A 72,089-nucleotide genomic window follows, 5' to 3' on the forward strand; every position below is an offset into this window, starting at 1 on the left:
CCCAAAAACCCTTTCCTCATTTATCAAATATTCAATACGGAGCGTTTTGACAAAGAGAGGTTCCGAAGGCAGAAGCTGTGGGTCAGAGGCAACCTGCGCCTCTGACCCCTGAGTAAGACATTTTAAAGTCGGTATTTTTGGAGGGAAATTCAGTTATTTTCTTTCCCCCCATCCCAGGGTTCGCTTGAACAAACTAACTGTCTTGCATACTTCGTCCTATAAATATGAGATTCTTAGAAGAGAAATGGATGGAATTTTGAACTGACTTAAGCATCGGAGTGTCTTTCTTGCAGGTGATCCTGATGAGTCAAAGGCAAACTTCATCACCGGACTAGAAGCAAGTTACCATTCATCATTGGGTTTTTACTTCCAGATACAGAAAGACAAATTGTTGCCCCAACAATACCAATAACACACTAAGCTCAAAATAAACAGTTTAGAAAATATTAATGAAAATAATATATTTATATTTAATGGATACTTCTATAATGGGATGTTCTTTTAGCTCCTACAAGTAGTGTTTTCTTTGTTTAAGCTTGTTGTAAAAAATATTTTACTAATTTTTTTAAAATTTTGAGTAATTTACAATGTCTGAAACATAATTTGAACAATCAAATTATATGTTTTTTTTATAAATGTGCAATTAACTATTTTAATTTCTTATTTTTAGTATGGTAAAATATTCATTTTTCTTCGTATACTTACTATAATTATAATATACACTCGTACACAAAATTTGAATTATAATTTTTTAACAATGACGTAAACAAAGAACCCTTGCAAAGACGAGTTCGATAATTACATGTAGAATTTCCCTATATTTAATTTTTTTTTTTTGCAAGTGTTTTGCCCATCTTTATTTCAGTATATATATAGATATAGATACATCATCACCTGTTCATACATCATCACATGTTCTCTTGTCAGACAAAATTGCATACTTTTTGTCTAACCAGCTCTTCAACCGTCTTTTTAGCCATTTTTATCCATATACATCTCTTATATTTACTTTTTATTATTATAACAAAAATGCATGCTTTCTAATTACATATATCTATTTAAGTAATTTTACATGTTTTTGTTTTGGCTTGTTGTGATTTCTCTCTCTCTCAGTGGCATGTATACATTAAATATATACTAGGAAACATTCATACGTAATATGTATTTATGTATTATATACGTATTATTATTATTTACCTATTTTTAAATCTACTTTAAAATATATATGTATATTTAAATGTACTTTATAATTAATATTTACTATGAAGGAATAAAAAAATCTTATTATATATATGGCTTAAGTTGTCGTAAAACATTTGAGCTAAATTTTTAAATTAAATTATCCTTCGCTTGATATAGTGAAATTGAAGCTCTTGACATGTGCTCTTGGTTCATCTTTTTTTCTATTTTTACCCTTTAATTATTTTATATATTACATTTGTTGTTTAATAAAAAAAAATATGTAATTCTTCATTTAAATTAGGTTATTTAGGTAGTTTGAGTGTTTTTGTTTAGGATTTGTCTAATTTTTTTTTTTTGAAAGTGTTTTGCCCAGCACATCATCATCTATTCATCTATTCTCCTGTGAGGATAAAAAAAAAGTAGCTCTTCATCCATTTCTTCTTCCCTTTTTTACCTGTGTACAATCTTATGTTTACTTTATTTAATATAACGAACTTGCATACTATTTTTAATTACGTATGTCTATTTAAGTAACTTTACGCTTTTTTTGTTTTAGAGTGTTGTGAATTTTTTACCTTATCACTAGCAAACAGATTCCGAAATTTTTTTTGGAATAGTCTAAAACAAAAATGTGTGATATTACTTTGTACGCCCTGGTTTTCCCACGGGCTGATTAGCAGGTCGAGCCTCGGACTAATCAAGGTTAGTCCGTAAACTTCCCCAAGTCGGAGATCTTGTTTTCCAGGTCGTACCCACTTAGCTCGAGGTATCCTCAAGAACTCGCCAAGGCTGCCCAAGACTGGGGGAAGGAATCTTTGAGGCCGAAGGTTGGGTCATGGAAGCAGCTCGTGGTGCGAGCTTCTGCTCGTGGATCTCTGACCCTTTGTAAAGTCAACACACGCAAGATAAACGTGCCTATATCTGACATCACGTGTCCGATATCTCCCTGACTTCTCGGACACGCAGCAGGAACGTGTGCATTCAGACACCCACGGCTGGGTTGGGCCGTGCGGCCCATTATCTCCTTACATACTGATTAGACCACACTTATGTGTCAGGTTTAGGAATTAATCATAAATGTTACAGAGTTGATATGACAAATGGTAAGGTCACGAGATGACCTCCCTACCAACTTCCAGGCGCCTTCTCCTATAAATATGGGGACCCTGGGAGTTGATAGGGGTTGGAAAAAATAGTCTCTGGAGAGATATATACTTTGTAACCAAATACCCAGAATAGATCAATAATATTGACTAGTGGAGTAGAATGATTTTAACCTTTGAACCACTTAAAACGTGCCTTGAGTCACCTAGTTCATTCTCTAAGATTTCATATCTGTGACGGTTCTACTTTCAGCATTAATCCCTTTCTCCTCTTCTCATAATTACCTGTTGGTGAAGAACCGCGTCAACAGTTTGGTGCTTTCATTGAGAGCAAGTTCGATTAGTGCTACCACAAACATCCAACTATGGTGACCACTCGATCCAGGCATGGCAACGAAACAGAACAGCATGATGGGCAGGAGGCCCACCATGTTGCCCTCCCTGATGAGCAAATTCCTGAAGTCCAGCAGAGGCCAGGAAAGCAGTCGGTGGGCCAGGACGACACTGGTAGCTCAGCACCCCGGCCACCTAATCCGAACCCGTGTTATTATACTGCGGTGGAGATGGAGAATGCTCAACTAAGGAGCCAGTTGGCAACAGCCGGTCGGCAAATCCAGAATATTCTGGCCCGACTACCCCCTCTCACAACCAACACTAACGTTGGAGAGAGGCAAGGTGAGGCTCCTAAGTCTCGCCGAAGTAATCGGTCCAGACATAGCCGTTCGGATAGACTTCCTGCAGCCAACTCTACCCCTTCATCACACCATCAAGAGGCAAACTTCAGGGAAATGCCTGGGGTCGGACAACAGTAGTACAGTCGTTCGGTCAAGACGTCAACTCCTAGTTCTCAACCTTCCTCGGGAACGCTCCGGAGAGCTCGGGGAAACTCCCGAAGGAGATCCGGGGCGGCCCAGCAGTGCCAGCCTGTCCCAGAAGACCGTCCTGCGCCTCGTCCAGCTCGCCTAGGGCGGGACCAGCAAGCTGGCAGGGCCAAAAGGCCCCCGCCAAATTTGATCCGTCCGGACGGAACTAGGATCGCCTCCCCAGTCAGGCATCCTCCTTCTCCAATCAGGTACCCATCTCCTCAGCCCGTTCGGGACATCCCGGCCTACGGGAGTAGTAGGAGAGACCCGCCGTCGGCTGGGCCTTCCTGGCGCAGCAGGGTGCCAGGGGAAGGATCAGATCGTAACCACCAAAGACGCACTCCAAGCTTATCCAGCAGGAGCTACTGGACCGGTAGTCGCCGGAGTGATCTCTCGGGAGGAGACCTGCGTCAGCGACTAAGTTCGGCACAAAGTCACCAGACTACACCAGGAGGCGACCTCCGAGATCGCCTCAACTCTCACAGAGACGATCGAACCGGAGATGGTAGGCAGGCCCGCTCGGCGGGAGTCCGATCCGAAGTACGCAACGGAGGGAATGTCCCAAATAACCTATCTCAAGATAGGAGGGGCAACAACCCACCTAATATGTACAACGGGTCCGGAGCTGTGGAACAGCCCCGGAATAACCCAGGATCTCAGGACAAAACCCTCGAGCGCCTAACTCAGATGGAGGAGCTGATGAGGAAGCTCCTAACAGAAAAAGAAAAAGACGAGTATGATTCGGGCGACGAAATGGAACTCTTCGCCCCCAATATAGCAGCGACGGCATACCCGTCTGGTTTTCGTATGCCCCATTTGTCAAAGTTCAACGGGGACGGGGAGACGTCAGATCATTTGGGGATGTTCAACACCCTAATGATGGCTCATAACATTGGCCCGGAGCTGCATTGCTTGATCTTCCCTTCCACACTGATCGGACCTGCCAGGCAGTGGTTCAAGCAAAGTAAAAGACAGTCAATCAGCTCCTGGAAGACTTTTTCAGCTGACTTCAAAAGGCCATTCCGCGCCTCCCAGGCCGCCCGAATCCAAGCCGATTCCCTAGCTAACGTGAGACAGCAGCCCGGTGAAACGCTAAAAGCCTACTTGAGCAGATTCGCGAATGTCGCTGCTCGAGCCCGAGACGCTGACGATAGCTCTAAGCTCATGGCCATGAGAACCGGAATCCTAGTCGGGGGAGACCTGTGGAAAGATATTCAGAGGAAGGGAGTCAGCTCGGTTAACGAATTCCTTAACAGAGCCCAAGAGTGGGTAAACTTAGAAGAAGCTGAAGCTTCAGCCACGGGGACCAGCCAGGTTCCCGAGAAGACCGCTGGAGCGGGGGCGGAGATCGTAGTGGCGATTCCCGACGTCGCGCAGAACAACCAGCCCGGTGGTGGCAAAAGAAAGGGGAACGGTGAAAACAGCCAGCACGGTCAAAAGAAGAATAAGTCTGTGGATAAATTCAAGCCCGTGTTCACAACATATACCGAGCTCACCCAGTCCAGGGAAAATATTTTCCTGGCCAACGCTGCTCGGGTCCCTTGGAAAAGGCCGGAGCCATTGAAACACCACAAGGGAAAGAGAGATACTTCGAAGTTCTGCCGTTTCCATAACGACGTCGGCCACAATACCGACGACTGCAGGCATCTAAAAGATGAGATCAAAACTCTCATCCGAGCAGGCCCATTGGCGCAATACTCGCGAAACAGGGTCCCAGCAAGTCGACCCGTTCCAGAGGTCCCAGCCAGCTAGCCCGGGCCTCGGATAGATCAGGACGTCCTTCCCCCCGCGGTCGAGGGAGAGATATCCACCATCTCTGGAGGACCGCATATGGCTGGCACGAGCAGAGGCGCCCAGAAGAGGTATGTGAATGAGTTAAAGGCCCACAATGGAGCGGAGTTCATCTCGGAGCAACGTCAGTCAAAACAGCAACGGTTAGAGAAACAACCGATAACTTTCACGGAGGAAGATGCAGGCCATGTCCAATTCCTTCATAACAATCCCTTGGTCGTAGCAGTCCAGCTCGCCAACCGGAAAGTAAGGAGAGTGTTGGTGGACAATGGGAGCTCGGTGAACCTCCTATTCCGATCCACCTTAGAGAAGATGGGTCTGACTGTCGCCGAGCTAAAGGCAACCTCGATGATGCTATATGGCTTTTTGGGAGAAGGATCAGCAGTGATAGGGACGATTGAGCTGGTGATCACTCTAGGAGAAGAGTCTCGGACAGTCTCCAAGCTACTTAAGTTCGTGGTCATTGACTGCTCCGCTGCCTACAATGCCATTTTGGGCCGACCTGCGCTCATAGCTTTCGAGGCCATCACTTCCGTTCGACACCTCGCCATGAAGTTCCCTACTTCAACATGAATTTGTGCCATCAAGGGCGATCAGCTCGCTGCCAGGGAATGCTACAACATTTCCATGAAGGGAAAGTCTAAACCTGGGCAGCTGGCAATGGCCATTCAGGGCGAGGAGGAATCTCAGGGACCCTTGGCGGCTCCTGAGATTGAAAAACCTCAGATTTCCGAAGAGGAAAAGCTCGCCTTAAGTGAGGACATTGACCCCCGTGTAGGCGAGGAAAGATCCGAGCTCCAGGCTATTGAAGAGCTCGAGGAGGTGAACATTGATAAACAAAACCCATCACGGACGGTTAAGCTTGGGAAGAACCTCTCTGACCAAAGAAAAGCGGAGCTGACTACGTTTCTGCAGAAAAGCCTGGACGTGTTCGCATGGTCGCACGAGGACATGATAGGGATCAGCCCGAGTGTCATTATGCACACACTCCACCTGGATAAAAGTGTTCCTGCCAAATCCCAAAAGCAGAGGCGTTTAGGAACGACCCGAGCCGAGGCCCTAGAAGAAGAGGTGGCCCGGCTCAAAAAGTGTGGCTTTATCCGCGAAGCCAAATTTCCAATTTGGGTCGCTAATCCCGTGCTGGTTCCAAAGCCCAACAGAAAGTGGCGGACCTGTATTGACTTCTCTGACCTGAATAAAGCCTACCCCAAGGATTGCTTTCCATTGCCAAGAATCGATCAGCTGGTGGATGCCACGGTGGGGCATGAGCTCATGTCCTTCATGGACACGTACTCAGGCTACAATCAGATCGCGATGAATCCGGCAGAACAGGAACATACCAGCTTCATGACCCCGACTAATGTCTATTGTTATAAGGTCATGCTGTTTGGCCTGAAGAATGCCGGAGCTACCTATCAAAGGCTTGTAAACAGAATGTTCAAGGACCAGATCGGAAAAAGCATGGAAGAGTACGTCGATGACATGCTGGTCAAGTCAAAGACTGCCGACAACCACGTTTCCGACCTGGAAGAGTGTTTTAACATACTGCCAGAGTATGGCATGAGGCTCAATCCTCAGAAATGCACTTTCGGTGTTGCATCGGGGAAATTCCTGGGTTTCATAGTCAATACCCGAGGAATCGAGGCAAACCCCGACAAAATCAGGTCACTGCTCGAGCTTCCTTCTCCCAGGTCGCGGAAAGACGTCCAAGGCCTCACAGGAAGGGTGGCGGCACTAAACCGGTTCATTTCCAAATCAACCGACAAGTGTTTGCCCTTCTACAACCTGCTCCGGGGAAACAAGAAGTTTGAGTGGACAGTAGAATGCAAAAGCGCATTCCTCGACCTGAAGGCGCATCTGGCTGAACCGCCCGTGTTGTCCAAGCCTAGGGCAGGAGAACCTCTTTTCCTCTACATAGCCGTCACTGAGGATGCAGCTAGCGTCGTGCTAGTACGAGAAGAGGACCAAGTTCAAAAGCCAGTCTATTACATCAGCAAGAGACTCCTCGGAGCAGAATCAAGATACCCCATGATGGAAAAACTGGCGTTCTGCCTAATCACGGCCTCGCGAAAGCTCAGGTCATACTTCCAGTCCCACCATGTACACGTCATGACCGATCAGCCTTTAAGGCAGGTTTTGCAAAAGCCTGAAGCATCGGGACGTTTGTTAAAATGGGCGGTTGAACTCAGTCAGTTCGATATTTTCTATACTCCACGGACTGCCATAAAAAGTCAGGCCTTGGCCGACTTCGTGACGGAGTGCACGAGATTCCAGGAGAATCCATTAGAAGGCTTGCCTTAGGTCGCTTCCCCACATTCGTCATGGAAGATCTTCATTGATGGTTCATCTAACGAGAATGGCTTTGGGGCTGGAATCATCCTGATATCCCCCGAGGGACATAGATTCCACTCGGCGCTAAGGTTTGGGTTCAAGGCGTCTAACAACGAGGCAGAGTACGAGGCTTTGTTGGCTGGGCTGAGGGTAGCTAGCGAGCTAAAGGCGAACTCCGTCCAGTGCTTCAGTGACTCCCAGCTCGTGGTGAACCAGGTTCTGGGAGAGTATCGGGCGCGGGGACCCAAGATGGTTGCCTATTTGGCAAAAGTAAAAGCCGAGCTGTTCGCATTTGGGCGAGGGTCGATCGAACAAATACCTCGGGAGCAGAACGCCAACGCAGATGCTCTCGCCAAACTCGCCACCTCGGGAAAGACAGAAACCCTGGGGTTGGTGCCAATAGAATTCTTGGAAAAACCAAGTATAGAAGGAGATCGGGCAGAGATCGAGATGATTGATATTAGGCCGACCTGGATGACTCCCATTCTTGAGTATCTCGTCGAGGGCAGGTTACCCGAAGAACGTAACGACGCACGGCGAGTCCTTTATCAAGCTCCTAGATATACGCTAGTCAAATGAGTGTTGTACCGACGTGGGCACTCCCTACCTCTCCTCCGGTGCGTTCTTCCAAGTGAAGCGAAGGCCGTCCTGCAGGAAGTTCACGAAGGATTCTGCGGAGACCACACTGGGGGGCAAAGCCTGGCCTTAAAGGTTCTCAGGCAAGGTTATTATTGGTCGACTCTGTCCAAAGACTCGATCTCGTATGTGAAAAGGTGCGACAAGTGTCAGCGATTCGCTGTGGTTGCCCGAGCTCCTCCAGTCGAGCTAAAAATGATCTCGGCTCCTTGGCCATTTGCCGTTTGGGGAATAGATCTGGTGGGCGCCCTGCCCACCGGAAAGGGCGGGGTCCGTTACGCTGTGGTAGCCATTGACTACTTCACCAAGTGGGCCGAAGCAGAGCCATTGGCGACAATAATGTCGAAGAAAGTACTCGACTTTGTGGTGAAAAGCATCATCTGTCGATTTGGCCTACCTAAGAAGATCGTCTCCGACAACGGCACCCAATTTGACAGCGATCTGTTCACCGAATTTTGTGAAAGGCACAGAATTGTGAAAAGCTTCTCGTCCGTGGCCTATCCCCAGGCGAACGGCCAGGTCGAGGCTGTGAAAAAAACTCTAAAGGCAAGCCTCAAGAAGAGGCTAGATGAGGCAAAGGGGTTCTGGCCAGACCAGCTCCCCCAGGTCCTGTGGGCATACCGAACCTCGCATCGAACTCCCACGGGTCACACTCCTTTCTCCCTAACCTTTGGGAGTGAAGCAGTCCTCCCCGTGGAGGTTAGAGTTCTGTCGCATAGAGTCCAGTCCTACGACCAAGATCGGAACCACGAACTCCTATGCCATTCCCTAGACCTAGTTGATGAAAGGCGGGAGGATTCGCAACTCCAATTCGCCCATAATCAGCAGAAGATCACTCGCTACTTCAACACTAAGGTCAAAAAACGTGCCTTTAGCGTTGGCGATTTGGTCCTAAGGAGAGTTTTCCTGGCCGGAAAAGATCCCAAAGATGGGGTTTTGGGACCAAACTGGGAAGGACCATACCAGGTCATCGAAGTCATCAAGGAGGGAACTTATAAGTTAGCTCGACTTGATGGAGGGGCGATCCCGCGGACTTGGAATGCCATCCACTTAAAGAAATACTATCAATGATCCACTTGTAAGGCCTGGAAGGCCACTTTCTATGTATAAATAAGAATCAAATGTTTCTTTTTATTTGCAAGTGTGATTTTAAAGTAACCACGAAAGGCCCTTTTCCAGTTACTTGGGGGGCATATGGTACCTGGATATAACCAGGTCTCCTTAACGACTTAGATGTTGACTCTTATCTATGGATAAGGGTTAACGCGAACTAAGTCCTATCCTGGTTTTAACCGGGTCATAAAACTTAGAAGTTAACTTAAATTTATTGATCGTGGTCTTCTTAAAGAGCTCGGGATATGGATAAAAGTTAACACGAACTAAGTTTTCAAAATAAGTTCCTGGTTTTAACCGGGTCATAAAACTTAGAAGTTAACTTAAATTTATTGATCATGGTTCTTCTTAAAGAGCTCGGGATATGGATAAAAGTTAACACGAACTAAGTTTTCAAAATAAGTTCCTGGTTTTAACCGGGTCATAAAACTCAGAAGTTAACTTAAATTTATTGATCGTGGTTCTTCTTAAAGAGCTCGGGATATGGATAAAAGTTAACACGAACTAAGTTTTCAAAATAAGTTCCTGGTTTTAACCGGGTCATAAAACTTAGAAGTTAACTTAAATTTATTGATCGTGGTTCTTCTTAAAGAGCTCGGGATATGGATAAAAGTTAACACGAACTAAGTTTTCAAAATAAGTTCCTGGTTTTAACCGGGTCATAAAACTTGGAAGTTAACTTAAGTTTATTGGTCGTGGCTCTTTCTTAAAGAGCTCGGGATATAAATAACAGTTAGCATGAACTAAGCTTATATAAAAAATATATATATATATAAGTTAAGATGGCCAAGTAAATCGTCTCGAGGTGAAAACACCCCATGGAAAGGTTACAAAGACAAAATAAAAATAATTAAAAATGCATAAGGAGAAGTGCCCTAAGCCCCATCAGCTGGTCCTTTGGAGGTCGCGGTCTCGCCCTGCTCCGCCGCGCCAGAGGCTTCCCCAGTCTCCGAGGGCGGTGCCTCTTTGTTTAGGCGGGCTTGGAGCTTCGGCAGCAAAAAAGCCCAGAGTTCCGGCGGCATAAAAGAGAAGTCAGCATCTGGGTTATGGGCCCAGCAGTGATAGAACAGGTCCTGCATGGACTGCTCCGAGATGGCCTGCTCGGCTTCCAAGGCGGCCTCTAGGGCGGTCTAGGCCTCGGTCTTCGCTGCCTCGAGGTCTGTTCGCGAAGTGGCAAGGGAGTTTTTAAGTTCTCGGTTCTCTGAGCGGCTCCTCTCTAGCTCGGCCTTCGAAGCCGCCAGCGCATCTTTCGCCGCCTGAGCTTCCTGAAGGGCGGCCTGGCGCTCAGCCTCCATCTCCTCGAGCTGAGCCTTGGTCCTAGCGATACCTCAATGTACGGCAGCAATGCCCTGCAAGAAAGGAAGGATAAGTTGGCTAAGTGGAAAAACAAGGCATTATGTAAGTGTTAAAGCTTTAAAAGAGTGGGGCAGAGTACCGTTAGGGTCATGTCCATCGAAGACTCTATGACTCGAACCGGGCTCATTGTTTCGATAGCCCGGAGATCCTTCTCTTTGAGCTTGTAGAAGCGGCCGACGGCATAGCTCGCCGACTCATACACCGTCCCCCGGAATGCTTCTGGGATCTTTCCCAGATCCTAGGGGTCGACCGGGATGCATACGTCCGGAGTCCTGACCTCCAGTACCACGTCCTGGGTGGCTGATGGAGACCGCTGGGGTGGCGGGGGCATGTGTCCTGCTCGGGCAGCAGGGAGGATTGCCCCCTCGACCTGGGACGGCGGGGTTTTTTCCTTCTCCTTAGCCGGTGATTTGGTGGAGGCCCCGGCCGCGCTCTTGGACTCTCGGAGCCTTTTCAACCTTGGCCCTGCTGGGGGATTCCCACCGAAGACTACACCCCGCAGATTACCCCCGGGCTGAGACATCTCTTCTGCCAAAAACAAAAACATGGTTATTACAAGTTAGCAAACATGCAGAGGTTAAAAGCAAAAAAGTATACGAATATTAAGGGAGCCCTACCCCCCGAGCTAGAAGAGCCTAGGACAATTATCTCACGAACTGGCGCGGGTTCTAGGTCCGGCTCTGACTCGGGGCTGGACTCTTCTACATACTGTCTAAACCCCGGAGCAAAGACACCCCTCTGAAGTGATGGCCATGTGCGTAAGTTGGTCCCATACTCCTAAAAAAGGATCGACCTAAAAGCTAGGGTGTTATCTACTACTACGGTACCCCTAGGCCGGCTCTCTTGGTGATCCAGCACGAGCCGGTCAACACAGTGGAGCAGGAGTGTATTCAGGTCCGGGTCCCTCCCGTGACGATGGACGATCTGCCTAGGATTGAACCTAACCAGCCGGGGGTCTGCAGTGGCCCTATCTACATTCTTAAACAAATAAGGGTTACCTTGGCCGGAAGGACCCGCGGCTGCTCCGGTTTGGATCCTCTCCTCGTCCATCCCCTGAGCGACCTCCAAGGTCCTCTTTCTATTCCTCACGAGCAGAACTTCAGCTGTTTCGTCCTCCTCTTCCGCGACCTCCTCCACGGTGATAGGTCTGTTTGCGCGAGCTGGGGGCGGCCCTCGAAGCCTCTTCAGGTTCAGAGTCTGATTTGGAAAAATCAGTTTGCAGAACACCATCGTCTCGTCCGTCACGAGCACGCGGTAGTCCTTTTCACTGGGGGGCAAGCCCGCCAGTGTTTCATATTGACCCCCGAGGGTCGCAGACTTCTCGGTCCTCGCGTAGATGGCTGCAAGATTGGGTTGGAATCAGAATGGAATACGGGAGGAGCTAAAATTAAACAACACTTAAAAGGCGAGCTAGGGTCCGGGGTCACTTACGAGGACGATTGAAGTAGTGGTGCTCACAGTTCCGGAACCCAGTTGACATGAAGAACTGGTCCTTGAAGTCATTTGGATGGCTTGGCAGCTCGATGACCGCCGCCGTATTAGGAAAACGGGTTAAATAGTAAAACCCGTCACCTCGCCCCCGCTGATCCGGGTTGGCTTTGAGGCAAAAGAAATATAAAATATCAGCAGGAGTAGGGACCTCCCACTCCTGCTTCTTGAATAAATACCTCAAACCCGCCAGCAGACGATAGGAGTTGGGGGGGAGCTGAAATGGGGCCAACCCCACATAATTCAGGAAGTCAGCGAAATACTGATCCAGGGGAAGGAAGGCCCCTGCCTTGAAGTGCTCACCGCTCCAGGCCGCGAACGATTCGTCGAGTGGCGTGCAGCTCCGCTCGCCCTCCGCAGCAGGTCGGGCAATCACTGAGGCTTTCCCCAGTGGGATGTTGTGGGTGAGGAAGAGTTTGTTGATCTTCGCCTGGTCGGTTATCTTTGAGACGATTCTCTCCGCCTCAAAGAATGCGTCGGGGGCCACCTCGACCTGCTTCTCCACGGCCGACCCGAAGTGGGGGATCGGCGAGCTTGACCTCACCGCCTTTCCTTTCTCTTGCTGGGAGATCGAGCTTCCCACGTTCTTCTGAGGCAGATTCCTTTTTGGAGCCATCTGGTCGCCTATCGAACAAAAGAAAACACTTTAGAAAAGGCGACCAAAGCAGAAGGACGAAGCAATTATTATTTACACGAGCTGAGGTAAGCTCAGCCCGTGGAGAGTGGAACCACGCGGTTCAATGAACACGCGCATATGCTCCCAACAAATCCCAGATTACTCGGAATTCGTGTGTCAGGGGGTTCAGAGTAAAAATTTTCCTTGGGGGGGAAGTTTCAACAGGCAGAACGTTGCAAAACCGCTTTTGAAGCGTATCCCCTAAGCTACCCGGTTTTGCACCCAAAATTCCTAAAGATCCTAACCAGAAATTGTTCCTAAAGAAGCATCTTGAAACCCATACTCTAAGGCGATTTCCTACAACAAGTGTGCCCTAGCCTAAAAGGGGCTGCACCCTCCTACCCACGCAACCCAGAAAACCCTTGCATGCGGCTACAGTAAATTTTTTTACCTAAGCTACAGTGGTATGTTTTCAAAATGAACAGGGTCAGAAAACTTACAATATATGGCTGGATGGTAAACGAGAGTGTTGCGTTGGTAGGAGCCTCGTCGGTGCAGTAGCTTCCAAAGCTTTGGAGGAACTCGTGCGCCTAAGCTTCGTGAACAAGGAAACTGGTGGCAGTAGAGTCGAGGGTTTCGTTCTTCTGAAAGTCAGAGAAGGAAGAAGGAAAGAGATTTGGGAAATTTTTGAATGAAGGGGTGGTCCGTACGTAGGATGTCCACCCTCTTTTTATATAAGGGAATGATCACGTGAAGAAGGCTCTTGGATGGCCCTAGTGAGGGATCCGAGGCCTTCCACTCGAAATATGAAACGACGGCTGGGCAATAGGCTAGGCCATTAAATGCGGTTCTCGTAAAACGTACCGTCACCACCCACGACGTTCCACGTATCAGACGCCTGCACAAAAAGTGGAGTGTGAAGGGTTGTGGGGAAGTCTAAAAGCCCCTACTGTGGTCTTCTATATATGACGTCATATACCACGAGCAGGAGCTTGGGGGGCAGATGTACGCCCTGGTTTTCCCACGGGCTGATTAGCAGGTCGAGCCTCGGACTAATCAAGGTTAGTCCGTAAACTTCCCCAAGTCGGAGATCTTGTTTTCCAGGTCGTACCCACTTAGCTCGAGGTATCCTTAAGAACTCGCCAAGGCTGCCCAAGACTGGGGGAAGGAATCTTTGAGGCCGAAGGTTGGGTCAGGGAAGCAGCTCGTGGATCTCTGACCCTTTGTAAAGTCAACACACGCAAGATAAACGTGCCTATATCTGACATCACGTGTCCGATATCTCCCTGACTTCCCGGACACGCAGCAGGAACGTGCGCATTCAAACACCCACGGCTGGGTTGGGCTGTGCGGCCTATTATCTCCTTACATACTGATTAGGCCACACTTATGTGTCAGGTTTAAGAATTAATCATAAATGTTACAGAGTTGATATGACAAATGGTAAGGTCACGAGATGACCTCCCTACCAACTTCCAGGCGCCTTCTCCTATAAATATGGGGACCCTGGGAGTTGATAGGGGTTGGAAAAAATAGTCTCTGGAGAGATATATACTTTGTAACCAAATACCCAGAATAGATCAATAATATTGACTAGTGGAGTAGAATGATTTTAACCTTTGAACCACTTAAAACGTGCCTTGAGTCACCTAGTTCATTCTCTAAGATTTCATATCTGTGACGGTTCTACTTTCAGCATTAATCCCTTTCTCCTCTTCTTATAATTACCTGTTGGCGAAGAACCGCGTCAACATACTTAAATACCTAAATCTAATATAGAAATTATACTTTTTTATGAAAACAAGATAAAGTAAATATAAATTAGTATAAGGTTAAAAGTGACAAAAACGTGGCAAAAAAGTGGCAAAAATTAGCATAAGGTTCTCTTCAACTTTGTGTGATATTACTCTTTCTCTCTCCTCATGTTAGGAAGGATACTAGACACAGTTCGAATCCGACGAAATCCGACGAAAGCTCAAGCTCAAGCTCAGGAGAGGAATAGAAGGGGCAAGCAGATCTAAGCTGCATAATTATTTTTTTCCAATACTATTTATCATAAAAATATAATTTATAATTCATAACCAGCACGTGCCTTGCACGCGCTACGCCCTACTAGTAATAATAAATTACTAGTAATAATAAATTACAAGTTTCATTGCTGAAAAAAAATAAAAAAATAAATTACATGTTAAAAAAAATAGAAGCCCTAAAAGCGAACTTTCTTTCGTGAATACTGAATAGAGCTGCAGTCCTTCTCAGTTATCACCTTTAAGACCATCTCCGTATCTCTCTCCTCTTTCCTCGGAGTTGCATTTTTCGGCGGCGGGCTATTCGATCTCAATTGGACGGTGTGACTGCTCTCACTCAGCGGATCACGGTATGAATTTGATCTCACTTGGCTGGTGGTGCCCCACTGTTTTTGACGATAAGGGCACAAACCCCAACTCTTATTGTTTGATATTATTCAAAATTTATACCAGTTTAGTGCTGACCAGCACCACGCTTAGTTTATTGCTTTGCTTAGCTTTTTTGTTCTGTTACCATCATTCATGAAAAAAATTATTTGGGTTTCTTGCTTTGCGTCTGGACATGGCAGTAGTGCATTCAAAATTTTCAAACTTTGAATTCTTTTGGCCTATTGGCTCTATATGTATACATTCATACATATATTTATATAGTTATACATTGTGAAATGACACGCCTTAATGTGTTGATTTTAGTACATTCAATTTGTTTTCCCAAAACCATAATAGATAATAAATAAGATGTAATCAACTTGTAAAATAATGCAGCTAAGGTGTTTGATGAATTGACAAAGAGAGAATTCCTTTTGAGATTTTGTCAGTGTTTTTGGAGTATTAGTCACCGTGCTTTTTTCAAATATATTTATGAACAGTAGACAAATACAGTATTAGTCTAATAGTCTCCATGCTCTTCAGAATATCGAATGTTTCATCTTAAACAGTCTGTGTTCTGACCTGTCTTATGTTGCATGTCAAATTTAAAGATTCCATTCTTTTTTTGTATTTCTTATTAATATAAAACGACAATATAATTAATCTTATAATTGGTATAACTAGAAGCAGCCAGGCAATAACTACTATGAAAGAACCAATTTCTGCATTATATAATTATGCATTTATATGTTTAATAAAATGGTATCTTACAAGCTGAATGGATTAGTTTAGGAATTTGAGTGAGGCTCCTTTCCTGTGATTCTGAACCTCAAAAAACCCCAAACTTTGAGTCCTGTGATTCTGAACAATATTCTGCAAATTTAGATCATCAATGGCCGCGTCAACCGCTGCCAGATCCATTTTCCGGTCAATCTCCTCCCGTGGTGGAAGTGCTGCATCGTTTATCGCTTCTGAAGCCAAAGCGGCTCGCTCTTCTCCATTTCGTATTGGAGCCAAGGCACCTCTTTCTCAACGCTCTCTCAGGTATATGCTCACCTAATATTATAATTGTATCAAAATTTTCCAAAATTGTAAAATTTACATGTCATTCTAATTTCTCACACTTTGTCAGCAACCAAACATGATATGTAATTTTCTGTTGAAGGTGTCCTGTTGAGTTGAGCTTCTGTGTAGAGTCCATGTTGCCGTACCACACTGCCACCGCTTCAGCTTTGATGACATCGATGCTCTCCGTCACTCCTCGCAGTTGTGGTTGGCTTCCAGAAGGTGTTTGAACTTTAAACTCTTCACAAATTCGGTATTAACATTTTATCATAATTTTTATATTGGTGGCTGAATATGTTTTATTTTTCTTTCGGAAAGGCTTAATGTGTTAGATGGTTTCTTTTAGGATGGTATTTTATGTTTTGCTGAATGATTGCATATCTTTAACTCTATTTGATTGTGATTTTTCACCGTTATACGTTGTTTGGTGGTATTTTTCTGAATCTTCAGATGCTTATATATAGGTTGAACTTAAGGGTAAATATAATACATATTTAGAAACTTAGAAAGTGAAGACCATCGTTCAGATGGTAATTGAATTTAATGTGGGGAAAGTATTAAATGAGCGAGTTAAAAGTTATTTATACTGAATTTCAGAATTCATCATGGAATTTCAGTTTGTGTAGTAATTATAATACGAGGAAGTGGTAAGGGATCCTTCTCAAAGGGCACGAAGTGAATTTATTTAGGGACCCTCCTTGCAAATCAAATGAGAATATTATAACTATCTGCAGAATTTGTTGTTGTGGGAATCTAGTAATTGATTGATCTTCTCTATCATTTATACTTATTGGGCTGGTTTTGTCCAGCAAAAGTTTCTTTTGTTTGATGCTCAATGCGTCTATTCTTAGATCTTAGTGCATCAATGCAAATAAAGTACGTACAAAGTGCGATTTTTAAATGCGGGCGATGTGTTTGAGGGTGTTTAGCCAAACCGAGTCATGTGTAAATTTATTCTTAATTGATTCCATAGATTTTTCGATGGCAGGATCATCTTTTGTTCTAGTTTTCCTCTTCTTAGATATCTAAGGTTCCTAAAATTTGCATATTTTCTTGTGCAGAATCTTGTTCCTTGTTTTTGCGTCTAAGGTTCTTAACCAAGTGTTTTTCCCCTTGAATTAGGTATCTAGGCAACATTTGTAGGACCCCTTGATGCCATTTTCTTCCTTCTCCTTTTCTGGTAAGTTAGTGATTGTAATAGTGGGTTAGAATTACTGGAAAAGAAAACAATTAAATCAAACAGTAGGAATGGTTCACATGAATCATGTACATCTACGATGCTCAACATGGAGAAATTATCTTCATTAAATATTTTATATAATTATCTTATGATCTTTACTTCTTCCATTCCTTGCCCATTTTTCCATTTCTAGATTGCGTAGTCAAGCCTGGTGGCTTTTTGGTGCTGTGTTCCTTTCTATTTTTGATGAGTAATTTAATCCTGTATTGTTAGTGTAAAGGACCACTCCTCTTCTTATGTTGTAGGCCAAGACAAGACTAGATGAAGGTCAAGAAGCGAAGATGGAGTGGCATGGTTTCTTAACATTCTCAAGCTTTTAAATTGTAGAGTGATATCCTATTAATGGATGAGGCAACATAGGTTTATTTTTGAGAGTAATCATTCATACATCATCTGAAACAGTAGATTTTTGAAAATGTTATGTCCTGAGAGGATCCATTGACATGTACTGAAATTTTCCATAGTATGCTTGCTATTATGGAATTAGTTTGCGTTGGCTTTAAATTTATAACTTCTTTTCTTAATTGATTACATATGGCATTGGCTGTTGGTTTTTTAGTCTTTGCTCTTAAATAATAGTATTGGTGTTCCAAATTCCGATTACGATATTTGTTTTAAACTAACTAAAAATGTTAGGATCAACCTGTTCGTTGAGGTTGTCACTGATCGGTTTTATTTAATCAGCTTGCAATGATGATGTGTGATGAATGTTCCGAGGGTTCAGGCAAGTTTTTATGTACTAAATTCTTCAGTCTCAAGCTGTGACTGGTGATAGCCTAGGAGTATGAGCTGCAGAAGAGACCCTAAGACCACCTTTCTTTATATATGTATTGCAGAATACCAAAATTGAGTTATTACTTAATTTAATTGATATCAGCAACCTTCATTACTTTGCAATTGCCAGTTGTCTCTTGAAAAGTTCTAATAAATTCAGTACTGGTTTTAAATGATTTTCAATAGCTTCTTCTGTTCTAACATACTTGCTAGTCATAATCTTGACCACTTATTCTCTGCTAGTTCATTAAGATTCCAGTCAACCTCTTCTGTTATGTATTTATACCTTTTGTCTACTATTCGCAGATTCCTGATGAATGCAGGACAGTTCCTTCAATGTCTTGGCCACCTCACTGTTATAAAAAGTGCCTTCTTTTTTTGTCTTAAACTTATTTTTAAATTAGTCCACATGGTTTGACTCGCTCTTAAAGGGCAAGACTCAATCCTTGTCACATTTTGCTTTTGTCTAAGGGTTGAATTGGTGACCCTGTTATTTGAACTAATTACAAAGCTTATGGGAAAGACATGACACTGCTCCAACCATTTTTGCAGATCGTATTAAGAGTATATGTTAACATATGTTATCTCTGTCTGGCTATTAAAATTGTAAAGCAAATTTGGTAGTTAAAAATAAATAAGAGTTTGGTAAAACAAATTTTGATGTGTCCTGTGGTCAATGATGTTACGAAGAAGACCAGTGCTCCTTGCCTGAGATTTGATGCATTGTTTTAATTCTATCAAGTGCCCTTACGATGCTAGAAGCCTAAATAGCTCAGCTGATGCTATATGGCCAAATATAGTCTAAAAACGGACTGTTTGGAGTATGGATTTTGGTATGGAAAGAAAAAGTTAAAAGAAAAGATGAGGGGAAATAAAAGAGTGGAGAAAAGGAAAAAAGATATTTTATTTTGTTTGGTTAGGAAAAAAAGAAAATGTATAAAGAAAATGGCTGTTTGATAAAATTAAATAGGGAAAAAAATTGATTCTTCATCGACAAATGAAAATATAAAATAATTTAAATTTATGTAGTTTTTTATTTGACTTTTTTTTTTCCCTTAAAAAACTTACATGTCAATAAATTAAATTTTGTAATTTCAGTATAATATTACTGTATAGAATAATATATAAGTTTCAAGTTTGTGACAAGATTAGTAAACTGTATAATTGTAGTTGAAAAACTCTGCACCGAAAAATGGTCCAAATTTTGTATATATTTATAATCTTTTTGTTGTTGGATCTTATATTACATTTCTTTTTGCAAAATCTATTGCAATAATTGCTTTTTTCTATTTTCTTTTATCTTTCTATCTTTGGTTTTAATACTTTTATGGAGTTACCAAAGGTCTAAAATTTTGTATTTATTTGAGTCGGATTTTGTTATATTGAAAATGTAAAAACTTTTTATAAAATATAATAATAGTTTAACTATGATTAACACGGTGTGGTGCATGGTTTTTCACTTAATAAGTCTTTTTGGTTGGTGAATTTTTTCATGTTTTCATCCCTTACCCACAGAGCATGCTCGCCCTTATTCAAAACTACATTTAAAAACATAATGTATAAATGTTTTCATTCACTAGTTGCTTATCAAAAGAGTTGCTGAAAAAAAAAAAAAAAAAAAAAAAAAGGTGGCTACTTAAGATGCTCAACACCACATGAAGTGGTTCCTTACGATTGAGTAGCGATAATCTATTTTTATTATTAAACTAAATTGTATGGGTCTAGATACACTATTACAAAAAAGGCTTTTTAGGGCTCCTATTGCGAGCTCTAAAAGAGCTTTTAGGGCACGACCCTCGCGACCCATCTATTTGAGAGCCTTAAAAAGTTGAGTTTTTCAGGACGCGCTCGCAATGCGTGCCCTTAAAAATTATATTTTTAATTTTTTAAAATGAATTTATATTTATGGCCAAGACTCGTGTTTGGACTTTGGCGACGGCGGCGGCGACGCCACCACTCAAAGATGGTGGTTGGGGTAAACTAGCTACTGGGTTTCGAAGCCTAGGTCTCGGGGAGTCTCGTGGTGTTGACGATTTCCCTTGGAATGGCCTAGAGTGGCCAGATAGAGCAATGCATTCTCGGATCTCTATGGATTCCGACAAACATTGACTTCAAATTTTGACGACCATTCAACCTGATCCTTGAGTGGGTTTTGAAGCCCAAAGCACAAGGAATACAGTGGTGGTGGTCATTTGGCTCGAGGTGGTCGGAAAATGCCCAAAAAGTTTCGGAAACCCACATAGTCACCGAACTTTGGAGGCTCCATCGAGAGGGCTAGGCGGTGCGTACGACTTGGGGCTCGCGGGGCTGGGGGTTTCGGGGGCCGGGGAACATGCCTGAGCGACGCGTGTAGGTGGGCGGTGGCCGGAGAGCTTAGTTATTCTATATGTTGTAATATTTTCTTTAAAGGAATAATAAAAAAAATGTAATCGCATTTATATTTTTTTTAGCTTTTTCTATTAAATTTTTTGCCCTCATAAGGTATGATGTTATTAAGAAAAAGAAAGTGAAGATTGAGTTATTTATTTTAGAGTTTGTTTTGTTTTATTCGAATATAGACTTAGGGGCTGTTTTGTATACGAAATTCACAATTTTCATATTACTGAAAGAGCTCAAGAGGATAATATGATAATATGAAAATTTACATCACTGCGTTTGGTTGTGCACTAGAATCTTATCTATGATTCATGTGAATATCACTTTCTGTGTTTGGTTGTGCATATGAATCTGTCAAGTTTTCATATTTTCATAAAATGAATACAATAATATATTTTATCAAAATAATAAATAACAAATGATATTTTAAAAAATTACCAAATTTTTTCATAGATTATAATTTATAAACAATTTTACTCATGAAATATTTTTTAAACAGAATTAAAAAATACATTTATTAAATACTAGAATCAAGTATAATTTTTAAAAATACCCTTATTTTATTTTGAATAATATCTCATTTGTTTTTTTAAACTAAAGTAATGATATAAAGACTTTACATATAATTTTTTTAAAATAAACAAACATTATTTATCATTTTATAGTTTGATATATGTATATTTATTTTTATATGTTGGGTGTACAACCAAAGTCCCACATTGGCTAAAAATGGGAAGGATCTTGGGTATATAAAGTTGGACACCATCTCCATTGGAATGAGACCTTTTGGGAAGGTGCCCAAAAACAAATCCGTGAGGGCTTAGGCCCAAAGCGGACAATATCATACCAATGGGGAAATAGATGATGTCTGACGGTCCTTACAAGTGGTATCAGAGCCGGATCCCTAAATTAGCCATGTGAATGTATCCTCGGATTGCCAAACAAAGGAGGTGAAGCTTGCTGCTAGAGCCATCAGATGTTCAGATCTGATTCGAAGGGATTTCGAATCTAGCTGGTAAAGGGATTCATCTAGCTTACTCAAGGGGATCTTGAGTGTTGGAATCGAGCGATTCAGGTATTCGAAGGGATTTCGAATCTAGCTGGTGAAGGGATTCATCTAGCTTACTCAAGGGGATCTTGAGTGTTGGAATCGAGGGATTCAGGTTTAGATCTGTAATCGTCTGAGGGGAGGCAAGGTGGTCCTTTGTTTGAGGGGAGGATTGTTGGGTGTACAACCAAAGTCCCACATTGGCTAAAAATGGGAAGGATCTTGGGTATATAAAGTTGGACACCATCTCCATTGGAATGAGGCCTTTTGGGAAGGTGCCCAAAAACAAATCCGTGAGGGCTTAGGCCCAAAGCGAACAATATCATACCAATGGGGAAATAGATGGTGTTTGACGCTCCTTACATTATATTATAAGCTTCAAAAATAATATATATATATATAATATTTTGAAGATATTTTTTGGTATATTCCATGTATATTCTTCTTTGATAATTGTGAGAGAATATTCTTAGCATATTCTTTAGTATATACTAAGAATATTCTTTTGATTTTCTCAAAACTTCAACTATAAATAATATCATTCTTTTACAAAATTTTACAAACACTTTCATTTCTTTCTTTACACACTTTTTATTTTTCTTCTTTCTATATAGTTCCTATGGATCCTGACTTTGAGATATTTGACTCTTCGTCATTTGAGGAGGAGATAATTTTAGCTCTTGCTATTGAAGAAGAACGATTGGGTAATGAAAGAGGCTCAACATCGCATCGTAGGTCTATTCCCCTTCGTGCATTCATTCGAAGAAATTCGCTTGAAGGCCATCAACGCCTCTTTCAAGATTATTTTTCTGAGTCCCCGACGTATCCACCGAATTTATTCCGCAGGAGGTTCCGAATGCAACGTCATCTTTTCTTGCGTATTCAAGCCGAAGTCGAAGCATATGAACCATATTTCGTCCAAAGAAGAGATGCTGCTAAAAGACTGTGTCATTCCTCGCTTCAAAAAATAACTGTTGCAATGAGAATATTAGCTTATGGAGTCTTTGGAGATTTTGTAGATGAATACTTGCGGATTGCAGAAAATATAGCAACCGAGTGTTTGAAAAAATTCGTTAAGGCTATCATTGGCATATTCTCCCATGAATACTTAAGATCCCCAAATGAGAACGATATAGCTAGATTGTGCGCAATTGGAGATAGTCGTGGGTTTCCTGGGATGTTAGGAAGTATTGATTGCATGCATTGGAAATGGAAAAATTGTCCAAGTGCTTGGAAAGGAATGTATTGTGGTCATATTCACGAAACAACTATAATTTTAGAAGCTGTAGCATCATATGACCTCTAGATATGGCATGTATTTTTTGGATTGTCAGGCTTCCATAATGATATTAATGTCCTAGAACACTCTTCTGTTTTTAGAGAGCTCGTTGAAGGACATGCTCCAAAGGTTAACTACTCAATAAATGGAAATGAATATTCGATGGGCTACTATCTTGCCGATGGTATATATCCTTCATGGTCAACGTTTGTCAAAACAATTCATCCTCCACATGGCCGTAAAAATAAACATTTTGCAGCAACTCAAGAATCAGCAAGAAAATATGTAGAACGAGCTTTTAGAGTGCTTCAAGCTCGATTTGCTATTGTACGTGGAGAGCACGATTTTATGATCGACAAACACTTAAGGAGATTATGATGGCAAGCATTATTTTGCATAATATGATCGTAGAAGACGAGTGACATACTTATCTTCGAATAGAAGACTTTGTTTATGAACAAAGCGATGAAATAACCAAAGAGCCCATGTCCCATGAGCATACAAATGAATTTGTAAACTTCATTCAACGCCATCATCACATTCGAGATCGAGGAATTCATTTTCAACTCTAGTCGTTGAACATTTATGGGAAATATATAGTAAATCTTAAGTACTTGTATTTTATATATTACTATGTTTAGGCTAATATTTGTGTTCTTATTTTGAGGAAGATGTAACTTTGGTTTCTTTCTTTTCACTATGTTAAGCCTAATATTATTTTTGTCTTGTTTTAGTGTATTTCCCAGGGATATAAAATATGTAACCTTAAATTCAAGATATTAATCATCAAGTCACAATATTGCCTTTTACATTAGGAAGCTTTTACAGCCAATATAAACTATTGCAATAAGCATTTTATGCAAAAAAGTTTCTTTCAGGAATAAACATTTTCATCATTCAAGTGTTCTATACAAAAAAGTTATCAAAAGTAACCATCATTGAGCTTTTGTTTTGTACAATGCAAATTTCTACATAGAAAAGCTATGGGTAATTTTCTATCCAAAAAAAGAAGCTATTGGGCTGCTAGTTTATGCAAATTTATATGCAAAAAAACTATGATAAAAACCAGTAAAAGAGAATTCCCAAAAGTGGTTGCATTGTTACCTTTCAAGAATACCAAAAATACCAGCCCAAACACCATCTAAATCATGGCTTTCTAGACTTTTGCTTCTCAAGTATTTCCAATTGGAGGTTACTGAAATAATCTTGTTGCGTTGGAGATAAAGTTGATACATCTACTCTCATAATTTCTAACTCCCTCCTCATGATTTCATTCTCTTCTTTCTGTTTATCAAATTCAAGCCTTTCTTTTGCAATGCGGGCATACTCTTTCCTAATTTCTCCCTTCTCAACATTTGATTTGTTTCTCTCCCCTTTTATTTCAATCACCAAATCAATAAGATTGGAAGAGTTATCCTTTTACCTCTTTCGCTTCTTTGCAGCTTTCTTTCCAATTGGTCTCTCTAAATTCACATCTAAAGATGGTGATGCAGTATCTTCATCTGTGAACTCTGGTGCATGACCATCTCGAATTATTGATCTTCTTTTAGCTTTCATACTACTACCCTCAGCCACAGATTCTTTCCATTTTGGATGGTGTCGTAGAATAGTCCAACAATGAAGAAAGTTGAATGAAGTGGGATGGATACTTCGGTAGAACTCTTTGGCTTTCTCAATCTGAAAAATCAAGTAAAAGATATGAGAAATATATAATTCAAAGTGTTATAAACAATATAAATTATATTATTCGTGCACCTTATCTTGCTCATTAGCCCCACTTGGAGACCTTCTTTCAATTTGAGCTAAGGCCCCACAAAACTTATTTGTAGCAAATTTGATAGTAGACCATATATTTCTAATAGAGCATGAACTACGTTCAGAAGATATAGATTTTTTGTTTTTCTCATAATATTCATGAACTCTAGACCAAAATGAATATTTTGATTGATCAACCCCATTGATTGGGTCCATACTAGTATTCAGCCAAGCTAAAACTAGCAAGTTGTCCTCTTCAGTGCTAAAATTTCCTTTTCTAGATTTAGTTTTTCTACTACTCCCATCTTCTGGATTGGATGGAGTATATTGCGACTCTAAGTCATTCAAAGATGGGAGATAGTCATTGTAGCTTTCTTCCCCCTCTTGTAACAGTGTAGTGAATGAATGAACCCCATGCAGTTGTGAGTCCATCCTTCAAAATCTGACAAGATATAATCATAAATTTCTTCCATATATAATATGTATGTTGCAATGCTTTAAATGCCAACTAATTCTCAATAATTTCAAAAAGAGAGAGAGAGGAGGATCTATGATAAAGTTAAACCAACTTTGTTATAAGAAGATTATGATCAATCTCATTTATTCTCTACATTTTCTCAACAACTTCAAGATGCTAAATAGTTTATAAATCAATTCCAAAAGCCCCATACTTGAGCAATGTAATACTAAACCTTCTATAAATTACTATATTTATCTCATAATATGTAAAATTTAAAATTTTAATTTGGCATTGAAATATTTATATATTTACAGATTTCAAAATTGTTAATCAATCCAGAAAATTCTTATGGATATATCCTAGACTAGATATAATTGAGAATATACTATAATAAAATACAATAGCTTTGCACCATTATATTTTTGTATAAAGATAAATATTACAATAAGTAAAAACTATGTTGCAATGTATAAAAAAAGGATTTTGTTCTTGTTTTTTTTCTTCCGAAATGGTAATAGAATTACCTTAGAATGAAAAAAAAAATGGAAGAATTATATCCTAAAAAGTCACTCCAATATATCCAAAAGCTTGGAGCAATTCGAGCAGCTTAAGTTTAAAACAAACCCTCCAAAATGTTGGAGCTACCAAAATGTTGACTTATAAAACACCTAAAAAAAATAAATATAAACTTACTATTAAAAAGGTTTTAAAAATAAATTTAAAAACCAACAAACTAAAGGAACCCAAATGGAGTCCCTTCGGTTATTATAAGATATCAGGAGATAAAAACAAATAACTAACCCACAAACAAACATTGGACTTATAACATAACAAAGCCAAATCAAAATTGGCACATGAGAAAACCAAATCAAAGTTGGTACATAACAAACTCAAAACAAAATTGGCACGCAAACTAGCCAAAGACAAAGATGACACATAAACTAGTCAAGACAGAATTGGCACATAACTCCCCAACATAACAAGAACTTGTAGAAATTACCTAACCCATTTTAGAATATTTCTTTCATAAACACAAAGTTAACTATGAATAAATATAATGATAATTAAACTAAAGAGAGATAGAAACAATTAAAAATATAGGTTGTTTTTAGTCTTTAAAATAACTTGACTTAACGGACAATTTCAGTTACAAAGGATAATAAATTAGAATTATATAGGTTCTTCAAAACTTTTAAAATATAAGTTACACAATTTTTTGACCAAAGAAGAGTCACACTACTTGGACGTCATAAATTAAAAATAATTGCTAGAATTTCAGTTACTATTAATAGCAAATTGCATAATTGTTTTTGTTTTCAGTTATTAAAAATAATTGTTCTTGTTTTCATTACTTCTAAAATTGCATAATTAATTTTACCTACAGAATGTATTGCCCCCCTGTGAACACAAATTGCTTCTTTTTTGCTATTTTGCTTCTCTTCTAAATCTTGAAGAGTTCTATCAAGCCACTTCCTGTTTTGCATAAATATGTGAATTTACAGTCAACAATTTGCAGTGACAACTAGAAGAGATTAAAAAATATGGCACTGAATGCAATTGTACACGGTATGGTATGTTATGAAACAAATGATGGAAAAGTCCCATTACTAATATCTCAAACATTTCACCCTAGCAAAGACTTCAACTCAAAAAAGAATGCATGACAACTTAGATATCATATCTTAGTTCCATGACTATGAATTTCATATGGTAAGAGAAAGCTCCAAAGTTTACAATGATCCATATAACAAGAAAAGAGAGGCAAAAACATACAATTCAACAAAGATGTATTCAATTCTCTTGTGCACATTTGCATTGGCCTCTGCCAAATCTTGCTTCACAAGAACTGGACCAATCAACTTGTACACATTTGCATCTTCTTTCAAAAGGTCTAACTCCTAAACCAAAAATAAAATAAAATCAGATTAACAATTAGAAACCACATATAAATATATAAATAAGTGCAAAAGAAAAAAATGATAGCAAAACTGGGTATCTTCTTCATTTCTATCTTCAGTAATAGGTATTGAAGAATATGATTATGAAAATCAATATAAAGCACTTCCAACAATGAAATATACCAACAGAACTGAATTGGGCGAGCTCTAAATATAAAATATCACCTCAAAAACAATTCTTTACACAGGAACCAAACATAAATTTTAAAATAGAAAACGAATTGGAAAGAGTGTAAATGACCTTGAGGACAAGCTCATTCTTGCCAAGCTGAATGGTGTACTTCTTGCTCACTTGGTGATTCTTTGAAATATCTGATAAGCACAAAAGAAATACCATTTCAGATCAATATTCCAACGTAATGATCTCCATGTGTTTGTAGAAATGCATGAAAATAAATTTCTAAGATAATTAGGTATAAATGTGAAATTTGAAGAGGGTAGAATCAAGTAGTTCCATAGTCAAATAATCAGTATATATATATTATATATGCAAGACTTGCGGTACCAAAATAAGAACTTGAGTGTGCTATTTTGTTACCTGATTGAGAGAGAGTGGGTGTAATGCCCCGGATTTCCTAATAAGGGTTAGGACCTTGATTAGGAGGCCGAGAGGGCCATAATTGATTTATCATGGCATTAAATGTTCATATGCGTGTTAATGTGAATTATATTATTATATGATGATAAATGCATGCATATGGGTGTATTTATAATGATAAGGGCATTTTGGTAATTTGGCATGTTGAGGGCATATTTGTAAATTGGGTGCATATTGTAATTTGTGAATGAGATTTTATTATTATGGAGATATACTCGAGATATTCGGCATGAGACGATCATAGATTATGAGTTAGCGGTTTTGTCATAACGGGGTCAAGTTTGGGGTAATAGAAATGTTTATTTGGTGATAAATTGGGAGTATTTGAGATCAGGATGGAATTCTGGAAGTTTTGACTATAATGTCCCCGGGGTGTTTTCGGGACCCCGAGTCTTAGGTTTTATTTGAGGTTACTTAAGCTTGAAGTAGCTTGTCAGATAAGAACGTATGTCAGAAAATCTCTCTCTCCCTTCCCGATAGCCTATTTTACCGTTCGAAGCTTTCTTAAAGGAATTTCGAGTTCTAGGAGTCGGAATTAAGCGAGGATCGAGGCTTAGCGATCCTAGGAAAGATTAGAAGCTTCTTAATCGAAGGATTTGATGGAAAACAACCCAATCGAAAGTAATCAAAGTTTAAGTTTTGAGTTTTCCGAGTTTCTAAGCTTTGAATTGATTTTGTAAATTGTTGAGTTTTTGGTTGGTTTGAACCGTGGGTTTTGAGGGTTTTGGAACTTTGGGAAGATTGGGAACTTTGTTTTGATGATTGGGGAATGTTTAGGTATGATTTTGGAGGCTTTGGAGTGTTAAAAATACGTTTGGGAATGGCCCAGAGTTGAGGGCCGCGACCCTGCCTTGAAGAAGCAGGTGGGGTTCTTTGTGCCTGCTGGGCGCCGCAGTCCTTGATGGAGGGCGCCGTGGCCCTTGCTTAAGAAAATTCTGGGGGCCGCGGCCCAAGGTGCCAGGGCTGCAGCCCTTGCCCCATTTTCACCTCGTTTGCTCGTTTTGACCCCGGGAACTTAGCTATAGGCCTCGGGAGTGTTCCTACTACTTGGATTGGTTTGGATTGTTGTCCCGAAGGCTAGATTTTGGTTTGGTAACCTATGTTGATCATTTTATTGATGGTATCCCATATTTGGTTATGACTAGGTGACCGCTAAAGGCTTAAAGGTTGATCGTTCTCAAGGGTCGGTCTTATATTGGTTCTAGCTCGAATCTGAGGTAAGAAAACTGCACCCTGTGTATATGTGACATGCATGGCTATTCTTAATGCATGTTGGTTGATTATTAAGCATGACATGCATGGCTATTATTGGTGCATGTTGGATTGTTGAAAATAATGCATATGATGCACGAGAAACATGTGATTAGGACATGCGTTATATACTGAGTATGATATTGTTTGGAGCTTGAGCCTCTGTATTCGTGCATAGTCCTAATTGTACTAGTACCTGTTAAGTAAGCATGCTGAATACCTTGTTATGGATATTGGATATGTGATACATGTTTGGTGGCATGGCTTACTTGTGTATGGCACTGACTTATTAGTCAGAATCGGCAGCAGTGTTAGATCCATCTGTGAAGCTGTGACTTATTAGTCAAGTTCACAATGAGTTGGACACTGGTCGTGTTTCACTGACCTAAGAGTTAGAAATGGCTTAGCGTCATGAACGCCAAGCCAAATGAAGATTAGATCTAATCGATATCAGCAAGAATGACTCATATGGGGTATTAACGCTGGACCAACCCTAAAGTCGACGAACTTATAAGCGCTTGGCTAGTCTGAGACTAGTTATTCAGAGCCAGGGCATATGGCCCCGGTGACTGTTTGTCACATGGCTAAGGAACGCTGTTCCACAGTTATGACTCTAGAGTCAGGAGGAAGGTGTAAGGACCCACTATTCTAGACTATTTGGACCATTAACGAAACTATACATAAACTTACATTTTTACGAAAATACCATAATTTTATTGAGTAATTTGTAAAATAAGAGTTACTTACAAATGAATACTAAGAAGGATATGGGATCCCATTGTCTTTAAAAACAAAACATGATTTAAAATAAAAGACATTACATAAATAATGCGGAAAATACACGTAAAACCATAAAAAAATAAAATGAGACTACATCCTCGAATCGAATAACGCTCGGCCCCTTGACTCCATTCACCATCGATACACATCCTCTAAGCGTCACGAATCTTACCGCCTCTAAAGCTTATTTTCCTGCACATAAAACAAAAAGGAATGAGCCTAATGCCCAGCAAGGAAAATCTAACACATAGTCATAAACATAATTTCATAAGAAACATAAAGACATATCATAACACATAATACACTTATTATAATGGCCATTATTACTTGGGGTCCCATAGACTAAACAAGCTTATGCCCATGAGGTTAGTGGGGTCCTACCAGCTAAATAGGCATATGCCCACAATCTTTTTGGGGTCTTGTTAGTCAAATAGGGCATAAGCCCAAGCCTACAAACATACACATTCATAACATATTCATAACATATCACAACATAATACATAAGATAACATAAACATAAACATATAGATTCTAGCCTATTTTCCTTACCAAAGTTACCGGGATGTGTGGACTGAGTTGTGACTTTTTGGAACACTCCTAAAACCATAAGAAAGAGTGAGTCTAAAGAAGAAAGGAGATGAAATGAAAGGGATGGAAAGACTAAACCATTTGAGAAACATGCTTACCGAAACTTATGTGCTCAAGAACTTAGATTCCCTAACCAAAATGAAGATTAAGGTTAGAGATTGAGTAGAAGACTATGAGAAAGAAAATAACATAATACAGAAATGAACTAGAGTTTTGGTTACCTCAAAGACTTGAAAGACCAATCTACTCCTCAACCGAAATACTATAGAACCTCACTTCCCAAAGTGTTTGATAAGCTTATGATGTTTAAGCTTATGATTTTCCCAAACCAGGTGTTTACACTCTCACACTCACTTAACACTAGCAGCTTCTGAACTTAGAGAAAAAGGTGAATAATGGCTGGGTACTAGGTCCTATTTATAGAGTTTGGGAATGAAAGTATCTTGATTTTACTTGAATAAAAATAATGGCTTTTTAGGTGAAAATCATTTGAATAATCGTTCAGCAGAGGCTGAAGACTCGTTCAAAAGATGCTGGACTTATGGAGGAGTTTGAATGGCCGAAAGGAAAAGAATTCAAAAGTGTTTGAATTTATGCTGGAGGAGGCGATATATCGCCCCCTGTAGGCGATATATCGCCCCCTGTAGGCGATATATCGCCTGGGCCAGTATGCCCGAGGCGACTGTGCATCGTCTCGTGTTTTCTGTATCTACGTGCTGCGATATATCGCCCCCTATAGCTGCGATATATCGGCATACGCTGAATATTTAAACACGAAATTACACATTTTTAGCTAAGTTTGAATGGAGTAAACAGCCTTGACTAAGCCTTCAACGTATTCAAAGCTGCTGACTGACCCTATAACATTCAAACTTTACCCTTATTTAATTTAATCCTCAAAAATACTTAATCCTTAATTACCCATTCATAACATGTGCTTAAAATCCTATTGGTTGATATCTAAACCTTATATTATAATAAATATAATCCTTAATTATCAGTCATATAATCAAACCTTAGGTTATACTTAATATTCTTAAACTATAGGTTAAACTTAGAAAATCTATAAGTACTACTATGAGTGTCCAAATAATTCCCGGTCTGAACCAAAAATCCACAGTAACAAAGATAATACTATACATACTATAATACTACTAAACAATTAGCTAAGTAAAGTTCTTGGACTCTACAGAAGGTTATGATGGTGACTAATCACCATGTACCTATCCTGTTAAAGCTGGTGAGATGCTCACTTATTTGTTAAGCCCTGGTAATCCTATCGTCACATGGCTAAAGGGTGTTGTTCCCATAATAGTGACTTTTGATATCTGTTAAGCCCTGGTGATCCTATCATCACATGGCTAGAGGGTGTTGTCCCCATATTTGTGACTCTTGTGGTAGTCACTTATTTGCTTGGACTGTTGGTCCTGAATAATTAATACAATCACCATTGATATTATATCATGTTATATTGTATTTTTTTGCTGAGCTTCGGCTCACGGGTGCTATGTGGTGCAGGTAAAGGCAAAAGAAAGTTGGGCCATCCTTGAGTTTGAGAGCTTAGGTGATGAGGTGTACATATGCAGCTGCTCGTCCACCACAGCCGAGGTTGAGAAGGAACTAGGGTTAAATCCTATTTTGTCGCATAGAACGGCCTGTTGTAAATATTTTCTTGTAGCAGACTCTGAAATTATAATTTTGGGATCCCAACATATATATTAAACGTTCTAATGAAACGTTACATCTTAACCAAAAATTTAAAACCCTAAACCGCTAATCATACTTAGTTACACGATTTTGGCCAAATGACTCGATTAGCGAGTTTAGCACTGTTTACAAGGCACACCGTAACGGTCCCTGGAGTTTAGGGCGTTACAGTGGGCATGTCTGAGTCTGAGATGCTAAAGTGGCTGGTGTGGGTGTAATGAGGAGAGAATATAAGCACTGCGAGGAGGGGAGGGGAATGAGGAGCACGAACCAGACAACTTCTGAGCTCCGTCGTGGTCTTTGGTAATCTTGAACACAAAGAAAAGACGAGCACCAACCCTTTGAAAGAGAGAGGTTGAGGACTAGAACTTACCCAAATCAGAAGTGCTAAAATAGTTTCTAGCGCCAATCTTGGAAGAAAACGAGGGAAAAAATTGAGAAAAGGGGAAGAAGAGAAAAATTAATAATATATTGGGTTGAAGGATGAATAGTGTACATTAGATATAGCTTTTTACTGTAACTGTATCTAAAAATATTTGTAAAATGAATCATCCGATGACAAATCACATTTGTAATCACAAGGTGACTCTCAATAATATGTTACAAGGTGTGACAAATCATATTTGTGTGATGTAATATTCGTTTTCCCGAAAGGGCAATTTCGTAATTTTCCCACTGTGTGCGTCCTTGACATTTTTTTTTTCTTTTCTTTTCCTTTGATGGAATATTAGATATGTATGACTTCCAATGGAAATAAAATTCATGGTTTCTCATGTTTGAGTTTTTGTGGAATCACAACATGAGAATAATGTCAAGTGAATAAATAATGGCTCGGGTTAAGTTATTTATTTAATTAAAAATTATTATTATTATTATTATTATTATTATTATTATGAGCATAATAGTAATAATAATATGCTTGAAATTATTTTATCATATTATGTGTAATTTTTTTGGTTTGCCATAATATTAAATATTTGAATTTGCGAAAAGACCATTATACCCTCAAGTTTGGGATTGGTTCAAGGGGCATTTTAGAGACTTTATTTCTTCTGTTTTAACATGATTAAATATTCATAAAATTGGTTAAATTTTTGAAATTTAACTGATAATATCAGTTGAGGAACTTAGTTATTTTATTTTATTTTTTTTAAAGAAAAAAATTAAGAATTCCTTGAAAAGAGGATCTTACCACTTCAAACGCTAACTTATTTTCTAAACCTATTCTAAAACGTGTTACCATGATAATCTGAAGGAGAAATCATGGAAATAGTGAGGGAAGCAAAGGATTGAAGAGAGAGAGTGTAATTATCGTTTTTTTTAAAGAGAAGAAATTTTTGAGTTCTTGCACTTGGGAAAAATCTGGGCAGTAATGAATATTGTAGAATCATTCTAGGGGAGGAAATAAACATTTTGAGTGTGAGAAATATATTTATAAAGCCTCGGATTGTGATTCACCATTTTTATCCAAGAAAATACATATTCTTGGATAATTTTGGATTTAAGTGTGTTCAAGAGTGTATGGTGTGCGTGGTTGGTGATACACAAGCTTAGGGGACTCCAAGAATAGGTTTTGACGTGAAGAAACAGGCTGAAATGGTCTAGAGCAAGAAAAACTAATTTTGAGCTCCATTGTTGGCGGTACACCGGCGTTGGAGAAGAAGACTTCGACCAAGGCGGATGTGGCGTGATTTTTGTGTTTCTTAGGGTCGTTTTGGACTGCTGAAACACGTGTGGGAAGTTTCCAAGTGGTTTGGAATGTTGGGGTAGCCGGAAACGAAAGGAACAACCTCGCCGGCGCCGAAGAAGACAACAACTCCGGCGAGAGCTCCGACGAACCCGATTTGAGTGTTTACTGAGATGTTTTTTTTTTGTTTTTCAATATTAAAAATTAGTACATTAATTTTAGAGCATTTTCCAACTGGTTTCATATTTTTCTGATTTTTCTTTGAATTATTATGATTTATTGAAGTTTAAATAAAGATTAATTATGAAAAATATTTTTATTGTTCAGAAAAATTTGATTTTATGTTTCAATGATATATGTATGATTTAGAATGGCTTTGTATGTTTAGATTTAAGTTTTGATCGTATTTGACAATTTTCTTCAATTATTTGCTTTTAAATATGTGATTTAGGAAAATAAATGTGAAAGATTATTTAAACTATTATAAAAATTCTGAGAATTTTAATATACGTTTAAAATGAGATTCTAAGGCTCTCTGTAATTTTATTTCAAATTTGTATCATTTATGTAATTTTCATAATTTATTTGGCTTATTTTATATTTTAAATATAAAAAAATATTAATGCTACTGTTCTAAACCCTAGGTAATTTTTATGTGTTAATGTAGGGTTTAGAAACTAATCTATATAGTTAAATTCTATTTTGAATCAGTTATGAATTTTTCTTTAATTAATTACTTTTTCTATAAAATTAATTAAGAAAAATAGTTATTTTGCCCAGAAAATTCTAAAATAATTTTTATAAGTTTATTTTGGAATTTTAAACAGCTTTGTATGTTAGTTTGATTTTTGGGCTTGGTTGTGTATTATTTATATTATTTGGGTTTTATTTGAAAAATTGAGAAAAAATAATTTATAAATGTTAAAAATTATTTTTCTGGTCTTATATGAGAATTTGCTGATTATTTAGGGTTTTGGAAAATTTATTTATTAAATTTTGTTGTTATATGATAATTTTTATAAAATTATTGAGTCTTTAATGTAATTATGATATTAAAGGGTATTTTGGTAATTTTCACATAAAAAGTATTTATATGAATTCATGTGATATGTTAGAAACATCATTGTTTGTGTATGTGACATGATGGTTTGAACCTTTTGTAGAAAATTGTTTTAATTTACATGTCATGCATGTTAAAATGGCATAGTTAAATTATTTTGATAATTAGGGTTTCGAAATAAATCCTTAACGCCTATTTTATTTTTCCTGAATTTTCGCTGTGTAATTGGATGTCTAGGAGCTAGCGGTCATCGAGGTGACGCAGCGAGTGGTTCGAGACACGTCAGCGGAAAACGCACTGTTTAAGGTAAGAAGAGTGGACATCTGCGCACATGGTGTACGTTATGCGTGCAACCTTGTTTTCTTATTTGTTTAATTATGTAATTATTTTGTGACTTGAATTGTTGCATTAGGTTGACTAGCATGAGGATAGTGCTAGGGATTTTAGTTAGTAGACATGCTTAGATGATAGAGTAGGCGTGCTACTAGAATCTAGCTGCTTGTGTGGGTATAACACTTGCAGGAATTATCTTGGGTGTGACTTAGGATAATAGGATGCCACCATGAAACTGCCGAGTGTGAGTATAGCGTAGGCAGGGCAACGATGTCTCGAGGGAACGGTCGAGTGTGAGTACAGCGCAGGCAAGGTAGATTACATTTCATGTTCGGTCAACATGACTTGTTAGTATTTATGTGTGTGAGTGTAATACACATTATGTTAGTGTGATATGGTGTTTATATATCGCACGATGATTATTATGCTTATGATGTTTATTTATGTTTAGTTGAAAGTTTATGTTTTCTGGTTTGGGGAGTTATGTCCTACATAGCTTTTCTTACTGGGCGTAGCTCACGTGTACTCTGTGTGCAGGTAAAGGCAAAGCAAAGCAGTGAGTGGTGTGGGCTTGAGGCATGGACGAAACATGTTAGAGGTGGGCTCCAGTTATTTTATGTTTTTAGAAATAAATGTTATGTTTTTAAATTTTCAGACTTGAATGGTTATTTTCTTTATGTTGTTGTTATTAAACCTAGTGTCCAACATATTTATTTTTAAATAATGAGATCTCCTTGTCTGTTTAAATTTTAAATAAATATTTTCTCTTAGTGTCTTAAAGTATTTATTGTTTATTATTTTTAAATTGACTCCCTAAGTAACATCTCGGGAAATCGGGGCGTTACATGTGACAAATCACATTTTGTCACAGTATTTAATATAACATTATATTATATGAAATAATATAACACTTAAGACTTTTCTTCCATCCTTGGCTGCTCCACTTCTTCTTCCTCCTCAAAGTAGGGAAGAAAATCATACTCATCTTCTTGTGTGTTCCTATCCCAAGAATCTTCTTCATCGAACTCTACATTATGACTAATGAGAATCTTGCCGGTAATTGGGTTGTACAACTTATAGCCTTTGGATCTCAAGTCATAGTCGATGAATACATACTTTTCACTTTTGTCATCAAGCTTGGTTCTCTTCTCATCGGGCACATGAACATAAGCAATACTTCCAAAGACTTTGAGGTGAGAAATTCTGGGCTTTCTTCCACTCCATGTGTAACGTCCCAAAATCTCTAATAAGGCATAGTGCCTTGATTAGGGGGCCAGGAGGGCATTATTGGAATATTATGTGTTTATATGTGAATTAATGGAATATTTATGTGATTATGTGGATTTCATGGGTTATATTATTATATGACTGATTATGCATGTTTAAGTGTATTAAATGTACGAAACATGCCCGCTTTTATTTAAAGGGGCATATTTATAATTTTGATATGTTGAGGGTATAATTGTGATTATATGATTGAGACCACATTATCATGTGGGTATATTTGAGATATTCGGCATGAGTCGGTCCTTTCGAGCAAGATAGCAGTTTAGTCACAACATGGATTTATACCCGGCTTGGGGCGAGCTAAGGGGTATTTTGGTAATTCGGTGAGTTACCAGGACTCATTGGAGTATTAGTCATATTTTGGGGAAAATAGTGATATTCTGGGTTTAGCAGAATTATCTAGAAGTTTTGAGTATAGCACAGGATTAGAGAGTCAAAATGACATTTTTGCCTTTGAAGGGCTTTGAGAGGGATTTAAAGGAGTGAGGGCATTATGGCCATTTGGACCAAGGGTTGTCTTAATCAGCTAAGTTTATCAACACATATTTTTAAAAACACAAAACTCTCTCTCTCTCTCTTGTTTTCTCTCTCTCTCACTCTCACTTTGGTGTTTTGGAAATTTTAAGGGAAAAACTCTTGATCCCTTGAGTTTTGGGGCAAGGCTTGTTGGGGATTGAAGTTGTAGTTGAGATTGGAAGCTTATAACCTTAGGCAAGCAGCTAGGAAATGATTTTAATAGAGGTAAATTTAAGTTTTTGAGTTCTGAGTTTTGAAGTTTTGAGTTTCCAAAGTTAATTCTGAAATTTTAGTTTCTATGTTGTTTTGGTTGAGTTTGGAGGTTGGTTTTTATGTTTTTGAGCTGTTGAAATTGTTTCCACAGTTAATTGTGAGTAAAATCATGTATTGGGATGATTTTGGGAGATTGGGCGATTCTTAAAATCACTGGAAATCTAGGTTCGCACAGCAGCGCCGCGACCTTGTTCTTGGGGCACGCGACCCTCATGAACTCAGAGAACAGGGGTGTGCCTCGAATGGCCTTGGCACTAGGCAGGTTATGCTGCGGTGCGTGTCCAGTGATTTTTGGGCTCATTCTCTCTTACTTGTTGAGCGTCGCAACCCTTAGCGGGGGGTGCCATGGATCTAATAGGGGAAAGATTTGAAAGTAGGTTTTGGGAGCTGGGAACCCAAACCTAAGGGCTCGAGAATGGTTCTACTACCTAGGTTAGTAGAATTCAGAGTCTCGAAGGCTAGGACTTGGTCCAGAAGCCTTTATTAGTTCATTTCTTGATAGTTTGGAAAAACCATATATACAATTGATGAGATCAACACTGTGCGTGAGGAATGAGTGGACTACTTCACTGAGTATATGCCGACATGACTATTGTACTTAGCTAGACTTTCAGTTAGCTTATTAGTTTAACGCTAGGCTAATAACTACTAACTTGCAACATATATTCACAACATATATACACTTTCTATGAGTTTTTGGGTAATATTTAGATAGCATTTTATCACATATTCTATAATATGTCTACTTGTTGTAAATTGTTTAAGTTTGCTTTAAATACAAGATACAAGCAATGAAATATAGCAAGGGGAAATAGAAAAAAAAATACAAAATTATTATTTCCCCTGCAATACCCTATCTCGGTGGGACGTACGAGACCATCAAGAAAAACTGCTTAAACTCAATCTCAGTGGGCCCCAATAGAACTGTTGAGATTTCCTCATTCTCGGCAGGCTAAGCCTGCCGAAATTTCTCCACATGACGTCAAAAATTATCCAATCTCGACGTGCGTTAATGTGCCCGCCGAGATAGAACACATGCTTTTTCTTGGCACATGAATAATTTGTAATTCATTTTTTTCCTTTTTACTAACTTGGTCTATTAGTTGTGGTTTATGTTTTGAGGACTTTCATAGAATTTAGTTGGAGACATGACGATGTATTATCAATTGTTTATCAATTCATTCAATGTCTCACAACAAACAAATAGATATGACCCAACATAATGACCACATCATTCAGTCGAGCTAACGACATTAAACAAAACAAATTTGTGGGAGTTTTTCTTACTCTTATCTTTTTATTTTGCATTGATTTTTATTTAATTTGTGCCTTGAGGACAATGCTTATATTAAGTGTGGGGGGAGAACAATTTTCGTATTCTATCTTATTTTTTTGTTTGTTTTTGTTTTTATTAGTTTTAAAAAAGCATGGTTAAGTTGAAAGTAATTAGTCAATGATAAGATTTTTGATTGTGATTGATATGGTTTATGGAAAATGATAGATTTTACATGAATTGTGTGCTTGACTTTTGTTTTGATTATTGCTTAGGCTTGATTCATAATTTTGAATTTATGTACATAATTGAATTTACCAAGTTGCTAGTACTTAAAGAGATTTATGCATGCTAAGATAATATTTTTGTTTATTCTCTACCACTCTAGAACTTATTTGATAATTATTTGAGGTGAAATTTATAAGTTACATATGATTGAGGATATGATTTAGGCAATTTCTTTGGACCAGTTGAGCCTTTCAAACCTACCTACCTTGTTTATTTATCCCCTAGTTACCAATTTTGAGCTTTATTGATATTCTTTTTTATTTTTTTATTTTACCCTTATACACGAGCCTTATGAACAAATAATAATATATCGTTATCTTTAAACCTGTAACACCATAGATATAGTGCTTGATTGTTTATTTGTTGTGAAAGAGTTGTAAAGATGAAAAGTATTGAGATTAAGGTTTTGTATTGGGGTTGTGCTTTAAATGTATAAAATCCCCTATTCCTCTAGAAAAAAAAGGTTTGCAAGATGAAAATAAAAATTCATTGAAAAAAAGAAAGAAAGAAAATTACTTGCAACAATTCAAGTGTGGGGGTGGGGGAAATAGTGAGATTTATGTTTGAAAAAAGAAGAAGAGAGAAGTAAACCTTTTGTAAATTGCTAGGGGATATTTGTAAGGGTCTAAAGTAGAATAAATTGTATGCTATTGTGTGATTTGGACCTAAATTGTCTTTCTCATATACCTTTAATCTTAGTCATACATTATAAGCCTAAAAAATCCTATTGATCCTTTGATTATGTGTACTTACATTAGTGGTGAATGATTTGATAATAAGCCTATGGAGTGGATATTCTTAATAATAAATCTATATATTTGAGACACTTTTAATTAGTTTTGGCATGTATAAATTGATTTAGGTGCAAGTGATATAGTGAATTTAATTGTGCACACACAGACAAGAATTGGGTTTAAGAGGTAATCATACTTAAGTTGAAATTCTAATGATTGTGAATCTAGATTTTTCTTGGAATTATATATTTAAGCAATCTTTATGGCGATTATTATTTTTGACAAGACCATGACTTTATATTTTTATTGTTTGTGTTTTGTTTAGTTTTAGTTTTTGTGTTTGCTAAGGGACTAGCAAAATCTAAGTGTGAGGGAATTTGATAAGTTCAATTTTGATCATATATTTTTAATTTCTTTAGGCTTAGAAATTGTTAGTTTTTAGTTGTTTTAATGATTTTAATTTTGTTTTTGGTATTTTGTGAGTTTTGATTTAAAAAGAATTTTAAGAATAAAAATACACATATATTAATATAAAAATAAAAAGTTTGAATCAATATAATATATTTTTTATTTGGAAATATTTAATTTGATTTGATTTATTTGGTTTTATAGTAAATTGTGTATTTTTATGAAGAAAATAAAGTATTGAAATATGAACTAGAGTTTGACACAAAGATGGAGCTGAAATTTCACGATCGATTTTGAGACTGTTCCAGTCATATTTTGAAAATTCTTCAAGAAATAGAAGTTGTAGATATTTTTCTAAGCTTTCTAAAACGTATTGAATCTTCAAAATCAGAGTTATATCGAGGGGGATATGACTAAAACACAATTAGCTACGTGGAAAAATTCAGTTTCTTGAGGAATACAAAAATATCATATTCAAACTCCAATTTTGCAACCAAGAAGAAGATATTTTTATTCCAAATTCGAAAATTGGAGATATCACAATAATATTAAAAGAAAATTAATATCTATTAGTTTTAGTTTAAGTTTAAAATTTTATTTTAATTAGTTTTAGTTAGTATGAGACTATTATAAATGGAGGTGTGTCTCTATTTGAAAATATGCTCTCTATTCTCTTATCTTTTATTCCATTGTATTAAGTTGCTTCTATTTTTCTAATTGAATGTTATGACTCTTGTGAGATCTTGTTAGGTGGCCAACTAATTAGGATTTTTCATTATTCTACTATCATCTTAGGATTTCTATTATCCTAATAGTTTATGATTATAAATAGAGTAATAAATTGCAATTAGAGTATTGTGACCAGTATTTTGATTGTGATGAAAAATAGAACCTATGTTAAATGAATTGCATGCTTAATGAATTTGTTGCCTAGATTAACATGTTTCCACAAAGTGTAATGCTTTTACTAGGTTAAATAGATTGCATGCTTAATGAGTTTATTGCTGGGTAAAAATGGTTAATTAAGAGACTTAACTTTAATTAATTATAATTAGGAAACTGGATAACTGACTACTTAAGTGTTATTTGCAGGGTTAATAGTTTAATTGGGAATATAGATTAATGCTATTATTGAAATGCTTGAATGAGTATTTAGCGGTGAAGAATGACCTCTTAACTATTAACTTTATTTTTAATTATTTTTATTTTTATTTTCAAAAACCCCTTCTTTATTAACTTTTTGTCTTTTGAATAATAAATTGAATAGTAGTCTTCGTAGGTTCAACCTTTATTTACCGCTATTTTGAAGTAGTGGGTATAAGGAATTAATAAAATAAATAATTAAATTTGGTACGGTTAACGACACCCATCAGCCTGGCCCATTGAGATTGCTCAATCTTGGTGGGCCCGACCCGTCGAGAAAAGCTCATTTTTTAGTAGTGATATATCATATATAGCTCATAAAATTATTATGCAAATAATTTCTCATTACCATAAAATAAGATAATTATATAACATGTTACCACAATACCCAACAATCCACTAAAAATTATTTACATAATATCTAATTAATCACATACCAACATATCATATATTATATAGATCTCACATCAAAAAAATTACACCAACATGTATGTATCCAAAATCACAAACCAGCATGTGAATATATCACACCACACTCACAACAAGAAAAAAAGTTATTTGCAGCGATATATATTCGCTGCAAATAATCATATTAGTTGCGGCAAATAATGCTTTCCGCCGCAAATAAAAACAGTATAAGTTAAGGGTAATATTAGCGACCATATGACATTATTTGCGGCGAATATTTCACCGTAAATATTGAAAAAAAAGTAAATAAAATTGGAGGGAAAATCTCGCGGTTATTTATTTAGCAAGTATTTGCGGCGATATTTTATTATTTGCGGCAAATTATTTCGCCACAAATAAGTTTAGGGTTTCTAAATGAGTTAATGAAATGAAGTCGTGTGACTTATTTGCGGCGATTTTCCTTGGTTATTTGCAGCGAATAGGTTCGCCACAAATAATGGGGCCAATAAACACAACCGCCCTTTTCCTCTTCCTCATTTCTCTGAAAATTCCTCGAAAAAGTTCTCTCTCTCTCTCAGTCCGATTGCCCCATGACCGCCCAGTCGCCCACCCCAGCCATTGCCCCTACTTCTCTCTCTCTCTCTCTCTCTCTCTCTCTCTTTCTCTCTCTCTCTCTACGTCTGATTTCCCCACGACTGCCCTCAGCCGCCCCCCCCAGCCACCGCCCCACGACCGCCCCAACCGCCCACCCCAGCCACCAAGCCGATGACCCTGCGGCTCCACCACCACGCGACACCGATCGGAGGTAATATATATACATTTATATTTTAGTTAATATATACATATATATTTTAGTTTATATTACATATATATTTTATTATATATACATATATATCTTAGTTTATTATTATTTATATATATGTATAATTTTTAATACAGTATGTTATGTATATATTAGTTTTTTTTCTTATTTGTATATTTTTAATAACTATTAAATATATTTGTGTTGGTGTGTAGATATTGAAGGAGAGAAATAGAACATTGAAGGACAATAGGAAAATTGCATCAATGTATGTTTTTTATTTGATTATGTTGTTTTAATTAGTTTAATTAAGTTGATAAAAAATATATTTATATTTAAAATGTTTGAAATATTAGAATTATTAGTCTTAATATGTGTTTAGGTTTAAGTAATATTAGTGTTATTAATATTTATTTAGAAAAAAATAAATTGTGAATGTTTATTAATATGTGTTTAGAAAAATGTATTGTGAATGTGTGTAGAAAATAATATGTGTTTACTATTTTTAATATATTTGTAGAAAAATATATTGTGAATATGTGTAGAAAAATGTATAATATATTGTCAATGTTATGAGAATTTTCTGAATGCCAATTGCAGGTTTTTAAATTTTTGAGATAAGTTAGAATATAGTTGTTATGCTGCCGAAATTTTGGTAGGTTAAGAAAATTTAAAAATATAAATTAATTACTTTAATTTATAATTTGACTACAACAAAATAATAATATCTTATTTATATTATTAGTTAAATTATGCATTAAAAAATATAATTAATTTTTTTAATTCATAATTAATAAAATTTAACATTAACAAATAAAATTATCACTAAATATTTTTATTAAGAAAACTATTGTTAAAGATTAATACAATGTCACATCAATTAATAACATAAATAATAATATCTTATTTATATTATTAGTTAAATTATGCATTAAAAAATATAATTAATTTTTTAATTCATAATTAATAAAATTTAACATTAACAAATAAAATTATCACTAAATATTTTTATTAAGAAAACTATTATTAAAATTAATACAATGCCACATCAATTAATAAAATAAATAATAATATCTTATTTATATTATTAGTTAAATTATGCATTAAAAAATATAATTACTTTTTTTAATTCATAATTAATAAAATTTAACATTAAAAATAAAATTTTCACTAAATATTTTTATTAAGAAAACTATTATTAAAGATTAATATAATGTCACATCACTTAATAAAATAACTAATTTATTTTTGTTGCCGATGGGTTTAATCCATTTGACAACATGAGTCTATCGTACAGTATGTGGCCAGTGGTTTTGACCAATTATAATCTAACGCCATGGTTGTGTATGAAGGAGGAGTATTTCATGTTGACTCTTCTGATTTCGGGGCCAAAATTACCTGGTAAGGACATGGATGTATTTCTAAGGCCGTTGTTGGTCATAGACGGTTTTTGGGAAATAATCATAAGTATAGAAAGAATAAAGAATTTAACGGTCACATTGAGAAGAAAGATCGTCCGAGACATTTTACTTGCCAACAAATTTTAGAGCAAGTTAATGCTCTACCACCTCAAGTTCTTGGTAAACATGATGTTGCAAAATTTAAAGCTACGCAAGTATACGTAATCGCTTTTGTAGTTTATTTCGGTAAGACCGATATCGTTCCCATGGAGACTGATTTATCAATTACCAAATAATTAATTTTTAGTTTCTATTTGACTAATGAAAACTAGATTTTGTGAATTTTGAAAACAAGAAAACAGAAATAAATGAAAATTGCAGAAATCAAATAATAACAAAAACACAAGGATTAAATTCACTGTAAAACAATTAGGAATCCTAATCTTCTCTACTACCCACTCTATTAATCTTTAATTCAATTACTACTGAAGCTCTTCTCACTGAAATGATAGGCATGCCAAAGTGTTAACTATTCGAGTTAAGAATTAGAAAACTCGACCTACTGTGAATTCCCTATATTTCTATGGTCAATTCAAACAATAGGAAGCAATAAATATAGCCATAAATCACATAAACCAATTTGATACTCTCGTTCTAAATTGAAATCTATGTCTATTCAATTTTAGTATATTCAAATCTCACTTTTCAGATTTTGATTCAAATTCATAATTCATATGTAAAAGGTGATCAATCAATTACATACACAATAAACACAAACTGAATAGATTTTAGATGAAGAAGAAATAGATAAATGCATTAAATCATAATAGAGTTTCAAGAGAGTCAATTAGAAAACCTAAACAGAAATTTAGTTCATGTTTATCATTAAGAAATCCATGAACATGAAATTAACACAAACTAAAAGAAAAAGAAAAGAAAAGAACTCTAGATGATCAATCCAATCTTCATCCAAAGCCTCCTTAGCCTCCTTTCTCAGTCCAGATATCAAAAAGTGCCTCCTCTCTCAGTCCAGATATCAAAAAGTGCCTCATTTTCTCTCCTTAATCGTAATTTAAACCTAATTAGCGATTTTTTTAAACATGAAAGGACCAAAACACCCTTAATTAAAAATCTGCGTTTTTCTTATTTGTAGACATATCCTGCGGTCGCAGGAATGCTCTAGAAATGCAAAAAATTCTCTAGAGTTGCGGTCGCAAGCGCACTTCTTGCAGTCGCAGGAAGTGCTCCGAAACACCGTTTTCCACCAATTTTTGTCATTTTGTCGATTTTTCCACCATCTTTCCACACCTAAGTCACCTAAGCCCTTCGACACCTGAAACATACAAAAACAAACGTAAAATAGAACAAAACAAAACAAACACCTAATACTTTACCTGAAAAACACATAGATAAATGAGTCTAAAACTCATTTATCACATGACAATTTTGGGGGTGTGAAGCGCAGACGAGGTGCAGATGAAAATAATTGGAGGAAAAAAAGTATATTCTATGAACTTGAATATTGGAGTTCAAACTAATTGAAACAAAATCTGGATGTGATGCATGTCGAGAAAAATGCATGTGACAGTCTCCTTGGAACATTGTTAGACAATGATAAGTCTAAGGACACTACTAATGCGAGACATGATTTGAAGAAAATGGGATGTAGGAAAGAGTTGTGGACCTACGAAGATCAAAACAAAAAGCTACTGAAGCTGCATGCTTCGTACGTTTTGACTGAATAGAGGCACCAATTTTGTCAATTTCTAAAAGGAGTTAAGTTGCTAGATGGTTTTTGTTCCAATCTGAAAAAGAAAGTAATTGATAATGACACAAACATTATTGGGTTGAAGTCCCATGACTGTAATGTGATAATGCAACGATTGCTTACAGTAGGTGTTCGAAAGTTTCTACCAGAATTCATATCAGGCACAATCATGGAATTGTGCAATTTCTTCAGACAGTTGTGTTCTAGGACGTTGAACGTAAAGACATGGAGAAAGAAAAATAAGATTTGATTATCATTTTATATAAGATTTGATTTCCTCCAGCATTCTTCGATATAATGATCCATTTGGTGTTGCATCTGCCTGACCAAGCTATATTAGGAGGCCCCATATTTATGAGATGGATGTATCCTTTCAAAAGGTACATGAAAAAATTAAAAAACTATGTCAGGAATAAAGCTCGTTCAGAAGGGTCTATAGCAGAAGGATACATTGCAGATGAGGCTTTGACATTTTGCTCCATGTATTTCAAAGGGGTTGAAACAAAATTTAATCGCCCTGATTGGAATGAAGTTATAGTTTATGTCCCACAACAACTTTTGGTGTTTCAATCTCAATGTCGTCCACTCAGTAAGAGACATCCAGTGAATTTAGTTCAGGTAACCCGCAGCATAGCTGAGTGGTTCACTCTCAACAATTCTCCTGAAATTCAATGTTATTTGGAGTAAGTTCTTTAATAAAATTAAATTAGGTGATATCCAACTGCTATCATTAATTATAATATGTGCACTGTGTTAATTAACAGTGAACACCTAATCGAGATCCGACAACGCCCTCCATCTGTTAATCATGGGGAGTTACAGAATAAAGAGTTTCGTACATGGTTTCATAAGAAGGTATTTTGTAATTACCAAATTATTTACTCAACCATTTCACTAATATTTTATTGTTCAGAATCCTAAATTAAGTTTAATCTATATGTAGATGTTTAAGTTGCACCAACTCGGGTCGCCTGACTGCACAGATGAATTATTAGCTTTAGCATCTGGGGCAGATTTTCTTACCTATTCCTACCAAGCTTGTATTGTGAATGGGGTTCGATTTGTGACACATAATCAATATCAGAATTGCATTACACAAAATAGTGGAGTCTCTGTTGCTGGAGAAAAAGGTTTGACATTTTATGGCCAACTTGAGGAAGTATTGGAACTATCTTATACCGGTGAATATAAAGTAGTATTATTTCGGTGCAAATGGTTCAATATTGATCCGAACAGGAATAAATCAATCACTAAAAATAATATTACTAGTATAAATTGTTAGGAAAAAATGTTTTGCCTCAATGGAAATTGATAATAATATTACAACTCTATGCAAAATATTACAATAGACAAGGATTGATTAAATAAAGTGTTACAACTCTATAACTGAAAATTACAAATAAACAAAGGAAATGAAGAAGATGATGAAGAAGAAGAGAATAGTAAAATACAACTCTAAGCAAAAGGTTACAAATAAAGTAAAGTGTTTGAAACAAAAGAAAAGAAAAGATTACAACTCTTGAACAAGAAATGCAAGTAATAGGAACAAGAGAATAAGAAGAAAACAATACAATAGAAAGAAGAATAGAAATACAAGAAACTCTCACTTACACAACCTAAGTGAGGAGGGTTGGGGAGCACCAACTTGAACAAGGTTTAAAACCTTTGTCCAAAAGCTTATTTCCCCCTAACTCAAGCACTAAGGGATCTCTCTCAGATATTGGAAAAGCTTTCTGGAATTATCAAGCCTCAAGGTGTTTCTAGCCAAGTGCTCTAATGGATAGAAATGTTGTGTCTTACAAGTGAGCTATAGGCTCCTATTTATAGAGTTTAGAGACACCCTTTGAATTTCAAATTCCACCAACCCCCATGGCTGTTACCAATGTTTAATTGGATTAATATGGAATTAAAAAAGAGATTTGAGAGTTATTTGGGTTTTTTGAGCTGTTCAACAAAGATTGAAAAAACTGAAAATTGGTCAGTTTTTGGCCTGTGGCCGCGGCCAGAGACATTAGTGGCCACGGCCATTGGTCTCTGTCCCACAGGCCGCGGCCACCAACATTCAGTGGCCGCGGCCACCGACCAATTTCAGCACTTAAAAATGTGCTGTTTATCCAAACGGTTCCAAACCCTCCCAAATGATTTTGTAACTCCCAAAACACATTATTGTGGTTAAAATCATATCTCTAACAGCCATATCACATATGGCTTTATGAAATTCATCTCAATATTGTGTAACAACAATTTTACACAATAAAGGGTAATATTTGGAAGTTACAAATTTGTAACACCAAATATGTTACATTATTTGGATATATCTCATATATCTAAATATTGTAACTCTCTATTATATGTTACAATATGTGACACACTTTGTCACATTTATTTAATCTAAAACATTATATTATAATATTACATTATATTATAAAATAATATAACATAAATGTCACTGGTGAATGGTATAAAGATGACCAATATATACTTGCTACCCAAGCGAAACAAGTTTTCTTTCTTGACAATCTATTGAAAGGTTGAGGTTGGAAGGTGGTTCAAGATGTGAATCATAGAAATATTTGGGATATTCCGGAGGCTAATGAAGTCATCACTGATATTGATGTTGTCCATGTCGAAAACTCATCAAACTTCATCCTAACTGTCGATTTGGGAGAGCTGATTGTGCAACAGTCCAACTAACTAGCTCAACATGTTGACATTGTGTCTCGTCCTTCTACTACTAATCAACAAGACCATGACAATGGCGATGAAGGTTTTATTAACGATGATGATGATGACGAAGAATAGGATGAGCAAATGATGAGGAAGAACTGCTTGAAGACATTAGTGATGACAATAGTGATAATTTGAATCGCATTAATGTAGCTTCAAGTATTGATGATAGTGATTACTCTATGTAGTAGAGTTTTGTTTTCATATATATGTAACAAAATATTATATTTAGAAATAATAATATGTCTCTTTTTATTAAGCCAATACGTGTCTCACATTAACACAAACTAATTTTTTCATATTTCAATAAATGTTTTTGTTATAAAGATGTCAGCAAATGTCGCACACTCTCATGGTGGAGATGCAGGAGGTGATCCTCCCCCTGATCCTACTAGGATCCCTTCATCTTGTCAGTCAGGTAATGAAATTTAGTATTTTTTAATTTTAAAATATTAAGTGATCAGTTTTTTATTATTTATCAATGATTTTTTTTTTCTACAAATAAATAATACAGCTCCGCAGTAAAGGGCGTGGAGGAGGATTGATACAGGAACTCGAAAAGGCGAGGCGCAAAGCTGACAAACCAATTCCAATAACTTTTGACCTAGACACTTATAAGCCATTGGGTAAGCATGGAACATGGTTCACATGTTTAGTCGGGAACACCGTGACCAACAAAGTACCACCATATTTTCTGAATTGGAAATCAGTGCTTGATCAATACAAACAATTGCTTTATACCACTGTAAAGGTAAATAATTCAAATATATTTCTAAATAATATATGTTTTGGAGGTACGCCGTTTTAATAATATTTTTTTTATTTTCAAAATGAAGCATTATTTTGATATAGCAGGGCGACCAGACTATGATCATATTATCGAGGCTATAGATGATGATGCTGGCGTCAAATATCGTGATAGGAAAACACGTAGAAAGACACACTTCAAGAAAGTTTATGGTAATGATAAGAACTTAGAGCGGGCCCTCAACAACCCCCACAGTGGTGTTAATGCTCAAGATTGGAAACAATGCATTAACTTATGGTTGGATGAGAAATCAATTAAACGGGCAGAAAAGAATCAGGCCAATAGGGAACTGATGAAGTATCCTTCTACTCAATGATCGAAGTCATTCGTGGCGGCCCGTCATGATAGAGTAAGTAAAAAAAAAAAGAAATTTATTTATTAATAAATTATATATCTAATAAGTTGTTTCTTTGTTTTCACGCGAATCCGAAATCTGGGAATGTACCAGGTTACATTGAAAGTGTTGACGCAGTTCTTCGCCAACAGGTAATTAAGAGAGAGAGAGAAAGGGATTAGTGCTGAAAGTAGAACCGTCACAGATGAAATCTTAGAGAATGAACTAGGTGACTCAAGACACGTTTTTAAGTGGTTCAAAGGTTAAAATCCTTCTACTCCACTAGTCAATATTATTGATATATTCTGGATTTGTGGTTACAAAGTGTATATCTCTTCTGAGACTATTTTTTCCAACCTTTATCAACTCCCAGGGTCTCCATATTCATAAGAGAAGGCACCTGGAAGTTGGTAAGGAGGTCATCCCGTGACCTTCTTATTTGTCATATCAACTCTGTGACATTCATGATTAATTCATAAACCTGACACATGAGTATGGTCAAATCGATAGATAAGGAGATAATGGACCGCACGGCCCAACCCAGCCGTGGGTGTCTGAATACGCACGTTCCTGCTGCGTGTCCGAGAAGTCAGGGAGATATCGGACACGTGAAGTCAGATATAGGCACGTTTATCTTGCGTGTGTTGACTTTACAAAAGGTCAGAGATCTTAGGAGGAGAAGCTCGTGCCACGAGCTGCCTCCCTGACCCGACCTTCGGCCTCAAGGATTCCTTCCCCCAGTCTTGGGCAGCCTTGGCGAGTTCTTGAGGATACCTCGAGCTAAGGGGGTACGACCTGGAAAACAGGATCTCCGACCTGGGGAAGTTTACGGACTAACCTTGATTAGTCCGAGGCTCGACCTGCTAATCAGCCCGTGGAAAACCAGGGCGTACATCTGCCCCCCAAGCTCCTGCTCGTGGTATATGATGTCATATATAGAAGACCACAGTAGGGGCTTTTAGACTTCCCCACAACCCTTCACACTCCATTTTTTGTGCAGGCGTCTGATACGTGGAACGCCGTGGGTGGTGACGGTACGTTTTACGAGAATCGCATTTAATGGCCTAGTCTAAGCCCAGCCGTCGTTTCGTATTTCGAGTGGAAGGCCTCGGATCCCTCACTAGGGTCATCCAAGAGCCTTCTACACGTGATCCTTCACGTATATAAAAAGGGGGTGGCCACCCTACGCACGGGCCACCCCTTCATTCAAAATTTCCCAAGTTTCTTTCCTTCTTCCCTCTCTAACTTTCAGAAAAGCGAAACCCTCGCCTTCGTCGCTGCCATTCTCATTGTTCAAGAAGCTTAGGCGCACGAGTTTCTCCGAAGCTTTGGAAGCTATTTCACCGACGGAACCCCAATCAACGCAGCATTCTCTTCAACCTTCCAGCCATATACTGTAAGTTTCTTGACCCTGTTCATTTTGAAAACATGCTACTGTAGCTTAGGTAATAAAATTTACTGTAGCCGCATGCAAATGTTTTCTGGGTTGCGTGGATAAGGAGGGTGATAGCCCTCTTTAGGCTAGGACATATTGGTTGTAGGAAATCGCCTTAGAGTCTGGGTTTCAAGATGCTTTTTCTGGGACATTTTCTGGGTAGGAGTTTTGGGGAATTTTGTGTGCAAAACCGGGTAGCTTAGGGACACGCCTCATGGGCGGTTTTGCAATTCCTGTCTACTGAAGCTTTCCCCCCAAGGAAAATTTCACTCTGAACCTCCTGACACGCGAATTCCGAGTAATCTGGGATCTGTTGGGAGCATACGCGCGTGTTCACTGGACCGCGTGGTTTCACTTCCCACGAGCTGGGCTTTCCTCAGCTCGTGCAAATAATAATTATTATTCCTCCCGCTTGGGTCGCCTTTTCTAAAATGTTTTCTTGTGTTCACTAGGCGACCAGATGGCTCCAAAAAAGAACCTCCCTCAGAAGAACGTTGGAAGCTCGACCTCCCGGCAGGAGAAAGGAAAGACGGTGATCCCCAGCTCGCCGATCCCCCACTTTGGGCCGGCAGTGGAGAAACAAGTCGAGGTGGCCCCCGACGCATTCTTTGAGGCGGAGAGAATCGTCTCAAAGGTAACCGATCAGGTGAAGATCAACAAACTCTTCCTCACCCACAAGATCCCATTGGGGAAAGCCTCAGTCATAGCCCGACCTGCTGCGGAGGGCGAGCGGAGCTGTACGCCGCTAGACGAATCGTTTGCGGCCTGGAGTGGTGAACACTTCAAGGCAGGGGCCTTCCTCCCCCCTGGATCAGTACTTCGCTGACTTCTTGAACTACGTGGGGTTGGCCCCTTTTCAGCTCCCCCCCAACTCCTACCGTCTGCTGGCAGGGTTGAGGTACTTGTTCAAGAAGCAGGAGTGGGAGGTCCCTACTCCTGCTGATATTTTATATTTCTTTTGCCTTAAAGCCAGCCTGGATCAGCGGGGGCGAGGTGACGGGTTTTACTATTTAACCCATTTTCCTAATACGGCGGCGGTCATCGAGCTGCCCAGCCATCCAAATGACTTCAAGGACCAGTTCTTCATGTCAACTGGGTTCCGGAACTGTGAGCACCACTACTTCAATCGTCCTCGTAAGTGAACCCTGACCCTAGCTTGCCTTTTAAGTGTTGTTTAATTTTAGCTCCTCCCGTATTCCATTCTGATTCCAGCCCAATCTTGCAGCCATCTACACGAGGACCGAGAAGTCTGCGACCCTCGGGGGTCAATATGAAATACTGGCGGGCTTGCCCCCCAGTGAAAAGGACTATCGCGTGCTCGTGACGGACGAGACGATGGTGTTCTGCAAACTGATTTTTCCAAATTAGGCTCTGAACCTGAAGAGGCTTCGGGGGCCGCCCCCAGCTCGCGCAAACAGACCTATCACCGTGGAGGAGGTCGCGGAAGAGGAGGATGAGGAGGACGAAACAGTTGAAGTTCCGCTCGTGAGGAATAGGAAGAGGAACTTGGAGGTCGCCCAAGGGATGGACGAAGAGAGGATCCAGTCTGGAGCAGTCGCGGGTCCTTCCGGCCAAGGTAACCCTTTCTTGCTTAGGAATCTAGATAGGGCCACTGCGGACCCCCGGCTGGTTAGGTTCAATCCTAGGCAGATCGTCCATCGCCACCAAAGGAACCCGGACCTGAACACACTCCTGCTCCATTGTGTTGACCGGCTCGTGCTGGATCACCAGGATAGTCGGCCTAGGGGTACCATAGTAGTTGATAACACCCTAGCTTTTAGGTCGATCATTTTTGAGGAGTATGGGACCAATTTAGGCACATGGCCATCACTCCAGAGAGGCATATATGCTCCGGGGCTTAGGCAGTATGTAGAAGAGTCTAGTCCCGAGTCAGAACCGGACCCCGAACTTGCGCCTATTCGGGAAATAATCGTCTTAGGTTATTCCAGCTCGGGGGGTAGGGCTCCTCTAGTATTCGTATACTTTTTTCCTTTAACCTTTTGCTTTTATTTCTGCCTGATTGCTAACTTGTAATAACAATGTTTTTTTGTTTTTGCAGAAGAGATGTCTTAGCCCGAGGATAATCTGCGGGACATAGACTTCGGGGGGAGTCCCCCGGCAGGGCCAAGATTGAAAAGGCTCCGAGGGTCCAAGAGCACGGCTGGGGGCTCCACCAAATCCCCGGCAAAGGAGAAGGAAAAAACCCCACCATCACAGGTAGGGGGGCAACTCTTCTTTCTGGCGGAGCAGTACACATGCCCCCGCCGACCCAGCGATCTCCCTCAGCCGCCCAGGACGTGGGAATGGAGGTCGCGCCCCCGGCTGCAGTGGCCCCCGGCGTACACATCACAGTTGACGCCCCGGATCTGGAGAAGATCCCAGAAGCTTTCCGGGGGACGGTGTATGAGTCGGCAAGCTACGCCGTCAAACATTTCTACAAGTTCAAAGAGAAGGAGCTCCGGGCTATTGAGACACTGAGCCCGGTCCACGCAATAGAGTCATCAATGGACATGGCCCTAATGGTAAGCTGCCCCATTCCTTTAAGGCTTTATCCCTCACACACACAGCCTTATTTTTCCACTTAGCCGATTTTTTTCCCGTTTCTCGCAGGGCATCGCTGCCGTACACCGAGGCATCGCCAGGACCAGAGCTCAGCTCGAGGAGATGAAGGCTGGTCGCCAGGCCGCCCTTCAGGAGGCTCACGTGGCGAAAGATGCGCTGGCGACCTCGAAGGCCGAGTTAGAGAGGACTCGCTCGAAGGTCAAAGAGCTTGAGACATCCCTGGCCACCTCGCGAACTGACCTCGAGGCAGCGAAGACCGAGGCCCAGGCCGCCCTTGAAGCTGAACGGGCCACCTCGGAACGGTCCATGCAGGAACTGTTCTATCGTTGCTGGGCCCACAATCCGGAGGCTGACTTCTCCTTCATGCCGTCGGGTCCCTGGGCGCGCTTGTTGGTGAAGTTCCAGGCCCGCTTTGACAAAGAGGTGCCGCCTTCGGAGACTGGGGAAGCCTCTGGTGCGGCGGAGCAGGATGAGACCGCGACCTCCAAGGGGCCGACCGACGGGGCTTAGAGCGTTTTTTTTTTCTTTCTTTTTTTTTTTGAAGTATTTCATGTAATCTTTAGCACGAGGTATTCTTTCCTCGAGACAATTTGCCTTGCAATTTTAACTTGGGTATTTCTTCATGCTTTCGGCTATAATACACATATTTTGTTGTTTAATAAACTTAGTTCGTGTTAACCGTTATTTATATCTCGTGCTCTTTAAGAAGAACCACGATCAATAATTTTAAGTTAACTTCTAAGTTTATGACCTAGTTAAAACCAGGAGCTTATTTTGAAAACATAGTTCGTGTTAACTTTTTATCCATATCTCGTGCTCTTTAAGAAGAACCACGATCAATTAATTTAAGTTAACTTCTAAGTTTTATGACCCGGTTAAAACCAGGAGCTTATTTTGAAAACTTAGTTCGTGTTAACTTTTTATCCATATCTCGTGCTCTTTAAGAAGAACCACGATCAATAAATTTAAGTTAACTTCTAAGTTTTATGACCCGGTTAAAACCAGGAGCTTATTTTGAAAACTTAGTTCGTGTTAACTTTTTATCCATATCTCGTGCTCTTTAAGAAGAACCACGATCAATAAATTTAAGTTAACTTCTAAGTTTTATGACCCGGTTAAAACCAGGATAGGACTTAGTTTGCGTTAACCCTTATACATTGATAAGAATCAACACCTAAGTCGTTAAGGAGACCTGGTTATATCCAGGTACCATATGCCCCCCAAGTAACTGGGAAAGGGTCTTTCGTGGTTACTTTAAGATTGCACTTGCAAAAAAGGAAAACTTGATTCTTATTTATACATAAAAAGTGGCCTTCCAGGCCTTACAAGTGGATCATTGATAATATTTCTTCAAATGGATGGCGTTCCAAGTCCGTGGGACTGCCCCTCCATCAAGTCGAGCTAACTTATAAGTTCCTTCCTTGATGACTTCAATGACCTGGTATGGTCCTTCCCAGTTCGGTCCTAAGACTCCATCCTTGGGATCTTTTCCGGCCAGGAAGACTCTTCTTAGGACCAAGTCGCCAACGCTAAAGGTACGTTTTTTGACTTTAGCGTTGAAGTAGCGAGCGATCTTTTGCTGGTAATGGGCGAGCTGGAGTTGCGAATCCTCTCGCCTTTCATCGATAAGGTCCAGGGAATGGCATAGGAGCTCGTGGTTCCTATCCTGGTCGTAAGACTGGACCTTATGCGACAGAACTTTAATTTCCACGGGGAGGACTGCTTCACTCCCAAAGGTTAGGGAGAAAGGAGTGAGACCCGTAGGAGTTCGATGTGAGGTCCGGTATGCCCAAAGGACCTGGGGGAGCTGTTCTGGCCAGATCCCCTTTGCCTCATCTAGCCTCTTCTTGAGGCTCGCCTTTAGAGTTTTGTTGACAGCCTCGACCTGGCCGTTTGCCTGAGGATAGGCCACAGAGGAGAAGCTTTTCACAATCCCGTGCCTTTCACAAAACTCAGTGAACAGGTCGCTGTCGAACTGAGTGCCGTTGTCGGAGACAATCTTCTTCGGCAGGCCGAACAGACAGATGATGCTTTTAACCACAAAGTCGAGTACCTTCTTCGATGTTATTTTTGCCAACGGCTCTGCCTCGGCCCACTTAGTAAAGTAGTTGATGGCTACCACGGCATAGCGGACCTCGCCCTTTCCAGTAGGCAGGGCGCCTACTAAATCTATCCCCCAAACGACGAATGGCCGAGGGGCTGAGATCATTTTCAGTTTGACTGGAGGAGCTCAGGCAACCGCAGCGAAGCGCTGGCACTTGTCGCACTTTTTCACATATGAAATCGAGTCTTTGGACAGAGTTGGCCAGAAATAACCTTGCCTGAGAACCTTCAAGGCCAGGCTTTGCCCCTCAGCATGATCTCCGCAGAATCCTTCGTGAATGTCTTGCAAGATGGCCTGTGCCTCATCTGGATGAACGCACCGGAGGAGAGGTAGGGAATGCCCACGTCGGTACAACACACCATCGACCAGCGTGTACCTCGGAGCTTGATACAAGATTCGCCGTGCGTCGCTACGCTCTTCAGGTAGCTTTCCTTCGACGAGATACTCAAGAATGGGAGTCATCCAGGTCGGCCTGGCATCAATCATCTCGACCTCTGCTCGATCTCCCTCTATACTTGGTTCTTTTAAGAATTATATTGGCACTAACCCCAGGGTTTCTGTCTCTCCCGAGGTGGCGAGTTTGGCGAGAGCATCTGCGTTGGCGTTCTGTTCCCGAGGTATCTGTTCAATCGATCCTCGCTCAAATGTGGACAGCTCAGTTTTTACCTTCGCCAAATAGGCGGCCATCTTGGGTCCCTGCGCCTGATATTCTCCCAGAACCTGGTTTACCACGAGCTGGGAGTCACTGAAGCACTGGACGGAGGTCGCCTTTAACTCCTGAGCTACCCTTAGCCCAGCTAACAAGGCTTCGTACTCTGCCTCATTGTTGGACGCCTTGAACTCGAACCTTAGCGCCGAGTGGAACCTATGTCCCTCGGGGGATATTAGGATGATTCCAGCCCCGGAGCCGCTCTCGTTAGATGAACCATCAACGAAGATCTTCCACGACGAATGTGACGAGGCGACTTGACGTAGGCCTTCTGATGGATCCTCCTGGAATCCCGTGCACTCCGCCACGAAGTCAGCCAACGCCTGGCTTTTTATGGCAGTTCGTGGAGTATAGAAAATCTCGAACTGACTAAGCTCGACCGCCCACTTTAACAAACGTCCCGATGCCTCAGGCTTTTGCAAAACCTGCCTTAGAGGCTGATCGGTCATGACGTGTATCGAGTGGGACTGGAAATACGGTCTGAGCTTTCGCGAGGCTGTGATTAGGCAAAACGCCAATTTTTCCATTAGTGGGTACCGTGACTCTACTCCGAGGAGTCTCTTGCTGATGTAATAGACTGGCTTTTGAACTTGGTCCTCTTCTCGTACTAGCACGGCGCTAGCTGCATCCTCCGTGACGACCATGTAGAGGAAAAGAGGTCCTCCTGCCCTGGGCTTGGACAGCACAGGCGGTTCAGCCAGATGCGCCTTCAGATCGAGGAATACGCTTTCGCACTCTACTGTCCACTCAAATTTCTTGTCTCCCCTGAGCAGGTTGTAAAAGGGCAAACACTTGTCGGTCGATTTGGAAATGAACCGGTTGAGTGCTGCCACTCTTCCTGTGAGGCCTTGGACGTCTTTCCGCGACCTGGGGGAAGGAAGCTCAATCAGCGACCTGATTTTGTTGGGGTTTGCCTCGATTCCTCGGGTATTGACTATGAACCCCAGGAATTTCCCTGATGCGACACCGAACGTGCATTTATGAGGATTGAGCCTCATGCCGTATTCCCATAGTATTTTAAAACATTCTTCCAGGTCGGAAACATGGTTGTCGGCAGTCTTTGATTTGACGAGCATGTCATCAACATACACCTCCATGTTCTTTCCGATTTGGTCCGCGAACATTCTATTTACTAGCCTCTGATAGGTAGCTCCGGCATTCTTCAGACCAAATGGCATGACCTTATAGCAATAGACATTCGTTGGGGTCATGAAGCTGGTATGCTCCTGGTCCGCCGGGTTCATCGCGATCTGATTGTAGCCTGAGTACGCGTCCATGAAGGTCATGAGCTCGTGCCCCGCCGTAGCATCCACCAGCTGATCGATCCTAGGCAATGGAAAGCAATCCTTGGGGCAGGCCTTATTCAGGTCAGAGAAATCAATGCAAGTTCGCCATTTCCTGTTGGGCTTTGGAACTAGCACGGGGTTGGCGACCCAAATTGGAAATTTGGCTTCGCGGATAAAGCCACACTTTTTGAGCCGGGCCACCTCTTCTTCTAGGGCCTCAGCTCGGGTTGTTCCTAAACGCCTCTGTTTTTGAGACTTGGCAGGAACGCTTTTATCCAGATGGAGCGTATGCATGATGACACTCGGACTAATCCCCACCATGTCCTCGTGGGACCATGCGAATACGTCCAAGCTATTCTTCAGAAACGCAATCAGCTCCGCCTTTCTCTTGTCGCAGAGGTTCTTCCCAAGCTTAACCGTCCGTGACGGATTTTGTTCATCAATGTTCACCTCCTCGAGCTCCTCAATAGCCTGGAGCTCAGATCTGTCCTCGCCTACTCGGGGGTCAATGTCCTCGCTCAAGGCGATCTTTTCCTCTTTGGTATTCTGAGGTTTTTCAATCTCAGGAGCCGCCAAGGGTCCCTGAGATTCCTCCTCGCCCTGAATGGCCATTGCCAGCTGCCCGGGTTTAGACTTTCCCTTCATGGAAATGCTGTAGCATTCCCTGGCAGCGAGCTGATCGCCCTTGATGGTACAGATTCCTGTTGAAGTAGGGAACTTCATGGCGAGGTGTCGAATGGAAGTGATGGCCTCGAAAGCTATGAGCGCAGGTCGGCCCAAAATGGCGTTGTAGGCAGCGGAGCAGTCAATGACCACGAACTCAAGTAGCTTGGAGACTGCCCGAGACTCTTCTCCTAGGGTGATCACCAGCTCGATCATCCCTATTGCTGCCGATCCTTCTCCCGAAAAACCATATAGCATCATGGAGGTCGCCTTTAGCTCTGCGACGGTTAGACCCATCTTTTCTAATGTGGATCGGAATAAAAGGTTCACCGAGCTTCCGTTGTCCACCAACACTCTCCTCACTTTCCGGTTGGCGAGCTGGACTGCTACGACCAAGGGATCATTATGGGGGAATTGGACGTGACCTGCGTCTTCCTTCGTAAAAGTAATCAGTTGCTTCTCTAACCACTGCTATTTTGACTGACGTTGCTCCGGGATGAACTCCGCTCCGTTGTGGGCCTTTAACTCATTCACATACCTCTTTTGGGCGCCTCTGCTCGTGCCAGCCACGTGCGGTCCTCCAGAGATGGTGGATATCTCTCCCTCGATCACGGGAGGAGGGACGTCCTGATCTACCCGAAGCCCGGGCTGACTGGCTGGGACTTCTGGAGTTGGTCGACCCGCTGGGACCCTGTTTCGCGAATATTGCGCCAAGGGGCCTGCTCGGATGAGAGTCTCGATTTCATCTTTTAGATGCCTGCAATCGTCGGTATTGTGGCCGACGTCGTTATGGAAACGGCAGAACTTTGAAGTATCTCTCTTTCCCTTGTGGTGTTTCAATGGCTCCGGCCTCTTCCAGGGGACCCAAGTAGAGTTGGCTAGGAAGATGCTTTCCCTGGACTGGGTGAGCTCGGTATATGCTGTGAACACGGGCTTGAATTTATCCACGGACTTATTCTTATTTTGACCGTGCTGGCTGTTTACACCGTTTCCCTTTCTTTTGCCACCGCCGGGCTGGTTGTTCTGCGCGTCGCCAGGGATTGCCACCGCGATCTCCGTCCCCGCTCCAGCGGGCTTCTCAGGAACCTGGCTGGTCCCCGCGGCTGAAGCTTTAGCTTCTTCTAAGTTTATCCACTCTTGGGCTCTGTTAAGGAATTCGTTAACCGAGCTGACTCCCTTCCTCTGAATATCTTTCCACAGGTCCCCCCCGACCAGGATTCCGGTTCTCATGGCCATGAGCTTAGAGCTATCGTCAGCGTCTCGGGCTCGAGCAGCGACATTCGCGAATCTGCTCAAGTAGGCTTTTAGCGTTTCACCGGGCTGCTGTCTCACGTTAGCTAGGGAATCGGCTTGGACTCGGGCGGCCTGGGAGGTGCGGAATGCCCTTTTGAAGTCAGCTGAAAAAGTCTTCCAGGAGCTGATTAACTGTCTTTTACTTTGCTTGAACCACTGCCTGGCAGGTCCGATCAGTGTGGAAGGGAAGATCAAGCAACGCAGCTCCAGGCCAATGTTATGAGCCATCATTAGAGTGTTGAACATCCCCAAATGATCCAACGGGTCCCCGTCCCCGTTGAACTTTGACAAGTGGGGCATACGGAAACCAGATGGGTATGCCTTCACTGCTATATTGGGGGCGAAGTGTTCCATTTCGTCGCCCGAATCATACTCTTCTTTTTCTTTTTCTGTTAGGAGCTTCCGCATCAGCTCCTCCATCTGAGTTAGACGCTCGAGGGTTTGGTCCTGAGATCCTGGGTTATTCCGGGGCTGTTCCACAGCTCCGGACCCATTGTACATATTAGGTGGGTTGTTGCCCCTCCTATCTTGAGATAGGTTATTTGGGACATTCCCTCCGTTACGTACTTCGGATCGGACTCCCGCCGAGCGGGCCTGACTACCATCCCTAGCCCTGTCCTCTCTGCGAGAGTTGAGGCGATCTCGAAGGTCGCCTCCCTGGGTGGTCTGGTGGCTCTGTTCCGAACTCAGTCGCTGACGCAAGTCTCCTCCGGAGAGATCACTCCGGTGGCTGCCGGTCCAATGACTCCTGCCGGATAGGCTTGGAGTCCGCCTTTGGTGGTGAGGACCTGAGCTTTCTTCAGGCGCCCTGCTATGCCGGGAAGGTCCCGCTGATGGTGGGTCTCTCCTATTACTTCCGGAAGCCGGGATGTCTCAGAAAGGCCGAGGAGACGGATATCTGATTGGAGAAGGAGGATGCCTGACAGGGGAGGCGATCCTAGTTCCGTCCGAATGGATCAAATTTGGCGGGGGCCTTTCGGCCCTGCCAGCTTGCTGGTCCCGCCCTGGGCGAGCTGGACGAGGCGCAGGACGGTCTTCTAGGACGGGCTGGCGCTGCTGGCCCGCCCCGGATCTCCTTCGGGAGTTTCCTCGAGCTCTCCAGAGTGTTCCCGAGGAAGGTTGAGAACTAGGGGTTGACGTCCTGACCGAACGGATGTATTGCTGTTGTCCGACCCCAGGCATTTCCCTGAAGTTTGCCTCTTGATGGTGTGATGAAGGGGTGGAGTTGGCTGCATGAGGCCTACCCGACAGGCTATGCCTGGGCCGATTACCCCGGTGAGACTTAGGAGCCTCACCTTGCCTCTCTCCAACGTTAACGTTGGTTGTGAGAGGGGGTAGTCGGGCCAGAATATCCTGGATTTGCCGACCGACTGTTGCTAACTGGCTCCTCAGTTGAGCATTCTCCATCTCCACCGCAGTATAATAACACAGATTCAGATTAGGTGGCCGGGGTGCGGAGCTACCAGTGTCGTCTTGGCCCGCCGGCTGCTTTCCTGGCCTCTGTTGGACTTCAGGAATTTGTTCATCAGGGATGGCAATATGGTGGGCCTTCTGCCCATCCCGCTGCTCTATTTCGTTGCCATGCCTGGATCGAGTGGTCACCATAGTTGGATGTTTGTGGCAGCACTAATTGAACTTGCTCTCAATGAAAGCACCAAACTGTTGACGCGGTTCTTCGCCAACAAGTAATTAAGAGAGGGAGAGAAAGGGATTAGTGCTGAAAGTAGAACCGTCACAGATGAAATCTTAGAGAATGAACTAGGTGACTCAAGACACGTTTTTAAGTGGTTCAAAGGTTAAAATCCTTCTACTCCACTAGTCAATATTATTGATATATTCTGGATTTGTGGTTACAAAGTGTATATCTCTTATGACACTATTTTTTCCAACCCTTATCAACTCCCAGGGTCTCCATATTTATAGGAGAAGGCACCTGGAAGTTGGTAAGGAGGTCATCCCGTGACCTTCTTATTTGTCATATCAACTCTGTGACATTCATGATTAATTCCTAAACCTGACACATGAGTATGGTCAAATCGATAGATAAGGAGATAATGGGCCGCACGGCCCAACCCAGCTGTGGGTGTCTGAATACGCACGTTCCTGCTGCGTGTCCGAGAAGTCAGGGAGATATCGGACATGTGAAGTCAGATATAGGCACGTTTATCTTGCGTGTGTTGACTTTACAAAGGGTCAGAGATCTTAGGAGGAGAAGCTCGTGCCACGAGCTGCCTCCCTGACCCGACCTTCGGCCTCAAGGATTCCTTCCCCCAGTCTTGGGCAGCCTTGGCGAGTTCTTGAGGATACCTCGAGCTAAGGGGGTACGACCTGGAAAACAGGATCTCCGACCTAGGGAAGTTTACGGACTAACCTTGATTAGTCCGAGGCTCGACCTGCTAATCAGCTTGTGGAAAACTAGGGCGTACAGAAAGCTAGAAGCAATTCCACACCCGCAAGGATAAAGAAGAATTCGTCAATGAGAAAGCGAAAACGGACTATGTAAGACTTATCTTATTGTTTGACCTTAAAATCACTATGATTTGGATGTATTATTGATATTTTTCTGTAAAAATAGGAAATGTGATGTACAAAGATTTTGAAGCGCAAAGCCAGCAAGTCCCGTCTTCTATTTCTGATGAAGGAAGTTCGGTTGACGAATGGATGATCATGAAAAAAGTGTTGGGTGAACGTCCCGGGCATGAACGAGGAGTTGGTCGCACATTAAAGGGGAAAAATGCCTCCAGTAGTCAATCTCAGACTCGGGCACAGTCGTCGTCATACACCCAGCCCGCTCAATCCAATGATAATAATAACATGATGGGACAGGCGATGGCTAACTTATTGAGACAATACAAAGCAAACATTGAGTTCTTGTCTCAACGCCTTCCTCCTGAATCCCGCCCACCACCTCAAACAACGAGATCAGATGAAGTAACTCAATGGTGGGAGATGTATGTGACTGGACCTTCACAAGCTCCACCACTGCCTTCACATATGTTCGGATATGACACACCTACACATGTTCCCCTGCCAATCCCACCTCAATCTACATTTAGAAACAGCGCGTCTTCGTCAGCACCTTTGCCACGATCTCCACCGTCCCCAGTCATTTAGTTTCCAGATGACTTAGACGATGATGATTCCTCCAACTTAGGATAGATTATATAGTTATATAAATAGTAGTGTTTATTTGTTTTAATACTATTAAGACAATTATTAATATTAGATTGTATGGATTATTTTCAATTAATGGAGACTACAATTCTGATTATAAATTTTATTATATATTAAAGTTTTAATTTTTTTATTTCTGTTACACTATTTGCGGCAAAAATATATTGTATTTGTGGCGTATTATTCGCCGCAAATAAGAGCCAGATAACAAAAATCACCTATTTGTTGCGGCGAATTATATGACTATTTGCGGTGAATTATTTTTCGCTGCAATTAAGGGTCAATTACGACCAAATCCAGAATTATTTGTGACAGATTTTAATTATTTGCAGTGAAAATACCACCGCAAATAATGAGGTTATTTGCGGCAGACACTTTGTTCGCTGCAAATAATTGTTTTTGCGACGACCTTTTTGCGGCGACTTATTTGCGGCGAATGTTCGCCGCAACTTACATTTGTAGCGAATTTTAGGGGTATTTGCGGCGAATTTGATCGCCGCAAAAACCTCAATTTCTTGTAGTGACTATTATGTAAAACAATGTATTATAGAGTTTCAACCACCATGCTTACCCATAAGTGGTTTGAGATCTACCTTTATATCATAAAATGAAAATTCTCCATCTCTTTTCTAGCCACCATCTCTTGCGATGTGCCAAGGGTGTCACCTTGCTCCCCCTCCAATGGAAACTTTAATTATATCACCTTCCAAGAAAACTAGCTTTTAGATTGTTAGAAATATATAGCAATGGAGATGGTTACAATCAAAATGACACAAAATATATGTAATATTAACAAATAGTATTACTTAAGTGAAGGAAAACGATGAGAAGATATTACATAACTTATGTAAATCAACATAAGAATAGGACGTTGAAGATGAAGATCTCAAGGCTTAAACAAGGTTTAAAACCTTTGTCCTAAAAGCTATTTCATATTTTATAAGAACATTTTGAGAATACTATTTAGAAATACTTCTAAGGATTTATCAAGCCTTCTCTCATACTCATCATAGTGTTCTAAACATGAGCATGTCATCACAAGTGTTCTAATCTATGTAGTGTGTTTTTTCACATTCACACATTACATCCAAGTGAGCAAGGTGATTTATATTATTATAGAATTCTCATCCACTATTTAATTTTCTAATTCCACCAAAATCCTTTTGGGAGTTAGAAATATGCACACAACAACAATACAATATTATAGCTAATGAAAATCAAATTCAAGATGTGTACCTCCTATTACACATCAATTGATGAATATTTGTGAGAGTTACAAAACTTATGATCATCATTTCTTAAGAATTGTAACTCTACTCTATATATTACAAAACTTATTATGATTATCATTTCTCAAATTGTAACTCCACATTATATGTTACATTTGACAAAATAACATTTGTACGCATTCTATTATTTGTCACATAATTCATATAATCAAAATATTATATTATTTATAAAATAATATAACATTCCCCCACTTGATTAAATGACACTTCTCTAGTGACAAATAGTTTGTAAGATTTATTTAATCAATAAAAAGCATGATATTATAGAATAATATAATAATTACAATGGTAAGGAACATCTCATAACATCTCATAGTTGGTAATGGAAAACCTTTGCATATATGTCATCTTGGTAAATCTGTTCTTAAATCAAGAGATGCTAGCAAGCCTACGTATTAAACCGTGAATGCTCTGTGTGCCTAAAATCACAAACAACTTAATTAGTGTCTCTCAACTAACAAAAGATAACAATGCATTTGCTAAGTTTTATCCTAGCTTAGCTTGTGTGTTTTGAAGGACATGGATACAAAGAAGGTACTTCTATAGGGGACGCTTAGCAATGGATTGTATCAACTCACCACACCTAGCTCATGTTCAAAAGCAAAGTCACAGCTCATCTTGTTATTTGTTTGCTCAAAGGTCTTCAAATAAGTGCAATAGAGTCTGTTCCTAAAGTTAGCAATCAGTCCAATTTTGTCGAGTCTAGTGTCAATTCTAAGAAGCTTAGGGAGTTTAATTTGTGGCATCTTAGATTAGGCCACCCTTCACCAAATGTAATAAAACATGTTTTAATCAATAAAAAGAGTTTTGTATCATCTGATTTGCACTTTTGTTCAACATGTCCACTTGGACAATCTCATTAGAAAAACTTTCCTCCTTCATCAAAAGCAACACCACTTGAGCTTGTTCACTCAGATATTTGGGGGTCAACACCCACTATGTCAAGGCAAGGATATAGATATTGCATCCATTTTCTAGATGAGTATAGCAGGTACATTTGGATTTTCCCTCTAAAGTTAAAATTTGATGCCTTGGAAATATTTAAAATATTCCAAAAACAAGTTGAAACAACACTCGATAGCAAAACTAAAACCCTACAAACTGATTGGGGTGAATATAGATCATTTGCATCACATTTAGCAAGCCTCAGAGTAAAGTTTAGGCACCCTGTCCTCATGAGTATCAACAAAATGAGAAAGCCAAACAAAAGCATAGACAAATTGTTGAGACCAGCCTTACTCTTTTAGCTCATTCAGGAATGCCTTAAAATTTTGGTGGGAGGCCTTTCAAACAGTCTCCTTCCTCATAAATCATCTCTCAACACCAACTCTTTATAACACAAATCACCAACACACAAACTATTGGGTTTACTCTGTTATTGTTTTCCCATCATTATATTTAGTGTATTTCAGTTGTATTTGTCTATTATTTTTGTTTCTTTATTAGTTAGGAGAGTTGGTTATTTTCTGGTTGTATTTGCCTATATAAGGCATTCTGTAGCTTTTTTTATTTCACACAAATCAATAATATTCTTAGTCTTTTCTTTCTTTCTTTCATCCGCAATATGGTATCACATCCAGAAGCTTAGAGATACGATCCTTCTCCGGCGTCTTCTTCGGTGTTTTCTCCGGCATCCTCTGGTTTATACCTCTGACTGCTGCTCCAATTCCAGCATCCACCGACGTTTCTTCTTTCCCAGTGATTGCTGTGTTCTTCCACTCTTCTTCTGCAATTTTTTTTTCACCATGTCTACTGGTGGAACTCCTTCCTCTGATTCTCCGATTGATGACTCCCCAAATACTACTCCATCACCCGATTCTTCTGCAGTTCATCCTTCTCCTCATTCAACATCCACAAATACTACTCCATCATCTCAGCTACCCAATTCCAAACATCCACTTGAAGATCCAGCACATCCTTACTATCTTCATCATGGAGATAACCCCGGCAATATCTTGGTCACACAACTTCTCACCGGCCAAGACAATTACCCTTCATGGAGTCGGGCAATGCGGCTTGCTATTTCTGTCAAAAACAAGATAGGCTTTCTTGATGGTTCTATCACTAAAACTTCTATATCTGATACTTTCTTATACAATGCTTAGTTTAGAAATAATAATATTGTGATATCTTGGATACTTAACTCGGTTTCGAAAGAAATTTCAGCAAGCATTTTATATGATGAATCCGCTTCTGAGATTTGGACAGATCTTCGGATTTGATTTCAGCGTCGAAATGGTCCACATATTTTCAATCTTTGCAAGGACCTAATGAATCTTAAACAAGATATGATGTCAATTAGCATGTACTACACTGGGCTCAAAACGATTTGGGAGGAGCTCACCAATTATCGCCCAACATGTACATGTAATAATTGTACATGTGGAGGAGTCAAGAAATTGCAAGAACACTACCATATGGAGTATATCATGTCTTTTCTTATGGGACTCAAAGACTCATACTCTCAAGTTCGAGGTAACATTCTCCTTATGGATCCTTTGCCCGAGCTTAATCGTGTTTTTCATTTGGTCACTTAGGAAGAAAATCAACATGGCACTCCCGATCCTACTGCCCCTTCTATGGCCTTTGCTGTTAACAGTGACAAATCTATCTCTCAAAGATATAATTATGCTGCACCAAGATCATCCAATCAAAGAAGAACCCGTCCCTTCTGTACTCATTGTAATGGCCTTGGTCATACAATTGAAAAATGTTATAAACTCCATGGGTATCCTCCAGGATTTACCACAACCAAACCAACTACTAGTACCATTCTTCTTCCACGGGTACCTAAGGAAGCTGCTGTGAATCAAAGCCCAAACAGATGAGGATCTCTCAAAGTCATCCACTACCAATAAGACCATTCTCCCTCAACTTACTTCAACTCAATATCAACAATTACTTAATCTTTTAGCCTCTCAAAATTCTGGTATGCACTCTTCAGCCACCTCTTCTTCTCATGGTATTGAAGGTATTGTTCTCTCCACTAATTCACACTTACCTCTTCTTACTTCTTGGATTCTAGACTCTGGTGCTACTAGACACATATGCTCTAATATTAATTCTTTTCAGTTTCTTTGTCCTATTCAACCCACTAAACTTGTCCTTCCTAATAATCACACTTTATTAGTGCATTCTAGTGGATCTATTAATCTTTGTCAAAATCTTATTCTTAATGATGTTCTTTATGTACCTAGTTTTCATTATAATATCATTTCAGTTAGTGCTCTAACTTTTTCCAATTCTTCTTCGATTACTTTCAAGGCTGACCAATTCTTTATCCAGGACAACCTCAACAAGAGGATGATTGGCACGGGTAAAGCAATCAATGGCCTCTACTTATTGGATTCTACTCCTACTGCACAAAGTGTTTTCTCTATTACAGCTGATACTTAGCATTCTCGATTGGGCCACTTATCCAATAAAAGATTAGCTTTGCTTCGAAATGTCTTACATTGTAACACTTCTTTACTACATAAAAAGACACCTTGTTATATTTGTCCTCAAGCAAAGAAAAAGAAGTTATCTTTTCCAAATAATAATAAATTTTCATCTCATATTTTTGATCTTGTGCACTGTGATATATGGGGTTCTTATTATATACCATCCTATTCTAATCATAAATTTTTTCTTACCCTTGTTGATGATTGTTCTAGATTTACTTGGATTTATTTGCTCGAGCACAAATCTGATGCCTTACTTGTCATTCCTGAGTTTCTTTCTTTTATTCAAACTCAATTTAATTGTTCCCTCAAGAGTTTTCGATCTGAAAATGCCCCGGAACTTGCCTTTACTAGTTTATTTGCTTCCAAAGGCATTGAGCATCAATTTTCTTGTGTTGAGACTCCTGAGCAGAACTCTATAGCCGAAAGAAAGCATCAACATCTTTTGAATGTTGCACGAGCTTTATTTTTTCAAGCTAAATTACCGATTAAATTTTGGACTGATTGTATTCTTATTGCAGCTTATATAATCAACCAGATTCCTACTCCTATTTTGTAAAATAAAACTCCATTTGAGGTCCTTTACAACAAACCACCTGAATACGCCCATATGCGCACCCTTGGATGTTTGGTTTTTGCCTCCACTCTCACAGCTCATCGAACTAAGTTTGCTTCGCGTGCAAAGCCATGTGTCTTTATGGGGTACCCCCGTGGTATTAAAGGATATCGTTTGTATGATTTAAACGATCATACATTTTTTATTTCTCAAAATGTTATCTTTCATGAACATATATTTCCATTTCATACACTTAATGAATCTATCACTGCTGACCCTTTTTCTAACATGGTTCTTCATTCTCTTGAGCTATCTAACACACCGGTTGCAGAATATAATATGGACAGCAGTACTGCTTCAGCTGATCCAGCTTCATTTTGTACTTCTCCTTCCACGAATTTTGATTCCCGCCGTGACGTCGAACCTCCAGTCATATCACCTACATTACCTCAGTCCGATTCTTCAACTACAATTGCTACTCCATCCCCTATCTTGAGACGTTCCAGCTGTGTCTCCAAACCTCCAATTTATTTACAAGATTTTGAATGCAACTCCATCATTCAAACAAAATCAACTTCTCTCTATCCTATTCATAATTTTCTTTCTTTTTCAAAACTTTCAGCTCATCATCAATCTTTTATTAATGCAGTTTCTGTTCATTCCGAACCTCAGACATACCAGCAAGCCATTTTATAACCACAATGGATCCAAGTCATGCATAGTGAACTCGATGCCTTGCAACAAAACCACACCTAGACCATTGTTTCTCTTCCTCCTAGGAAGAAAGCTATTGGCTGCCGCTGGATATACAAACTGAAATTTAATAGTAATGGCTCTATTGAACGATACAAAGCCCGTTTGGTGGCTCAAGGATTCTTGCAACAAGAAGGATTAGATTTTTTCAACACCTTCTCTCCAGTAGCTAAGATGGTCACATTCAGATTATTATTGGCTATCTCTACCATCAAACGATGGCCTATGCTTCTGTTGGGGTTTTATGCCCTAATTAAAACCCAAATTCTTTGTAATCTCATTTTATTATCAATAAAAGAATAGAAATCATTTTTTGACTTGGTCAATCACTTTGCTCACATGTTTTATTTTCATGATTATTTGTTTAATATAAACTTCTATTAAATCCCGAGCATATAGCTAATCTTATTTATAGTGACGTAATCACAGTGGAATATAAATATGATTATATGTTCAAAATAAGTTAGTCCTAAGATTAGTCAGTGCACCAGATTTACACTGACTTGCCAATCTACGATATGATCTACTTACACATTACAGTGTTATGTTCTTTCCAGAACATTAGCAAAGTAATAAGATCGGATGTATTTGTTACATCGGACAGGACCGATATTGACAGTTGATAAGATAAGTAAACATAACGTTATTATCTATTCTAGTCATATCATATAGTTGACCATAGGTCAATTCAATCTCAATTCTGAGTGGTTAGTATTCTAACTGATTGTATTATTTGAGTTCTTTGACTTGTTCGTTACCAGCTTACCCTACGGACTAGCCCATACTTACATCTTGGGAACTCGGTAGTACAATTGAGTGGGAGTTTTAATCATAGATATGAACATCTATAGCTTCTGATGAAGAAGTGAAATGATGGTTTCCTTTTAGTTTGGTTCAAGGTGTTAAATGATAGAGATCTCATTTCAGTAATTAAATTAGTTGATTGAAATATCATTTACAAGGAACTAAGTGTTTTAAGGATAAAATACAATGAGGGGTAAAACGGTATTTTAGTCCTATCTCATTGTAGACCGTCTATAGAGGATTGAGTGACAATTATGGTTGTAAAAATGGATAATTAATAGCGTATCTAATTTGTTATAGAGCGTTCTATGAATTCAAGAGTGCAATTCCAAGTCTATAGTGGAGCCACGAGGAATTAATAAGTTAGTAAATTTATTTGTTAGATTTATGATAACTTATTGGAGCTTGATTTCATAGGCCCATGGTCCCCATTGTACCTTGGATAAAATCATCTAGATAGTCCCAATTAATTGATTTAATCATCAATTAGAATTATCAAAGTTGACCAGGTCAATTTTGGATAGTTTCACAGAGTTGTGTAATTTTGAGAAGAAAAGAGAAATTATGGCAGATTTATTAATTAAGATAAATTGGTATCTAAATTAATAAATAAGTTTAAATCAAGGTTCAAATTATAAATAATTAATTTGATACAGGATTTAAATAATTATTTAATTAATTAAATCAATAGAAAATAATACATGCCTTGATTTTAAGTCCAATGGGCTTATAATCAAATGAGAAATTTCACGGGCCTATAGCCCATGATAATTTCGACCTAGGGCTTCAAAATGGCTATTATTTTATTGATTTTTAATTAAATTAAATGGCCTAATTGAGTCTATAAAAGGAGTGCTTAGAGAGAAGTCAAAACAGAAGTTTGTAAAAAAACAAGTCAGATTTTCTGATAGTTTTAGATTCTCTCTAAACACAAGTCCTTTTCTAAACCTCTTTGTTATTTTCTCTTCTTCTCTCTATACCTATCTCATGTGTTTAGAATTGCCCACACTAGTCTAGGTGGTTCTAAGGATACATTGGAAGATCGTGAAGAAAATAGAAGATCGGTTCAGTTTCTTGATAATACTCTGCGACAGAAAGGATACAAGAGTTAGAGAAACTGAAGGAAGGACTCTTAATTCCGCTGCGTATACTGTAAGTATTATATTATTTGTTTCTCTTTGAATTCAATTTTAGAAACATGTTTTAGGCTATCTCGTATTAATTTGTTTAATATTAGATATACATGAAAATAAATAAAGATCCTGTATAAGCTAATCTAACAGCTTCAACTTGATATAAATAATGCATTCCTCAATGGAGATTTACATGAGGAAGTGTACATGACTCTTCCTAAAGGTCTTATTGTTCCTTCTTCTACATGTGCAGGACCTCTTGTTTACAAATTGCATAAGTCCATCTACGGCCTCAAGCAATCCTCACGCCAATGGTACAGAAAATTGTCAGATGCTCTCATTGCCGAAGGCTTCACCCAATCTCAAGCTGATTATACACTCTTCACTCGTGGCCACGATCAACATTTCATCACCCTTTTGGTCTTTGTTGATGATATTATCATCATTGGCCCAAATATTCAAAATCTCCAACACCTTCAAGCCTCACTTCACAAACAATTCAAGTTGAAAGCTCTTGGTACATTGAAATACTTTCTTGGCTTCGAAATTGCCCGTTCCACAGCTGGTTTGTTTCTATCACAGCGACAGTAAACTCTACAACTTCTTTAAGATACTGGATACCTTGGAAGCAAGCCATCTTGCACACCAATGGATCCAAGATTAAAACTCTCTGCTGAAACCGGTGAGCTTCTTACCGATCCTACACAATATCGGAGACTCATTGGTAGGCTTCTCTATTTGACTCTATCAAGGCCGGATATCACATACTCCGTTCATTGTCTAAGTCAATTTATGTCAGCCCCCCGAACTCCTGACCTTAAAGCTGTTCATCACCTCCTTCGGTATCTCAAAGGAACTCCTGGCTAAGGACTTCTTTACTCACCTACTTCTTCTCTCCTTCTTCGTGGGTTCTCCGATTCGGACTGGGCTTCCTGTCCCAACACTACAATAAAAGAGAGTATTAGAGGCAGAGGCTTCCGTCGGTAATAATAGGGCATTCCGCCGGTAATGCATATTAGGGGCGGGGGTCCGCCGGTAATACTCGGTCGGTGATTAGGGGTATTATCAGCGGACTGACACCCCACCGGTATTCTATTGATACCGGCGGATTAATAGGGGTGGGACTCCGTCGGTGTAAAAAAATAGTCAACCTGGTTTGACTCATTTAATACCAGCAGGTCCCGCCCCTATTAATCCGCCGGTAATAAATTAATAATATTAAAATATAATAATTCGTTTGATTTTATTTAATAATAAATATACATATAATACTTATTTAAAGATAATAAAATTTAACATAAATTAAAATTAATTATTAATAACACAATTAATATTCATCAAACAAAATTACATATAAACTAATCATAAAATTAACATAATAAAAATATCAATTGTCTTAATTTAATTACATATAAACTAATCATAAAATAAACATAATAAATTATCAATTGTCTTAATTTAATTAAAAACAAAAACTAATTATTATTGTTTGGATCGGGCCAACCAAGCAAGAAATATTCATTATCATTCAGGTCAATATCTTGAACACCAATGTTAGGGCGCGACAATGGTGGTGAAGCAAAGTGTGGTGCTAGTGGTGAAGGGTAATAAGCTTGTGGAGGCTGGTGCTGCGAATATGATCCAAATAATTAAAACTTTTATTAAATAAAATTATCAATTACTATATTCAAATAATTTAATGCTATTTAATATTAGATAATGTTATTTAATAAAAAAAATTAAATTATTTAATTATATAATGTTATATCAAACTTTTATTATTTAATTAATTAAAAATAATTAAAAAAATAAATTATTATTTATTTAATTCTTTATTCATAATTTTTTAATTTGTAATAATATTAATAATAATAATTTTACA

General features: G+C 39.4%; 2 protein-coding genes and 1 pseudogene across 7 annotated transcripts; 2 read left to right on the forward strand and 1 right to left on the reverse strand.

Moving 5' to 3' along the window:
• Positions 1 to 14,679: 14,679 nt before the first annotated feature.
• On the forward strand, positions 14,680 to 18,505 carry LOC133817439 (protein NUCLEAR FUSION DEFECTIVE 6, mitochondrial-like). Of its 6 annotated transcripts, XM_062249956.1 has the most exons (5): positions 14,685 to 14,856; positions 15,761 to 15,919; positions 16,041 to 16,162; positions 17,865 to 17,904; positions 18,261 to 18,505. In XM_062249956.1, exons 2-4 carry the CDS (start codon positions 15,768 to 15,770, stop codon positions 17,882 to 17,884), a joined length of 294 nt encoding a protein of 97 aa, XP_062105940.1. In that variant the 5' UTR covers positions 14,685 to 14,856; positions 15,761 to 15,767; the 3' UTR covers positions 17,885 to 17,904; positions 18,261 to 18,505. The 6 variants fall into 6 exon arrangements, with proteins under 6 accessions (XP_062105942.1, XP_062105941.1, XP_062105940.1 ...); XM_062249958.1 differs by lacking the exon at positions 18,261 to 18,505 and having other exon boundaries at positions 14,680 to 14,856; positions 15,663 to 15,919; positions 17,865 to 18,137; XM_062249957.1 differs by lacking the exon at positions 18,261 to 18,505 and having other exon boundaries at positions 14,681 to 14,856; positions 15,668 to 15,919; positions 17,865 to 18,137.
• Positions 18,506 to 21,997: 3,492 nt separating this feature from the next.
• On the forward strand, positions 21,998 to 22,684 carry LOC133814008 (uncharacterized). The gene has a single exon (XM_062247032.1). The coding sequence runs from the start codon at positions 21,998 to 22,000 to the stop codon at positions 22,682 to 22,684; it is 687 nt and encodes a 228-aa protein (XP_062103016.1).
• Positions 22,685 to 23,803: 1,119 nt separating this feature from the next.
• Positions 23,804 to 28,132, reverse strand: LOC133814009 (prefoldin subunit 6-like; annotated as a pseudogene).
• Positions 28,133 to 72,089: the final 43,957 nt, after the last annotated feature.

The sequence above is a fragment of the Humulus lupulus genome, chromosome 2, assembly GCF_963169125.1.
Source record: "Humulus lupulus chromosome 2, drHumLupu1.1, whole genome shotgun sequence".
NCBI lineage: Eukaryota > Viridiplantae > Streptophyta > Magnoliopsida > Rosales > Cannabaceae > Humulus > Humulus lupulus.

Excerpts from the sequence above, each read along its gene's own strand:
- LOC133814008 (XM_062247032.1), top strand. The coding sequence starts at position 21,998 with ATGGATCCTGACTTTGAGATATTTGACTCTTCGTCATTTGAGGAGGAG.
- LOC133817439 (XM_062249958.1), top strand. The coding sequence starts at position 15,768 with ATGGCCGCGTCAACCGCTGCCAGATCCATTTTCCGGTCAATCTCCTCC. Across the intron at positions 15,920-16,040 it reads CTTTCTCAACGCTCTCTCAG|GTGTCCTGTTGAGTTGAGCT; the intron begins GTATATGCTCAC and ends TTTCTGTTGAAG. Across the intron at positions 16,163-17,864 it reads TTGTGGTTGGCTTCCAGAAG|CTTGCAATGATGATGTGTGA; the intron begins GTGTTTGAACTT and ends TTATTTAATCAG.